The sequence below is a fragment of the Rosa rugosa genome, chromosome 4, assembly GCF_958449725.1.
Source record: "Rosa rugosa chromosome 4, drRosRugo1.1, whole genome shotgun sequence".
NCBI lineage: Eukaryota > Viridiplantae > Streptophyta > Magnoliopsida > Rosales > Rosaceae > Rosa > Rosa rugosa.
Genome location: NC_084823.1, coordinates 40851390 through 40921912, shown reverse-complemented (window position 1 = coordinate 40921912; position 70523 = coordinate 40851390). Strand labels below are relative to the sequence as shown.

Sequence of the window (70523 nt, the reverse complement as noted above, 5' to 3'; positions counted from 1 at the left end):
AGGAACTAGCTTTCGTTTCACCATCATCTACCCCACAATTAGGGGTGTAAAGGAGTCGAACCGGAGCGAATACCAAGGTGATCATGTTCGGCTCATTTGTTTTTTTATCGAGCTCGAGCCAGGCTAAAACTTGAATTTTTTTTTCCATGCTCAAGCTCGGCTCGGCTCAATTTATTGGACGAGCTCGAGTTTGAACAGGCTTGTCTTGGCTCATTTGACTTTAAATTAAAAAATAAAATAAAAAAGGAAGAAAGTAAATTTAAAATAATAATCCAAATTTGATGACTAACCATCACACAAATCCCTTTTGACTTTATTGTAATATGTTGGGGAAATTACTGGTCACTCCCTCAACTTTTGGGGCGTTGACAGTTCAGTCCCTCGTATCATAATTTTAACAAGTAGCTCCTCAGAGTCTCAGACATTCAAATCTTGCACAATGTGGTCCAAAATTACTATTTTACCCCTCACTTCCTTTTTTTTTTGTCTCTCCCCCCCCCCCCCTCTCTCCTCGATCTGTTCTTCATCTTAACCATTTTACCCAGAAAATATATCCATACCAATATCATACCCAGGAAGCTTATTTCTTCCTCGTATCTATTCTCAGACAAAATCAACTGATCTTGATTCTTTTCTGAATAAACTCATATCATACCCACAACTTATAACCAAGTTTTTTGCTCAAGATCAAGCACAAACTCATACCCAGAAAACCAAGAACAATTTCTATTCTTCAATACACCCAGTACCCATACTATACAATCAATTATAGTAATTGAATCTTATGTTAACTCAATTATATAAACCTCAATTATATTATGTTGACTGCAATTATATGGTTTATGCCATCCAGAAGACAAGAATTCAAGATTCAAGATCAAGTGGAAAATGGAAATAGCTGAAATTAGAAAACTTGAAATCAACCCATTTCAACAATTCAAGGCTACGGTCTAATGGGTCAATACCATTCTAAGAAGTAAGAACCAACAGTCCAACAACTCAACTAGTTACAAGTCATAAGATCAAATCGAGTAATCGACAAATCATCAAATATTCAAATGGAAATCGACTAAGGATTGGAGGAGGAGAGGACTGAAGAGCCGACCCGCCTGACCGAACCGTCACCACTCGCCGAGAAGCAGAAGAAAACGGAGACCCGGAGAGGGAGAGAGAGCTAAGGGCGGTACCTGGAGGGTGGAGGCGGAAATGCCGAGACGGGTTGTTGGAGCAGTCGGGAGTGCCGGAGTGCTCCAAGGACTCAAGGTGGAAATCGAGGAATGGAGGATTGCAGTTAGGGATGTTCGGCGGAGGAGAAAAACTAGCCCAGAAAAAAAACTCGACGACACCAATGCAAAGCCCTAAATCCAGAGGTTTTTGCAGCAATTAGTGAAGAACATCATGCACCTCAAAATGAATCCTGCCAATTAATCCTCTTAGATTGACAAAATCAGGCACACCCATCAATCAATTTGGCCTTAATTCAATATTTGAATATCGCCGGTGAGGAAAACAAGAACATACCAACCTGATTGGTCATGTTAGGCAATCAACCCACTGCCACAACTTAAGAGAGAGAGAGAGAGAGAGATTTCATATGCAGCACCAGCCCTTCCGACGACCAGGACCAGTGACCCCGAGATCTTGAGAAGCTGGTATCATCGACACCGACAATCCAGACGCCGGCGACCAAGAAGGCCAGATCGGCCGCTCCTGTTTCGACGACCCGGGGTGCACACGATCTTCGTCTTCGGCTTCTGATCCATCAATCACCTCTCTCTCACGATTTTTTTATGTCTGGGTAAATGGTTAAGATGAAGAACAGATTGAGGAGAGAGAGAGAGAGAGAGAGAAAAAAAAAAAACAAAAAAAGGAAGTGAGGGGTAAAATAATCATTTTGGACCACATTGTGCAAGATTTGAATGTCTGAGGAGCTACTTGTTAAAATTATGATACGAGGGACTGAACTGTCGACGCCCCAAAAGTTGAGGGAGTGACCAGTAATTTTTCCTAATATGTTATACTTAAATGCTCAGATTCTTTTCCAATGGAAATGGAAGATAATAAAAAGAAATTAAAGATTGGAGATTAGAAAATTTATTTTTATTTATATTATAAATTTTACACGTTGAGTTTTAACAAACTCGAACTACTCACGAGTTAGACGAGTTGAATATATTCTCGTTATTTTGTCGAGCTTATTATTGAGCTCAAGCTTAGCTTATTTATCTTACAAACACGAGCCGAACAAGCTAAAATCGAGCCGAATACGAATCGAACACGAGCTGTATCGAGCCTATTTACAGCCCTACCCACAATCCAAAACACCCCCAAAAAAAACTACTAACCCATTTATTGTCATGTCAAATTAATAACATGTTGACCTGTATAACAGGTTTCACCAACTAATTTAATTTAATATATATTTATTAAAAAATTGATGTATGACAAACATCAACTTACCTTAGACTTCCCCTACCTTGAAAGTCAAGTTCTAATTTTAACTCTTTCTTTAATAAGAATTCAACTGAAAATTTTATCCTACGAGGAATATTTAATAATCATTGGAGTTGATTTTAACATTTAAACGGTTCAATTCGACGAAGCAGATGTGACTTATTTGAAATGGACAGTTGGGGATAAACCACTCTTAATAATTTATACTCTACTACTTGATTTTAATACAGCAATTGGATTTGCCAACGTAGGGAAGGACTCAAGATGTCTATCAACACTATGTTGAAGAGAAATACTTTACCGCTAGTCTAAATCTTAGCTACTTTACCGCTAGTCTAAATCTTAGCTGGTGTAGTAAAAAAAATTTGATGCTAGACCAATGCTGAGCAGCTGAGGGGGAAGAAGTTACGTAACGGAACTTATAAAACCTCAACTTTAATCAAAGAAATTAACCACAAAAAGTACAAATTGCATTCATACAAATGAGCTGCTCTTAACTTAAAATAGATGACCTGCAAATGACAAGCAAAACAAAATAATGAATTTGATTGCGTATGTGGTTTTTGGGATGTATTTTAGTCTTTCCATGGATGAAATGTCCTTTTTTTTTTGTCTTAAGTCTTCCATGGATAATGAAACCAAGAAAATTCAATCCGGCCCATCATACATTCTTTCAGAAATTCTCTTCTTTTTTTTCTTTTTCCTGGGTTCAGCCTAAGAATAAACTATAGTGCTACACTAGCAAGCAAACTAGGCCGGCAAGCACAATAAAGGCAGTGAGTGCGGGACAAGGAACCCAGAATAAGCAGCTATTGCGGTCTACAACAGCAATAACAGTCATTATTCATAAAACCCATTGAATATACATTTTGACAAGTCAGGATGCAGCAACAAATAAGTTTTTGTCCAATTCACATGTACCGTCTTATGTGCTTTAAAACTTTGGAGAAAATCAAACCCACACATAACCATGATCCATCCAAAACTGGAACTAAAACAGAGATCTTCATTGATAATTACGAATAGCAAACAAGCAAGAGTTAAACCGAGAACTTAGAAATTATTTACAGTATGCAACTATACAATTTTTCACCATTTAATAAACAGGTGTTTATGAAGTAGGCATAACGAGTTAATAACTGAAGCATCAGAACAGGCGATGGAGACGGCACTGGAAGAAAGATGGGTTGTTGGTATCCAAATAATCAAGGGCTAACTTGGGATCTGGAAACCGAATGTGTTCTCACCGCTGTAAGTGACATAGAGAAACCCATCCTCATCCTTCTTCTCTTCATATATGGCAGACATAATTGCCCCTGCAAACATAAAGAACAGTTAATGATGGAGCATAATCAATCAAAAGGTCCAAGCAAGATAGCACCCTCCTCTAAATGAAAATATCACACGAATTTACCCGTTGGTGGAAGAACATTGTCCACGAATATAAAGATTGCCTTCTCTGCACTTAATTTAATCCTTTTGCGGATGACATAAACAAATTGTCCTACAGTTAGATCAGCCGGAACAAGGTACCTGTATGTAATTTTATGATCAGCTCATAGTTAACGAAAGAAAAATGAAAAAGACCATCATCCCACAAATAAAAATACCCTACTTTAGCCTTTGCAAGAATATATGAATGAAGAGACAACATTTTTTCCAAAACCGGAAAGATGTCAAGTTTGTTAGTATTGACTAAATAGAAGATCAAAATATGCATAAACAAGCAGCAAAACTAAACCAGGAAATGCAGCAAAAGCACCATCAAGTTACGAAGTAAAGCTTACTTTTTCTTATCAATGTTTGGGATATCACTTCTTTCTGCCTTCTCCACAATCACCTTAAATCATAAGCAAGATATTAGACCAGAAAGCCAAAATGATATATCCTGTTAGTTTTAAGATGCATTTTACTTTCTTATATGATCAAATAAAAGCCCTTTCATCTGCAATCTTCTTGATATAATCTCATTAAAACTGATGATGATCATTTACAAGCAGGTAAAGTGCAGGATTATGATATGGTGCAGAAACATCCAAAGTTCAAAACCCACTACAACATAACAAATTCTATACCACGCAATTACATTTTCAATAGTAATTGAAAATGGATAACTGAGTTTCAAATTCAGATTCTTACCGGAATCCTATCAGGGTATTTCTCCCTAATCCTAGCAGCCTCAGCCCTCCTCTTCTCTGAAAACAAACCCAACCGTATATGTTCATAACTTCACTCAATCAAAGTCTTTTCTTGCACATAAACATGATATCTACAAAGCAATAAAAGCTACTCTTGGAGATATAAAATACCGGGACTCACCAAGATCATGTTCTTGCTTGAAGTAACTCTTTGCCATTCCTGCTGAAATCAACATCCAACATAAGCAACAATAAATAAGAACCTAAACCGATCCGATTCCACATGAAACAGTTCAAAGAAATGTTCTTTATCTGTTGAATTCTCTCCTAATAATCAAGACCATGCTCACATGAGTTATAATCAACAAAAATTAAAAAAAAAAAAAATCATATATGCAATCATCCAGAAAAACAACAAAGTCAAACCCAAAAAATGAAACATAAATTAAAAAAAAAAAAAAATACATGTTAAATTGAAGCATCCAATCAAAATTTGATCCTCCAAGACTTTGAAAAAAACAAGATCATCAGAAGCTAAAATTTTGACCTAAACAAACAACTGGGTCCAACAAGCATCAGTAACAGATTAAATCGACGATACAAGACACAAACTTTTACAGGAAACAAAAGAGAGAAAAAGGAAAATTACCCAGATGAAAATGGAAGTCTGAAGACAAACCCAGAAGAAGATGAGAAACAAGAAGAGAGCCTTGTGACGAGAAAGTCAGCGAAATCCCGTGTTGGGTTAGTTGACGATGATAAAATACAGAGTGGGAGGCTTTGCTTGCTTTTTTTCCTACTTATATATAAAATCTTGTCGTATTTATCCAATTATTAAAAACAAAACAAAATTGTTTTTTTTTTTTAGTTTTATCCGTCTCTGGTTTATTGGTCATACGTGGCAACATGTATGATTGAGCCCAATGGGTCCCACTGTAACAGGGTCTAAAAAGAGAAGGTATTCATTGCCAAACTATGATTGGTTTCTGGAACATCCTTGCCGGCGGGTTCCACCTTTCTTTGATGTAGGCCGTTGATTATTCTTGGTGGACACTCTTGTTAAGTTTGACGGTCGTGATCTGGTATGTGATGGGTTGTACGATTGTTAATGTAGCGCGATGTCTAGGATCATATTATAAAATGAGAATATGCCGACTTGCCGAGTTCTTCTCAGTTCTCAGTTCTCAGTTCTCAGTTCTCAGTTCTCACCCAGTTGAATCGTAGAATAAACCTAGTTCATTTTGTCTAGGGTTAAATTTACCATAAGTGCTTCAACGTTTTTACGCAGTGATATCCAACTATTGAAAACAATCCATGTGACATCTGGATTCAATATTTCGTATCATTTCCTTCAATCTTTTATTAATGATCCGTTAATATTGATCACATGTTAGACACGTAATTGAGCTATCGTATTTTTACTGTTTTTAGTTAAAAGAAAATGATAAAATAAAATATATCCAACAACTTCCTTATAATTTATGTATTATAGGGAAGCAAAAGTCAAAATTTTAGCTTCTTTTTCTTCTCCAACTCCAACAGATTCCTTATTTTACAACAATCTCTAAAATCTCCATATTCTTCCTTAAAATTTTAGAGTTTGCTGTAAATATAGAGAATTTGGTTTTCTTTTTCCTCACTTTTCCTAAAAGTTGGAGCAAAAAAGACTTATTTTTCCCTAAAATAGAGAAAAATCAAAATATAGGAAATCTGTTGGAGTTGCAAAAAGAACATAAAATCCTAAATCCGATAAAAAAAGAACGTAAAGTACTAAACCAAATTATCTCTTACAATGCGGTAATAATCTACACTCATTTATCGAGAATTCGATCTCCAACTACCGAATGAATTAGGTCATCAACTTCCTTGACCTTCGGCATTGGACATGTATCAACACCCCGAGACTTGATCATGCAACAAAGACTTGCATTTTCAGTAAACAGTCGTTGGGCTTCGCCTGTAATCCCTCTATGAAGAAGCATACTAATTCTCTCAATGTTACGGTGACATTTGGTCGAGTTTTCTAGAGACAGTCTAGCACCACTAGGTATTCCAATATTGAGGCTATCCAATAAAGAACTAGTAACAAAAATAGGTAGGATTAGGGAGGGTAAATTGGACTCCAAAAGATAAATGAAACAGCTAACCATTCAATGTCTTGAATGATATTCTAATTATTATTCTTATTATCCTCATAGTGAGCAATAAACTAAACGAAACAGCTAATTATTCATTATCTCGGACAATTCGACCGAGTTTCCATAAGATAAAAAATGAGGAGTAAAATCTACACTCTATTTTACAATTCACACTTCATGTTTCTTTTTTTAGTATCTTAAGTTCTGTCATTCTATAGTGTGAATTGTAAACATGTGATGTTAAGATATTAAAATATGAAACATGAAGTGTGAATTGTAAAATAGAGAGTGTGGATTTCACTCCCCTAAAAAATAAGGCATTTAAATACTTTATAAGGAACTCAAAGTCACTTCTACTTAAATTTTCTAAAATCATCGTAAACACCTTGCAACAGAGGTTACAGAGCTTCATGTAGGGCCAAATATTTTCAGTAAGTAGAATGATGTTGTACCGTAATTTATAGGCCAAAAATAAAATGAACCTAAAAAAAGGTCCCCTAGTGGAAAAGAACCTTGGAAATCTCTTATAATGGAATGAGAAGTCGTTGAAGAATTGTTAATAAGTGAAACCATGCATGTTCAGTCATGAAAAGGATTTGGAGGGGCATTGATCGAAGATGATAATCAGAAGATTCAATGGCAGCAGCCAACATTACTATTGCATGATGGAATTTCAAGCAAGTGAAATCCTAATTGTCCCTTGCCTTCCATAATGGCCGACATATGAGCAGTATTAGTCAATTGTCTTAATTCTAAACTAAGATATATACAATATTCCCAAAAAAAAAAAAAAAAACTAAGATATATACAATATCATCTATATCATTTGGCCTGAGGCTTATATCAATGCAATTTCAAACAGCTTGAGTACAAAAGAAAGATCTGCACACAAAAAATGAGCTGAGAAGTAGTATTAAAATTATAATTTAGCTTATGAGAGAAAGTCTTAAGTAGGATTGTCGTGCATGTCGTGTGATATAGTGTTTTCACCTATTAGAATTAATCGATCGGCTCAAATTCTACCTCATAATGCCCTTGTTATTGTCCTACCAAGTTTTGAAAATGTCGGACACCCACCTTCTGATTGGTGCCTGATACGGTGGTCGTACTGAATACCTACTCAACTACGTAATATAGGGTATCTTTTGCAACCTATTTAACTTCGGCCCATATTCAACTTTCTCTTAACTGGCCCAACTTCAACTTGTTTTGTGCATCTTAGGAGATTTGATTATATTGGTCATACTCAGACCAAAAGAAATGGTTGATAATGATATAGAGCTTTAGGTCATTGCTTGACTCTGGGGACATCATATTCTACACACCTTGTTCAAGACTTCATTGGGCCAATTTGTTATTGTAGACCAATTCAAGCCCTGAGCCAAAACTATTGCTTTTTCTTGGACAACAAGCCAAAACTAGAGTTAGAACTTAGAAGTTATGATTAAATTCAGTTTACTCCCCTGAGGTTTGGGGGTAATTTCATGTTAGTCCTTGTCCTTTCAATTTAATCAGTTTACCCCCCAAGCTTGTCAATTCTCCTCAACCGTGTCCATTCCATCTAATTTGGACGTTAAGTCTGACTTTTGAGGGCTAAAATGGTCATTTCAAGACAAAAAAAAACTAAAAAAAAAAAGAATTTTTTATTTTTCTTTTTTATTTTATTTTTATTTTATTCTGTTTTTTCTTTTTTATATATTTTTTATTATTATTTTTTCTGTTTTTTCGTTTTTAAATTTTTTTCTTCTGTTTTTTCATTTTTTTTATAATTTTTTTTTTATTTTGTCTTTAACCTATACACCACAAGTTATAATAGGTTTATAAGAACAAAAAGATACTCTAGGTGGTTGAAAGCCGCTCGCTGATATACGATATTTGTGATATATCTCCGATAAAGTGAAGAATTTTAGGAGATATCCCTAATAAAGTGAAAAAATATCTGTAAAAAATGATTTTACACTTTATCTATAAATATCTGTAAAAAATGATTTTACACAGATATTTCTTCATGATTTTACACTTTATCTGTAAATATTATAAAAAATAATTTTACACATACATTTCTTCACTTTATTGGGATATATCCTAAAATTCTTCTCTTTATCGGAGATATATCATAAATATCGTAGATCAGCGAGAGACTTTCAACCACCTAGAGTATCTTTTTGTTTTTATAAACCTATTATAACTTGTGGTGTATAGGTTGAAAACAAAATTTATATAAAAAAAAATGGAAAAAAAAATTTTAATGAAAAAAAAACAGAAAAAATAAAATTCCTTTTTTTTAAAAGTTTTTTTTAGTCTTGAAATGACTATTTTAGCCCTCAAAAGTCATACTTAACGGTCCAAATTGGACGGAATAGTAGAAATTGGACACAACTGATTGAAATTGGAAAGCTTGGGGAGTAAACTGATTAAATTGAAAGGACATGGACTAATATGAAATTACCCCCAAACCTTAGGGGGGTAAACTGAATTTAATCCTAGAAGTTATATCAACTATTTCTAGCTAACAATCATAATCAAGGTGCCTAAAGCTTTATTAGCTTTTTGTCCAAAAAAAAAAAAAAAAACTTCATTAGCATCACCCAATGTCCCAATGTGGTTCAAAACACTATTACTGTGATATTAATCGAGTCAAGTGAACTTTTCATTACTATTGTACGTAACATGCTGGTTTTGGTGCCTATTTTAAAGAAGTTCTATTTTCTTGATTATTTTTTTAAGGTTTAAGGTAAACACCCAGCAAATCAATCAAAAGCAAAAGTTGTCTCCTAACTAACTAGATTGTAATCTCACTTGATAATTGTGATTATGTGGTGCTTTATCTAAGGCCAACAGACAGAAACACAAACCTAATGACTTTATCATTCACTAAAGCATACGAAAAGAAATTAAAGGAGGAAAACATAATGTATATAATTAGGTAGTACAAATTAGTTTCTTAATTAACGTTGGAACTCGTCCTGAAGCATTATTATAAGTGTAATTATGATTAGTATAATGTAAAGCTGCTTCAAAAAGTTAAGATAATCAAAGTCATGTGAACAGAAAACAAAAAAGCTTCTGACTTTACAGTTAAAAAGATGATTATATAGATAGCGTAAATAGGTTTGAACAAATTATAGATCTAATTAAGGGGGTAATTAATATATCTAATTGATGTCAGTATACTCTTAAAGTCAAATTAAACTATGAACTTTTTAATTGGTTTAAAGAGATTTAGAGCTTCTTTCCAGGTCATGGTTTAACCTTTTCGACAACAAGCTTGGCCAGTTTATGGACATTAACGTAAAAGGCTGTTGGATTGTGCAACCCTTGGAGTTCATTCACTATATTACTTTTGGTGATCTTATGTGAATCAAGCCAAAATGTCAAATAATGGCCGTGAAATTATCCGGGACAGCTTATTAGTAACTAAGTTTATATAGAAAGTCATATATTTTATGTGTAGAGTTCACTTAGACTCTCAAAATCTCATATACTGATTAAACTCTATATTAGTCTTAGTACTAATAAAAATCTTTCAAAGAAAACAACTCTTTGACTACCATGCATGAATCTATTATAAGAGAAAAGAAACGAGGAAGGTATTGAAATTTATTTGATCATCGATCTCCTTTGTGTTCTGTTTCTAGAATTATGTGATCCTTAATTTTGCATTGTTTCTCGTGGGATTTTGGACTTGGCAGTTGGCAATACCAACTTAAGAGTCAAATGAGATATAATTGAAACAATGGGCGCCCAAAAATGATGACCATGTTTACAGGAGCTATTTTTGACGCAATAATTTTATAATTTAGGTATGTTCTTTCAATGTATCAAATCATAGGATAGTACTTGAGCAGCCCACGTTTTAAGAGGTATATAGAGGTAGACAAACTAACGATGTGATTTTCTTATTGAAATCGATCGCAATACTGTACACAATCTATTCATTAGGTGGCCGATGACTATCGAGTTATATGCAACTGTGGTTTCACCGGTGAAATCGAATTTTCGATTTAGAAGTTCCGTTCTCCAGTACGTTTAGGTTGCCTTGAGGGTGAAGGAAAGAACATCGTTCATGGCACCCACCACCATTGGTATCAGATACGCATTCCAAATTGTTAACTGTCCATGAAGCATAGACACGAGGTAACTCTTTCGGCCGTGACCCGTGCAAGGACAATTCTTAGGTTTCACCCCTAGGGTGAACTAGCATATTCAACCTCATTGTCGATTAACATACTTTTACTTAATAAATTTATAATTCAACCATTCATGTTGTATAACGTAATACAAAGATTAGCTCTGTAAAAAATCAATCAAATTGAAGACCTTTTAGTTATTCATTTCTATGAAATACATGGACGGTTCATCATAATAGTAGTAAGTGTTGTTATAACCATCCATTTGTTTGGTTCAATTAGATGATTAAACGATTTCTGATTCGATTGATTTTTTTACAGAGATGATCTTTAAATGCTAATTTAAGATATGGACCGTTGGATTATAAATTTATTAAGTAAAAGTATGTTAATCAACAATGGGGGTGAATATGCTAGTTCACCCTAGGGGTGAACCTAAGAATTGTTCCCCGTGCAATAACTAGCCAAGATCAACTTCCCATATCAGTTACGATAGCCTGACCTGCACCAAAGAGGAAAAACACCAGTAGATTAGAAAGAAGATTGAAGAACAATTACACATGAGATATGAGAATGTGTAGCTGTGGGATGGTGTGGCCAAATGGCATTTCCTTATTTTCTACTTTTATCTAGCTATCGACATTGGACATTGAATTAATATCAATAAAATTGACCAAAATATTAAGAATTTAGAAGAAATAATGAATGTAAACATACATGCAAAAGTCAACCATCGAAGAATCATAATTATAAAATTAAGAAAGAATTTAAAGATTAAAACTGGTCTAGATGAGACAAGCTATGATACTGTGATGTTTATCATATACTAATTTCACATCTATTTGAACAAAAATTACAATTTATATGAATCAAAATTACAATATTGAGAACAAAGTTACTACATTTGTTTACACTATTTACATGTAGTTAAACTAAAATTACAATATTGACAACAAATTTGTTCAACAATTTGTAACAAGGTCGTAGATGGTGTAATTACCATTAATAGAACTAAAATTACACAAAATATGACTGAAGTTACCACAATAACAACAAATTTATTGTCACATTTGTAAATGTGAGTATGACATACTGGTATGTACTATAGAACTTTCCAATTAATACATAGGAAAATGCATTGATTCTACTAAGTATCAAGACTTGAACTAATTACAGCCGGATCATGTGGGTAATGAACATGTCAAAATGGACGTCGTCTGTCCATGACACTAGGCATCATATGGTACTTCGATCCGAACCCCGAATGAGCCATTCCCTTACTCAAGATACTTCAGATATTTTGTGAGACGCCGTTAGGTTGTTTACAAATGATACAAGAGTAGCCTCATCTCAGACTTGGATAAGTAGTTGTGAGAGTCGATCTGTATTGAATCTTCCCTTCCAAAAGTTTTGCGCCATGATGTGGTATGGAATTCTAGCTGAAGCTATCCATATCTTGTATTTTCAACATCAACCATAGCTTCATTCATTTTCTTTCACAAACTAGCTGTGTGCCAAGAAAGCATCATCGATCCTCCAAATCCCACAAACCCAGATGAAGTTGTAGCATAGTGACTGATCAGTGAGGGACCAGAATTGCAGTGCATGGTAAAAAAAATTTATCAGTAGTACTATAAGGAAAAGAAAAACATTATGTATAGGTGGGGTTGGAGGCAAAGAGTGATAGAGTTGTGTCACTTTCACTTGATCAAGATGAAAGATTTTTCATTTTTGTGTTAGGGATCACATGGCATGGGAGTACTGGATATAAACTAAACCCCCCACCCCCCAATATCCTGACATGTCCAAATCATGGTTATCCTAAACCCTTAATTCATAAACTCACTCGCAAAAACAAAGAAAAATAAACAACTCAGACAGTAGTAGACCACACCATGTCCCCTTTCAAAACTTCCACACAAAACTTCCACAGATCCAAAATTGCTTTAAATTCTCAAACACAACATAGACCACCCTCTTAATTTGGAACCATGCAAGTTTGCAACCCCATGAACCTGATCTCGTGCATAGAGCTAGATAGAGATCGATGGTGTCTATTATTGTTTTAATCGAGATGGGAAATAATTCGAAGGACAAAAGACCTGTACTGGATAAAAGTACAGTCAACTAAGTCTTTTGTTTGAATTTGGTGTTTGAACGAAAACTCGTGTATATTTCATCTTCAAATTTCACAAGTTTCATCACTCCCGTGGAAAATCTACTTTCTGGAAATATGGAATGCATGTGTTACTAGGGTTCTTTCGGGCGAGACTATTGTGCTTATTAGGGTTCTTTCTTATTGGTTAGTCTGTATTAAGTGAATCGTTTAAAGAATTGTTTCTATGTACGAATGATGAACAATTTAGGCCTCATTTAGTTCACGGAAATGAAAGTAATTCCTTTGTCTTTTCCGTAATAAGGGAAATGAAGGGGTGTGTATTATATATGGAATTAGTGGAACTTTTAAAGAAATCTATGGAATTTAAAAGTCTGGGTGTATTCAATATAGACTTTTAACAGTCCATGAAAGTCTTGAGGTATTCAATTAGGATTTTTAAAGACTTCATGAATTCCACCAAAATCTAGGGGTATTCAATTAGGACTTTTAAAAATGAATAAAAGTACAGAGGTATTCAAAATATCATTCATACTTATGGAATTAGAAAATCATGGATAATCATGGACTTTGTAGTGTTAACTATACATACTAAACTCCAATAATTTTCCAGCCTCCAGACCAAAGATTTCAAAAAGTCTATCAAAGTTTCCTCTTCAAAAAAAAAAAAAAAAAAAAGTCTATCAAAGTTATTCTCTCTACACACGAAGAAGTTTGTCCTTCATCATCTCTCTTTCTTAATTTTTTGTCTTTTCTCTAATCTTTTATGATATCAACATTTTTTTATACCCAACATGTTCATTGTAGTTGTTAAATGTGATTTTTGTTTTTTTTTTTTTTTTCAATTGTGATACTTCGAACCCTAATAGCAATAAAAATGATTTATGAAACCCTAAAACTCAAATATTGTGGTCTAACCCTAAGACCTTGAACCATACTAAATTTTATCTTAATAATGAATTATTCTCATTAATTTGAATTTATATTATGGTTCAAAAAAAGGTTGAACAATTGAATTTCAATTGATTGATTATAGATCAAGACATTGACCAATATTGCTATAATATATGTTAATCGGCGAAAACAAAATTGATGAGAATAATTAACCATAAACATCAAGTGATCTATATTGTATATTTATGTTGTTGGGAGATTAGGAATGAGAACAATCATTTATTTGAGTTAATTTCTATTAGAAGATACTTGAGCATTGAAGAGACAACAAGTTATTATTTTGTTTTGTGTTTGGGCTGCATTTGTTTTATTTTTGTTTTTGTTTTTTTTTTATATATATTTTGTACATTCTATGAAATCTGTAGAAGTCATTCATAATAAAAGTATATAGATTTTCATGAATCAATAAAAGTCTGTTGCTAAAATCAATGGTTTTAAAAAGTCCATAACAGTCTATCAACTTTTCTGTGGACTTTTCAAAAAGTCTGTCATTTAAAAAAAGTCTGCACAAATCCAAATACAATACACCCCCCGAAATTTCTTAACAACTTTCCATTCCGATGTTTGGTAACGTAAGGAAAGTTGTTAAAAAGTTTGTAAATAATGTAATTAAATAATATGTTATGAGTGTTGGAAGGAACTACTTTGTTCCTTATTTTCCATTTCTTCAGGAAAAGATTTCATTTCCTTTTGCATTCCAAACAAAGTTTTCTTTCCTGATACTTCCTTTCCGCGAACCAAACGTAGCATTATATCCTCAAAAATCTAATATTTTAGGAGTCAGAGTTATACTAACCAATCAATATCACATGTATAAAACATGATCCGTATAAACAAGGGGGCAGGGGGCAATAACCCGTTAACCAAAGTGGGTTGGTGTGAGCTTTGATGGGTTGCATTTCTGTTTTGTATTGACAGCGCTGTGATTATCCAATAATTCCCGACCAGGATCTATAAATTAGAGAACAAAACTCCAACTGATTCTTACTTTGACAACTTGCACAATTCTCATGCATGTACATTGGTCACTTTCGAGAAGTTAATCCACGTACACTTAATTTAAACAAGTTTCTTCATATGATTGAATGAATTTGAATATAGTTTTGGCCGCAACAGATGTGCAAATCGAAGTCAGAACATGTATCAAAATGTGTGAGTAAAAAATGACAAGGGAGAGGGATCGAGTACTGTACAAAGAGAGTACGTGCAAAATTTTCAACGAATAGTCTCAAATGACTTTTTCGCAAAAATGAATTGAAAGTAACAACTGAAGTAATTAACATATGTTCGATCTTTACGCCCTCTTGATCACGACCTAGATCGAAATATGCTTGCCAAGTCTCCCCAATTGAAAATACTATGTAGATTAATTTTTGCCAGGAAAAAAATAATAATAATACTGTAGATGTGAATATCAAAAACCCCGATGACAATGACAAGTGATTGATTTTGGGTTAAAGAAACAATTCAGTTGTCATCTAATGATGGTGATGATACACTTGTCCAATCAAGTTCATAGTCTACTAATTAGCCTCTAGAAATATATGTTTAGCAGTCTAATGAATTTTGTTTTCATAGATACTTATGATTGTTATGATTGGCTGAACATATGTACACATGGTCAAGGTAATGACTAATGAGGTGCACGTGTTTGGTCCAATATTACTTCTAAAATAGGGAAATGATCATTTACTTAATTTTAGCTTAAAAATTACCCACTTACTCAAACACTCTAAGAGATTATTTCCCTAATACCCAATTAAATATTTTTTTATTCTTTTTGATTTATTTTTGGGACAATTTTACCCTCTCCTTCTTTGTCATTTAGTGAGAGAAGTCATCGGAGACCTTGCCGGACTCCGGTGACCAGTGGCCGGCCGGGGACTCGAGTGGCGGACTCCGGTGACTAGTGACCCGACTCCGGCGACCGGTCACCAGAATTCGGCTACCGGACTGGTGATCGGATTCCGACGTATGAATTTATTGCCCCCTAATAATACCCAGTAACCATATTATTGTATTCCAATAATCATATTATTGCTTTCCAATAATCATATTATTGTTTTCCAATAATCATATTATTGCCTCCTAATAATTATATCATTGCCCTCAATAATCATATTATTACCCTCAAATAATCATATTATTGCCCTCAAGTGAATTGCATAAATACCAAAAACCAAAATGATTACACTACAGACACAATTGATTCACTTTTTTTTTTCTTTTTTTCCTTCCCCATTATCGGAGCTCACAATATACCAAAAAAAAAAAAAAGTGCTATGGGCACCCACCGGAGTGTGAGGCCGGTGCAGGAGTGGTCGGGGCATGGTTGTGTAAGGGAAGCGAAGTCGAATCGGGCTGGGATCAGAGTCGGATCGGCGTTGGGGCTGAGTTGTGGCAATGGGCCTTGGATCGGTGGTTTGGGTGACAGCCGCGCTCGGAGGTTGAGACCGAGACAACTCCTTGCTCCCATTTATGACACCATCTACGTCGTCGTCTCCGATTGTGATTTCGGGATGAGCTCGACGGGTTCCTATCCGACCCGAATTCCCACATCGAGACCAGCGTCTCTGGGAACTTCCAGAACGAGGGTTTGTTGGCCGATACTAGCGCGAGCAGCAGCGACTGGGATAGTGGCCTTTGACGGTGGGCTCGATGTCGACGAAGATTGCGCCTGGGATGTGCTTGCCGGCGCCGGTCTCGGAGAAGAAGGTGTTGTCGATCGACATCTGGCTGTCCGGCTGGAGAGAGAGAGAGTATGAGGGCAATACTATCAAACACTATTGAATTTGGTAAATGGGGTTAAAAAACTCTTAGTGGAGTAAGTGTGCAATTTTTAGGCTAAAATTGGGTAAGTGATCACGGCCCCCTTCTAAAATCCGTTTAATATTGGTATGTGGTTATCGACTTATTTAAATTCGGCTTGCAACGTTAGATTTGGAATTGGATTGATTTCAAATTCGAGCTTAACTTATTTAGATTCGAGTATGTTGTATTTTAGATAACCTGTTTAACATGTAACTAATTTCTGAACTTCAAACTCATATAACATTAATTGATCAAGTAATGTTATAACACTTGATCGTTTGAAGTGAATGTTATGAAACCTCAAACAACACTTTGATTCTTAGAATTTTGCACAATTTATCAAAAGAGAATATTGTTATCCTCATTTCCTAACGAGCCTTCTCTTTCAACATTTTCTAACTTTTAGCTCATCTTATTAAGTGATTTTACAATTCAAGATGCTCATTTTCTTGACAAACTATTGTCTAATTAAAGAATATACATGCAATTTGGTAACAAGTATGTACTTCTTTATTTAACCATTTATGATTGATATTATTGTTAAACAATCTTCGATTTAATACTTTTCATAAATGATCTTTAACAGTTTTTTTTTTGGTCATTCACTTTTTTCTAACCAACTTTTTGGTTTAAGTTTTAGCTAATCTCGTAAAATAATTTCATGATTCGAATTGTTGATTTGCTAAATAACTGTTTAAAGCATTATCTCTGTAAAAAAAAAAAAAAAAAAAAAACCAATTAAGTCAATGGAATTTTGAACAGACATTACCACATCTGCACAAACAAACCCCAAGTTCAAAGTAGATTTCCATATCTCTCTCCCTCCCTCGTAGTTTTTGTTTCGGTTTTTGTTTACTTGAGATAATCGTGCAGAGTCAAAGTAATGGTCAAAAAAACAAAACAAAGAAACAGATCAAAGTGAATGGTTGGGTTCATGTTCCTTGTCACATGTGCGGACCAGCCGATCCAACCTGTACTTAGGTTACATATTTTCCACCTGGACAACATCCCAAAACACCCAACACCTTTTCCCTAAATTACCAAACAGTCCCCACCCCTCACTTTTAATTTACTGCGTTTTGGTAAAAAGGTGAAAAACATCACTTTATTATTTCGCCGCCATTTTCAGCAAAGACTACGAGTCTACGACGACAATCCACCATGGACCCACGCGTCGACTCAGCGCGTACGCGCACGACTAACGTACTATTTTAGTGCGTGTCTAATAAGCGCGTGCTATAGAGGTCCTAAATAAGTTAAACTTTTAAGCTCAACCACTCATTTCCACGACGTCGTTTTCGACTGAGAAAATCGTCTTTCTCTTCCAACGACGTCGTTTTCGACTGCGATTTTTTTTTTTCCCTCTCTCTCGGGCTTCGCCTTCGCTCTCTCTCTCTCGTCGTCCAGTGAGTGATGCAGTCGCTGTCTCGTTTTGACAGCGGACAGAGTACGCAGAGTTTCCCAAACCAAGCAAGCAAAGTGCTCTTCTTCACCTCACGTTACTAGCCTCCGGTGGAAACGTGGTCGTTTTGCTTCATGCATATTTCGTTTTCCTTGCCATACAAAAAAGACTTCTTCTTTTTCTTGCTTTTATATTTTCTCGTAATTACCATGTGAAAAGGATGAAGATTTATGAACCTCGTTTGCCGTCCGCAGAATGAGGGATTCAGCCATCTAGAAAATGGCCGGAACTCTGTAGCGTGAAAAGCTGGCGTATAGCAATAAAATAAAATTATTACGTGTTAATTAATGCATTGAGCGGATGGATGCACGTACGTAAGTAGATACGATCATATTATTCAATTAACTGATTATTTAAAGTGCATACATGTAAAACTTTTAGCACGTACAATGTTATTTAATATTGATCCTCTGTACAAATGATGATAGATGCACGTAAGTAAGCAGTTATGATCATTATTCAATTTGATGGTTTTTCAAAACTACGGTACAAATTTTTGGCAAAATGTTGTTTAATAGTGATCCTCTATACAAATGATGACCATTTTTTTTTTTAAGATCTATATTAAATGTTAGCAATGATGGAGGTAGAACGAACTTGAAAAATCACACATCATTATGTGAATGAATGATTCGAGTGTTCAATCGAAGACTTTCTCTTCAGATTAGACACGTAAAAAATTATGGCACTGTATTTAACATATACGATTTGAGTGACCAATTAAATACGTACTTTTGTTTAAGAGATGCATGCAAAATTTTTTAATAGTGAATATCCACAAACCCTTATATATATATTAAATGCTGAAAAAATGGTGACAAGAAAGAAAAGAATTACAAGTCAATATTTGAATGGGTGATTCCACATAAAACATATACAATCTGAAAGTTAAATCTAGGCTTGCTTTTTATTGGCAGCAGATGCGTACAAAATTTTGGACATTGTGCTGTTTAATAGTGAACATCCACACATATCCTACGATGATAGTTTATATTAAATGTTGAAAAATTGGTATAAAAAAACAATTAGATGTTAGTCTTTGAATGGATGATCGTATATGTCCAACTATTAAGATTTGAATGTCCAATTAAAGACTTTCATTTGGAGCATCAACGTATGAAAATGTTTGTGCTATTGACTAGTGAAACATCTGCAAACACGTACATGATATTTGCTTTAATGGCATATGTAAATTAAATGTTAAAAAAGATGGTGTTAAATAAGTGAACTAAGAGAAAGATTCACATCACTGTGTGATTGGATGATTCTAAGTACAACAAATATGATCTCATTGTTCAATTTAAAATATGATTTTATTGTTTAATTGAAGACCTTTTTTGTTTAAAGCGGACGCATATGAAAACAGTTATTGTTTGTGTTATCAAATTTCATATTTATATCATCTAAACTTTGACTAGATTTTGACAAATATCAAATATCACTTGAGTAGAAATCACATGCAAATTAATATTCAAGTGAGTCATATTCTTTTAGTTCTCAATAAATACAAAAGAAGGTAATAACTATTCTGTTCATAACGGTTTACTCTCAACTTTCTTTACTAGAAAATAAAATGAGAAGTCATTTCATAGTAAACTATAATGAAAAGAAAAAGCCACTTTAATAGTTGTAGAGCTATGGAGAAAGTTCATGTGAGCCAACACAAAACATTCACGAAAATGGTATGAGATCGATATTGTCAGCCACATAAGTCCTTCCTAGCCTTCACTGCTCATCGTTGGTCTTGGAGGCTGTGCTTGAAATTCATTTTCTACGTTCCTACTTAAAAAAGAAAAGGTTGAAAGTCTTGTTGGAAGGTCTGTGTTTTTCTGGGGAGGTTTAGCTTCAGAATCATACGGCTTCTACAGTTCTAGTTAACCTTCAACGTGTAACCAAAGGTTTCCCAATGGGACAGTAAATGAGTAATAAAGGTGAAAAAGTTTTCCTTTTGTTACCAGCCTCTTCGCTTCTGGTACATATTCCATAGAGTGATGTACCCATGAAAAGAACAGAAAAGTGATGACAGGCATATTAAACTGTTTAGTTTTGATTACCCCTCTCCATGTTTATGACTTGGGGTCAGGGGATACCCACCATACTTGGGAAATGTGGCTCTTGAGTTAGTAAGTCAATCATATGATTTAGTTGAAGGATGTAGTAATTATTTATTCCTAATTTACCACTAAAAAAAATAACTTGAGTCTGAGTTTCATAATACATTTGTAGAAGATTAATATATTAAAAATAACTTAAATTGTATTATGATCGAAATTGTATTTTGTGTAATAAATATCATATCCGGATCAATGTACGTCTTTTAGTAAATTTTTGTATAAAATTACACAAAAATTTTCATTTTGATATTCATTTCGTTTATTAATTTTTTAAAAGAATTATAGGAAAACAAGCATATCTGTTTTTTAGATTTGAGGATAAAATCTAAAGCTGTCATAATCCAAATTAAGCTAACGCAAGTGGATTGAACAGGATTTATGAAAAATTAGATGGTTGGATTTTGAACCAGAATAGTAGGTTTGTAAGTTGTAACTGTAGCAAAAAGGAAAACACATGAATAGTTGTACTGTATCCATGCACAGGAAGACAGGATCTGACATGGGCTATAATGTAAAATTAATATCTGGGGTTGAAGGGAGAGAAGGGTACCCCTACTGCGAGCCCTACTCTTATATCAAAAAGCAGAGCGCCCATTTTACCTCAAGGTTAAGACAACACCGTGACCACTTAGGGAGGTGACAGAAACTCAGCAATACAAGAGAGAGAGAGAGAGAAGAAGAGGAAAAAAAAAGAAAAGAAAAAAGAAATTGGTAGAGAGAGAAAGAGATAGGGACTAGAGAGAGATGGTGAGGAGGAGGGAGAGGGTACACTTTATTAACTTTTTTATGATGCACGCATCCATGGCAGAATAGGGGAAGGGTACACAGTACTCTCTGCGAAGACACAAGGGTGGAAGAAGAGATTAGAACAAGAAAACAACACCACCACCACCAACAACAACAACAGAAATAAAATCAACCAGAGGAGACAGAGAGAGAAAGAGAGATATGGAGCTGGAATGAAGCTTTCAGATTTGATGTGAAGCGAGAAGAAGAAGAAGAAGAAGGAAAAAAAAAGAAGCTTTGGTTTGGAAATGGTGGGCTGGGAAGAGAAAGAAGCATTCTTTTCACGTCTTGGTGAAATGGGTTCGTTTTGCTTGAGCTGTTGATGTTGATGGCATGCAGAGAGTGGCTCCTTGAGCTCTGCAAATCTGGAAACCCATTAACGGTCGTTGGATAATCTTGCTCTAAGTGTTTAAGTGTTAGTCTGGTCCTCCTCTGCAAAATAATTAAAGGTTTGAGATTTTCTAGTTAATTTGTTGGGTTGGTAAATTGTAGGAGAGGGATGCCCTTTCAATTTCAGCAACAGGGGAAGGGGGTCTTAGAAATTACAGCGGCATCAATCTGTGACTGGAACCACAAGAAAGACGAGGAGCTTTTCATCAACAACAGCTTCGTCAGCAACGAACCTACCTCTGTTCTTCATATGAGAAGAAGCCCGAGCCCACCCACTTCGGCATCCACTCTCTCCTCCTCCTTCAACGGCGGCGGCAACGGCAACGGCAACGGCAACACCACCACGCCGCTTCTGCAGGACACTTCGCCGGTGGGACCCGAGCCCGACACGGCGGCGGCGCGCAGCAGCAGCAAGGATGAGTGGACCTGCGAGCTTCAGTCGATTCCCAGCGGCGGTCTGGAGGCCGTGACCGGATCGGGCGGCGGGAGATGCGGCGGGCTTGGGTTGGAGGACTGGGAGACCATGCTGTCCGAAACGGCGGCGTCTCCGGGTCAAGACCAGTCGCTGCTCCGGTGGATCTCGGGCGACGTGGACGACGCGTCGTTCGGGCTAAAGCAGCTGTTGCAGAGCGGGAACAACAGTAACTCTCTTGAGTTTGAAGGCAATGCGGGTCTGGGAATGGTCGATCAGGGTTCCGGTTTCGACCACATCGGGAGCAGCGTTTCCGGTCCCAATTTGGGGTTCTCCGGCGGTTCTGGTTTCAATGGGAAAATGGGTTTTGTGCCCAGCTCTTCTGGGCCGCTGAATTACAAGGTTTCAAATGTCGGGTTGATGAACAATAATGGCGGCAACAACAACAACTCCAATTTTGCCAATTCAGCACTTCCAGTTTCGCTACCTCATGGAATGGTTTATCAGAATCACCAGCAGTTTGAGAACCCAGATGAGAAGCCTCAGATTCTGAACCCACAGCTGTTCATGAACCAGCACCAGTCTCAGCTCCCTCATCAAAATCCAAACTTTTTCATGCCAGTGACTTATGCTCAGCAGGAGCAGCACTTTCTTCAGTCCCAGCCCAAGCGCCACAACCCAGGTGGAGGCGGTGGAGGACTGGACCCGAGTTCTCAGATCCACCAAAAGGTACAATATTCTGATCCGGGTCATGAGTTTCTGCTCAGAAAGCAACACCTTCAGCAGCAGCAGCAGCAGCCCCATTTTGGTAATTTCCCTCCCGGAATGCAGTTCCTTCCTCAGCAGCACCACACTCAACCGAGGCCGGTAGTGGTGCCCAAGCAGAAGGTGGGTGGCGAAGAAATGGCGGCGGCAGCGGCTCACCAGAACCAGCAGCAGCAACTGCTACAGCATAGTTTGCTGGACCAGCTCTATAAGGCCGCAGAAATGGTAGGTACTGGGAACTTCTCACACGCGCAGGCGATATTGGCGCGGCTCAATCACCAGCTCTCCCCTGTTGGAAAGCCCCTTCAGCGGGCTGCTTTCTATTTCAAGGAGGCTTTGCAACTCCTCCTCCTTATGAACAACCCAGCAACCTCTCCTCCACCAAGAACCCCGACCCCTTTTGATGTCATCTTCAAAATGGGGGCTTACAAAGTCTTCTCTGAAGTGTCTCCATTGATTCAGTTTGTCAATTTTACTTGCAACCAGGCTCTACTTGAGGCTGTATCAGAAGCTGATCAGATTCACATTGTTGATTTTGATATTGGGTTTGGTGCTCACTGGGCCTCCTTTATGCAGGAACTCCCATTGAGGAACAGGGGTGGCACTTCCCCCTTTCTCAAAATCACTGCTTTTGCCTCTCCTTCTACTCATCACACAGTTGAGCTTAATCTTATGCGTGATAATTTAACCCAATTTGCTGATGAGATTGGCTTAGGTTTTGAGCTTGAAGTAGTTAACATTGATTTGTTGGACCAAAACTCATACTCACTGCCCTTTTTCCGAGCTAATGATAATGAGGCAGTTGCTGTGAATTTCCCCATTTGGTCTAGTTCGAATCAACCGGCTGCTTTGCCCAATCTCCTTCGATTTGTTAAACAGCTCTCTCCCAAAATTGTGGTGTCTTTGGATAGAGGGTGTGACAGGAGTGACCTTCCATTCCCACAGCACATTCTGCAGGCCCTCCAATCCTACATAAACCTCTTGGAATCTCTTGATGCGGTTAATGTAACTTCGGATGCTGTGAACAAGATTGAGAGGTTCCTCCTTCAGCCTAAGATTGAAAGCACTGTTTTGGGGCGTCTCCGAACCCCTGACAAAATGCCCCTATGGAAAACGCTCTTTGCCTCAGCTGGTTTCACTCCATTATCCTTCAGTAACTTCACGGAGACTCAGGCAGAATGTGTGGTCAAGAGGAGTACAGCAAGAGGGTTTCATGTCGAGAAGCGTCAAGAGTCACTTGTGCTATGCTGGCAGCGCCGAGAGCTCATCTCAGCTTCAGCTTGGAGGTGCTGATCAGGAGCAGCATTTTGAGACGAGCAGAGGGAGGTTGGTTTTTTGCAACTCACAATTGATGGCAGAGGTTTCCAGCTTACTCTACTCTGATAATATGTCAATAAATATTGAACTATGTTCTGAATTGGCACCTCTGTTATGACTTAATCCTTGTGATCAGTTATCATGTTTGTGAGTCTCTCCTTTGCAATATGTCTATCTAGTCTAAAACAGACTAGTATTCTCAGTAGGATTATCTAACAGGCAAGTCTAGAGTCTTGTTTCTATTCAACTTGGATATTGCTGCTATGGTACTTTGATGTTTTAATTGGCAATTGCAAGCTGCATTTTCTTCTGGTTTAGAGGGTGATAGTACGTTGTACACTCGGCAACAAATGAACTAGAAATGGAAAATATATTACCAGCTTTTAAATCATTCTGTGGTTCATGTGCATAGAATCAACAGAACTTACCAGAGAATCTTAACCATTTGTCGGTTATATAAATAGAAGATCATTTGCAGAATAATTTGTTGTTTGATCGTACTTGTACGTACATCTAAAGTCATTTTTTGATTGTTTCTCTTACACTTTACACCCTTTGGTTTGTTTGGGTGGGGGAAATTTATGCTGTTTGTGTTTAGTTCTTTCCTTCTAATTAGCCTCAAGTTTAGTCAATTAGGGCATCAAATTGATAACTTCAAAATTGCACACCAGGCACTTGTTTCGTTCTTTTGGCATAGGATTTCTGCAATTTTGAGCTCTTAGTTTGTCGGCTTTAGTCTGTGAGGCCACTTAGTAGTTAGTAACAGTCAAATAAGTTGTTCTAGCGGTTCTCCTTTCAACTAAAGAACTCAAGTTATCATTAGCTGGACAAAACTGTAGAACAGTTAATTATTTTCTTAAACATAAAGCTTGCTCCTGTTACACATGATCATAATTTAGAGAATGTGGTGTTAGGTGTTTCAGTACGGTCTTGGACACTCTTGGTTGAAATTGAATATGATGATATGCCTCGTTTTGGTCATTTTCTATTTACTATGGATAAATTTGAATGTATTGGGAAGTTGGTGAACTGCCTCAACTTACTAGTAGTCTTCAGTTTGGTCGGGAATGATTCCTCTTGCCACAATATATATTGGAACGAAGAGTTTAAGGGAAGCTTATTATTTTCAGTTCTGAGTTTATCAATAGTCTTCAGTTTGGTCGGGAATGATTCCTCTTGCCACAATATATATTGGAATGAAGAGTTTAAGAGAAGCTTATTATTTTCAGTTCTGAGTTTATCAGATTAGATAGTTTACAACAGGTTGATATAGAAAATCCCATTATAGTATTTTGCTCAGCTAGTTTATGCTCATTGTCTCCATCACCCATAGTTGTTACAGGGTCAAGCTTAGAATGTCCATTTCATTATGTTATGTTGTCAGATAGTCGATTTCAATCATTAATTAGGCAGTGTGTTGTTTTCTACATTAAATTGATAGTTTGATAACGTAACGTTTAGGGAGGTTTTAGAGATTCGTGTCATAGTTAACTGCAAGAGAGTGAAACAGGGTTTAGAAGCTTAAACAATGATTGATTTGTTTGTTTATAAATCTCCTCAACCCTCATAAAGGCTAGTATAACATGGTTGGGTTGAATTTTGTCATACAATTGTCTGATAATCCTCCTTTTCTTTCTTTTTTTGCATGTAATACACCAAACACGTAACGCGTCATTCTCCTTCTATCCTATAAAAGCAACACTTCTTTTTCTTTTCTTGTGCCCTAAATCCCCATATTTTACTTCCCAAGTTACAATATTTTATATGTTCTTCATTATAATAAGTTAATAACACAGTGCATTGTCTTATAGCCTATTGAAATTTCAATTTTCTGGGATTAGTTTATAGAACACCTACTAATCAAGCCACATGGCCCATGTTTGGTTGAGACACCCACTTGAGTCCTTTAATCTTTCTTAATACTTGTTGTTTTGGAGGCTTTTGTTAATCTAATAACCATGATTATATAAACAAATATGTTGCATAATAAACCAAGAAATTCATACTAAAAATTTGAGGGAGAACATGCCCAGTATGGACAGGGACAAAGATTAATCACAGTTTATAATTTCTTTGAGGCATTAACAATGGGAAACGTCGGTTTCATTGAAAACGAACTCCTATAAAAATACCTGCGAACAACCTCGATAATGCCCTATAGATTTATTGGTTTCTTTTAGTTTAATTAATCAGTGATTTTCAGTGTGTTTGTTTATTTCCGTTTGGCTTAAAGAATGAGGTGTCTGTGCCTGTGGATTTTGCAATTCTTCCAAAGCTTTCCTGTTAGTATGGTTTTGTTTATTATGGAATTCTGATTATCTTAAACTGCTTGGGGACCCCCAAAGGCTGATTAAGATTTTAATAAGGGCAGCTTCATACTTTAATCAGCCAACATAAAGATGGCTCATTTTGGCCAGTATACTACATTTAGAGCTAGCTAGGTTCGTCTTGGGTGTATTATTGGTACGTTATGTGTGGGTACACTACATAGAGTAGATCTACTCCGGAGGGTTTAAGGGCTAAAGTCGATATACTACAACGTGATATGTTATGTTGTTGAGCCATGAGTCATTAGATAGGGTGAACTAAAGAAGACGACTCTCGTCTCCACTATTATTTAAGAGATGGGATAACCCGAGAGGAAAAGAAACATTTATATAAACGCTACTATTTCATCGTAATCGTAATCGTAATTGGCTACTAGCCTCACTCTTTTGCCCCATTTGTCTGCGAGGAACAAGACAGCGGCCGAACGTAATGCGGATGGTGTTGAACAAGACAGTATTGTAGGCATGTCAATGTGACATTTCCATATGAAAGAGATAGATGCTTGAAATTCCAACTTTTTCATGGTAGTGTTCTAGACCCATAAGTTGAAGAAAAATGAGTAATAGCTTTTCTATGAATTTTACATCTACAAAAACTGGGAGGCCCATGGCTCCAAAGCCATGTAAGGCTGCCATTTTTATAACAAAATGACTATAAATTACAGTAGTGCACAGTAGAGCTGTGAGCCATTTGTTATGGTTTTTCTTGGGTGGGTCAGTGGTCCAGCTCACCCAAGCCGATTGAGGTAAGGGCTCCTTGATCATTGACGTATCTTCTTTCCGCCAAAATGAGGAGTGCTTTGGCATTATATTTTACCTATTTTAGAATTTATAGCAAGATAGATGATAGCAATGGACCTTTAGGTCTAGTGGTCGATCTCCTTCCTCAAAGAGCAAAAACAGTGACTGAGATTGGAGTTGGAAATGGAGGGTGAGTTATGGACTTATGGACGGTTTTGGGTGGGATATGAAGGAAGGGATGGAGATGGGGATAGCAACCCTGCATGAGGGAGATGGGATTTTCAATTACTACGTCGGTAGGGAAATTGATTCAAGTACGGATCCAGAATTTTGTTCTTATAAACACATAATACTTAAATTGACTAAGATGAGACATAAAATGAAGGGAGAATCATTTAAAATAGGAAAACTAAGCTTACTATTTAGTTCGCATAACTGAACAAAAGAAACAGGAAAAAAGAAAATTAGACAATAATCGTCTGTAGGCCTCATGTAGGTCCGCCAGTGAATTGAACAATAAATATCTTTCTAAAAAGGGATGATCAAATCAAACTAAAAACTCATATTTGAACTATTAGGTACTAAAGAATACTCGAGTATCCAATTTGAAAACCTCATACCAAAAAGCGAATGGTAGGGATTTTCTTTTTGTAAGCAGTTGTGGAGAAAGAAAAGAATGATAACTATAAACTACTAGTGGAGGCTATTTTGAGAGTTTGGGATGTATCACTCCATTAAGTATATACAAATCCAAACGGGACTCTATCAAGCTATTTGTTTTTAGGTTTCACTAATGAAGCAACATCAAAGTAACAAACCATGTTAGGAGCATTGAAACAAATACAATGAATTGGATTTGGTACCCGTGAGAAGGGGGAAAGAAAATAATCTTTATGACATTTCAATTTGATGGTCTTAATCAATTGTGATGTAATGAGTTACACGTTAAACTACAACCATATTATAGTAATTTTAGTTATAATTAACAATAGCAATTGATAATCATGTATTAAAATGCTAGTGCAATTATTTAAGCATGCAATTGCATTATTCTTGGACTATGTGTTAGGATACATTCAAGGGTTAGGTCACACAGTGAAACAATGTTGGCCGCTATACTATTATAAGCGCTAATTATAGAATATAAAGTTTTAAATCTAAAGTAGAAATTTATTTTACATCGATGTATAACATATTTTACATTTCTTCATCATTAGTCAGCTCACTAATATATATTAAGAATTTCTCGTTCTGTAAAACTCCACTCCTTCAAAAACTAGGCCGGACTACAATGTAAAAGGTAAAACACTGTTTGCCAGAATATCTATTCTTCACCTTAATGGCCAATTTTGATAATTACTACATTATGTGGTGGTTAAGTGGGCCAAGAGCGAGTTGACTACATGATTGTGTTGTTTAGCAATGCTGAATCATAATTACAAACCAATTAAAAATTCCATAATCTAAGCCTTCGCTCAAACTATATAGTATTCTAGGTCTGAAAATCTGAGAGCAGATTGGAGTTTGGAAGTTGTTTAAAATTAGTTACTTCTTAATTTCGAACACTTCCGAGTCAAACCCAGTTAGGTCCCTGTTTTTGGCAAGAAACCCAAATGTGTCCTAGTTGCTACATGCTATGGGATTTTGGAGGAAAACGAGTCATCCCAGTGATCCCACTAATCTTGAGGAGTAATGATACAAATTCTTGTATTTCAAATAATGACACGTTAGTGTTTACCGGCATGTATTTATTTCGATCAATATATTTTAATAACAAGAAAGATGAGATTCGAACTTGAAACTGTAACTAATTAATAATTAGTTTGTAATTTTTTTTTAAAATAAAATGAAAATTTAGTCATGTATATATATATATATATTTTTTTTTTTTGTTAAATCATGAATATTTTATTAACATGGGATGCTTTTTTTTATTTGAGAATGAACATGGGATGCTTTAGGTTATGCATTTTTTATTATTTTGTTGAAAGAATAACTAGGTTATTTTAATTAACAAACATGTGTTTCAAATAAGGATGACAATGTAAGAAGAGTTTTGGGTTTAGGCATTTCACTTGCGTGACGGAGATGTTCAGTGTTATAGTTCATATTGATCGATCATCATCTTTAAAATATAATCAAATCTCAGACTCACAAAGGCTGTAGTAAATGAAAGAGGTTCAAGGAATATGGTATACATGGCAACTTTCCAAGGCAACAAGAGAGGTAATAGGGAAAGCAAGGTATATTCCTGCTGATATATTAATTTCAAATCAAATTAAAGGAGAAGTTCACAGCTGACACATATGATGCCTGTTAACCAAACAACAGCTTTAGTTGTTTTTTTTTTTTTTTTTTTTTTTTAGGATAACAGCACTTAACTAATTATCTACATAAACTGATACTATCAGGTTTGCATAAACAAGTTATGATTCACAGTGGGGAAACCTATACCCCAATGTACAGTTAGCCAGAAGCCAGCATATGTAGTTCCAACTTCCAACCCTAACCCCAGCATATAGTTCCCGATCGATCTGCCACATTAGGAGCTAGCATGACAGGTTATGTTTGATCCCATGATTAAAATATCGAATAATATTGAGGAAATATCGATAGTCTAAAAAATGGAAATTTCGATGGATCACTGGGATGACAAACAGGAAAAGAAGTAGAAAATGGTCCATAGAAATACATAATTTTTTTTTTCTATAATAGAGTCAAATGTTTACTAGTTAGCAAATTAGATAATCAGAAGATTTATAAGCGACCCAAAGAGTGATACATGACCCTATAAATTTATAAAGTTTTCTTCTTTAGATGTTATACAATTTAGTCAGATTGGATAAGGATAAGGGCTAGTTTTCATGAGGTATCAGTATCGTCAAAATTTGGCTTCAATTGTGGTCAAAATACTTTCTGACAAACCCACATATAGCGAGAGGTGACAATAATCTCGGAATTTCGGGAGAATATCAGGAATTTCGCTAAATTTTCGAATATTTCCTGAAATATCACGAGAATTTTGAATATTTCCGGAAATATCGCGAAATTTCAAAAATTTCTCACGATATTCTCATAGTAAGTCAAAGATATATGGAGACCCTTAAAAAAGAGAAATATCGCTGAAATTTCGAGAATATTATCGATTTTTCAGTCCTTGCCGTCGATCAGTTACTTAGCAAGTTAGCTTGGTCAGGGCCGGTTAAGTCGATCACCAACCCTAACTCAGCTCTCAACTCTCAAGCGCTCTAGCTAACTGCCGGCTAATTGTACCTATTTTGTTACATGTACGTTGGAAAACATATTATGCTTTTATGCCCTCTACTTTTGCGCTTACTCCAAACCATATAAAAGTTTATAAGTAGATATAGTTGTACGGGTATTAGCAGGGAGGGAGGTAGTCTCACTTGCTATTCAGCGAGGTCTTTCTCCGGTGATTTTTGAGATCGATTCTCTTACTCTTTTTCATGCAACAAAGCAGAGAGTCATTCCTCATACTTCCTTCATTGGTCGTGTGTATGGTGACATTACCTTTCATCTTCAACAGATGCCGAGTTCTTACTTTACTCATGCTTATCGTCAAGCCAATGTTGTGGCTCATATTTTAGCTCGTTTTGCTTGTTCTTCTGCTAGTTCTTTATTTTGGGGCCTAGAGCCTCCAACTTGTATTGTTGATGTACTTTCCAAGGAGTTTACCTCCTGATCTATTTGAATTGACAGTTTCTCTAAAAAAAAAAAAAAAAATTGTACGGGTATATGCCATCTTAATTAGGTTTTGTTTTATGCCAAGTAGGCAAGTACATAATATACAAAGTGACATTTTAGTATGATTCAGTAAATTTCCTTTTTTGTCAAGTAATTCAGTAAACTAGTTTACCAACTAGTATTTACTAGAAGTACATATCCTATTTAATTATCTATTGTGTTCATGAAAATATTGATATGATACATAACAAAAACATGTCCACCATTTTCTTTCGTGATGCTTGTACCACTAATAAAAACAGAAGATCTTGAATGTATAAAGATCGTACTCTCTTATTAACAAAGTTTAATTCACTCTGCAACTTCAAGTTTTATGGAAAATCTGAATTTATGTATCTCGACTTGGTTCCATTTTAAAGGAGGTAAGAAACCTGTACTAACGATCAATATTATCCATGAAAGTTGGATGTAGCATTGTTAAAGCTACACATTGATTATTGAACAAAACTAATATCATCCTATCCTCTATTATTGCACAATTTTACGTGTTTACTCATGGCTCTATTAATTAGATCATAATTTAGTTTTACATTTTATCTAATCGGGTCGCTTTTTTGTCAAATTCAGTGATCGATTATCTTTTTCCTCTCCAGCATTGCTAAATGGTGCTCTTATTGTGATCGATCTTAATTTACTTGCAAATTTCCGAAATCTAAGAGGAAATTTAGTAGTATAAGCACTTTTTTGGTTCGCGCTATTAATCCACCCTATTTACTATAAAGCTACACCTCATGTTTACACTCAAACCAAACCTCACCCCCTATTCAATCCATGTCTTATCCTTAAGTTGACTCCAAAATCTCAATATAACCCTATTGTTTGTAAACAATTGTGATACTGTCATGATAACGTGTTCTAAGCTATCAAAAAGTGCAGATGAATGTTCTTCATTGTAATGTACGTTGCAATTGTTTATAATGGAGGCGAGCACTAAAAATGAATGCATCAGAAAAAACTGGTTCACGCTTAATATGCATTATGCTTATGGTGTGGTAAGAAAATTGTGCTCGCTCACACATCATTTAGATTTTAACGATATTGGTGATCATGAGAATAATACTTGTTGCAACATCCTACTCTCAATATGAAGATGACACTAATTATGATTTAGATTGGATTGGATCATGAAAATTGTTCTACAATATTAGTCCTCTACTTAAGCACAATCTGTTTTTCAACAATGAATAACAAAACGATCCAGCTAGCTAGAGCACTTGAGAGTTGGTGAGTTGACCTGACCAATCTAAGTAACCGACCATAACCTGTCATGCTAGTTCCTACTGTTTAAACATGTCCATAGGTTGACGGTAACGTTCAATTTGGATCATCATATAGCAGCCAACCTTGCAAAAGAACAGGTATGTTATTGTCTCTAATACTTTTCGTACAAATTAGTTGACTTCAAAAACTTCCGGGCAGCATCGTAGCTAGGGTTGACCTAAGCACATAGTTCCCAATCCACCACTAATCAAATTAGATTAGTTCCAATAATGAAAAATGATTATTGTCATATTAGAACAAAATGCCATATCATTACACCTTCAATTCTGTCACAGTCTATGATTTTTGTAGACTACAATGCTGAACAACAGGGTTCATAGCTCATGATCCACCACGTGATAACCACTTATCAAACCCAGTATTAATCTCATTCTTCAACCTCTAGCTGCATAGAGAAAGAGAGAGTTGAAAAGTTGCAGGCAGCAGCACTTGAACCTACGTATGCACTTTGGTTTTTTAAGACCATAAAACCACCTTCCCGTTGGAAAGTAGATACATAATAATCTGCTACTTTTCAGGAAAGTGCTTTTGTCATCAAGAAGCGTCTCCTAGGAATCAGGGATTTGGCTTTTAATTCAATCATGTTTGTATGTGTGTGGGTACGCGGGTCACCAGTTAAACCCCACTGTGTTCTTCTTTCCTTTTTCCTCTTCCTGCTAGAAACCAATCAAGCCTAGCAAGCTATCAACCTTGCCCAACCATAATCTCTTATTTCCCTTCTCTCTCCACTGCCATCTCCATCAGACCATCACAGCCTTTACCTAAAACATGTTTTCACTTTCTACCACATTAGAGTGTAAACCAGCATTGTTTTCATGCACACTTTTTCTGTCAAATATAAAATTATATACAAAAGGTGAAATTACCATCATGAACCAGCATGGCTATGTTGGTGCAAGAGTTCCAGCCTCAACTTGTATGTGTGTTGTGTAAGTGCGCACGTCCCTTTTGCTTATCTAGTACAGCAAATCTACGAGGCCTGCACAACCATATAAAAAACTAAGCAGATAATTATATCAAAACCAAAACCATTTCATTATCATGATATAAAGTTATACTGGAAATTATAATAATCTCTCAAGTTATACACATATAAAACAACGTCTGTATGAGGCTAGAAACATTGCAGAAAAAGAGAAAAAAATTTCCAATCCAGTAAGTGATATCTGATGACCCTTGATATGCTAAATTCGGAAAAAAGAATAGTAGATATATTCAAGTACATACGATAAGACTCATAAATACAAAGGAAATTGAATTGAAGTAATAGTTATCAACGAAAATAAACTCGAGGGTAATGACAATATATACCAACCACTTGGGCATTTGAGGAAAATGGCTGAAGCTAAAAGGAAGATAAAAGATCGTTGCTTGGTGTGTGCGTGTGCCACAAAAGCTGGGTAGTCATCACTCAACCTTTTGCTTCCATCTTTTACAGATGCTTTGCCACTATTATCTTTTCCAATCCAATCTTTTCAAGTTTCTTTTCTTGTTTTATTTATCTCTTTTTCACTTTCATGAGCGTAAGAAAAACGCGTTCCGTGATTTCTTTTGATACTAAAACCCCAAAGCAAGCACTCATGCATTTCAAAAGAGATTTCAATATAGGCGCTTAAGAACACCCTAAGCCTTCCCTATATTGGTCCATTTTTTCTTTTTCTTTAGACCATACAACTCCAATGGATCATTGGCTCCACAGGTTTCTATTTGGGACAATTTCAGTGGCCTACAAAACAGAAGTTTTCTTCTTTTTATCACCTATTCTCTTTTGTTTTCTTATCTTGTCTTCCCCAAAATAATATCAAGTCTTCAAGGTCAACCTAGCATTTCATGATCAATGTCTCTTTCACAATGTCCCTCTCTGCTGTCTTTTTCTTCTAATTTTAGTTGAAATCCATTAATAGCTAGATCGATCCACTTTCCTTTTAGTCAATCCTCAACAGACAAAATAACCTTATTTGTTAACTGTTTTTTTCCTAGACACTCCCCTAATAATGCAACGAAAGAGAACAATAAAATCTACCATTGATATGCAAGACTTCTAGCACTGGTAATGATAGACTTTTCAGCTGCGAAAGTTACAACGTAAATTGATAGCATGATTAAAGTGGGGGGACCTTACCAATCTCATGTATCATAATAGCATATCGGTCCTCAGTCTTGATCAGTGTCAGTTTCAATGCACTGTATGCAAAATCCAGTAACCACTAAGGACGAGAGAAATGCAGCTGTAAACATCAGAAGCAAGCTGTAGAGTTTTGGTGCATATATAAATCATGCTAAAGACAATAAGGGTGTGTATATTTTGAATGATGATGCTCATACATACAAAAATGAAAAAAAATGAAAAAGGGAACAAAAGAAAAAAAAATTAAATACAAACTGACTCAAAAATATAAAATTTCAATAGCGACTATGGCTATTAATCTGCTGTAAGTATAGCTCAAGTGATTTGAATTCTTATAGGGTACATCTTGCCTTAGAAAATTTGTTTAGAAGAAGTAATAGAAAACCTTCTGTGCTACTTTTTGTTTCGGCTTATCGATGAGAAAAAGTTTAGTACACCACTTCTTGTCATCTATATGAATTGGGAATGTATGGTCTACTTTCGGTAGATGATGATCAACAAGTTGTGGACCTCTCTCTCTCTCTCTCTCTCTCTCAGGCACAAACACAGAGTGTTGCAGACTTAGTGACATATGTTGACATGTTAAAATGATGAACAGATAATTGCTCATAGTAGATGAGTTGTGAATGCCTTCTTTTTTTTTTTGGTCTGAATGAGTTGTGAATGCTTAGTTAAAGGTAAGAAAAGGAATTACAAAAAAAAAAAAAAAACAAAAAAAGGATTTTATTGACAGAGTTAAGTTGTATGATAATCAGCTAGTCATGTATTTATAGTTCAGTAAAGAAACTAGGTGATCTCCCATAGTCCCATGGAAATGTGTTAACTCCATAATGTCGAAATCATCCTCCAGCGGCCACCATCTTCCTAAAACCAAAAAGAACTAATAACTGAACTCCAGAATCAACTGACTTAAGAAGTAAGAATGGTCAAAATAGCAGTATTATGTATTTGGTAACCATTAACAGTAGTTCGTATCATATAATTCCAATTATCAGGACAAACAAATCTCCTTTAATAACCTTTAAGGTGTTTGTGCTAAATTTTGACAGTGTAGACCGCTTACTACCAATTTATACAAAGCGGATCACTTGTATAAGTGAGGCTGGTTCATAAGCTTAAAATAATCAGATAGATATGCTTTGTGGCATTAGTCTTCATTACTAGAAGTCTGCACAACAGTTTCATAGCAGACTCAGTTTCTAGTATGTCCTTGATTGATCAACATCTAGTTGAGGAGGTTCACTGCCAAATTGTCAGTATAAGAAAACGTCTACAAACAACCACAGAAACATGAATACAGACTAAATATATATTCATGCAACAAAATGATTCTGATACTTAAATGAGATGCAAGTTCAAAGTTGTCAAGGTTAAAATGAAAGACAACGGAAACTGCTCAAGGAAAATATTTGTATTACAAAGGCTTTGAACTTTTGGTTTTACCTGACTCTCAACACTCCAGTTTGTATCCTTACAGCAAAGTTTAGAATCTAAAGACCCTGCATAGGGGTTCAAATATTTAAAGTTACATTCTACCCAAATATGGAGTTCACTGACTATAAAGTAAAGATAATGCAATGAAAACCTAAATTCAATCTGATTGCAGGCTGCCAACAGTTTTTAATGAAGAACTAAAGCTGCTCGTTAAGGCACAGTTACAGGGAGACAAATGCAGTTTCTGGTGGACTTGCTAACTGTGGGCTAGAGGTACAACTGGGCTGCTTTTTCTTTGATTGTTCCCCTTTTTATTGGTCATTTAAAAAGAGAAGTCTTTGTTAGGATTTCAAGGCCCAGAAGTATTGTGTTTGGTCTTTTGTTGATGGGCATCTGACCCCCATTCTACCCACAATGACAATGATGATGCTGAGCGCATAGTCAGCTCCGCAAATTGAATGTCATAGTAAAGATAAGAAATGTGTTATTGCTTTCAAACAAGTTTGATCCTATTTTTCTTCCACTCTTCCATACTATATAGTACACTGATCAATGTCACACTTGGTACTTTTCAAAATCATAAACTTGAAAACATAGACTAAGGAGTTCTCACATTTATTGATCTGTGGCATATAATACAAAGCAACATTTCTGCTTGCCTTCATCCCTACAAGTTGAGCCTTCCTCCGAACAAGTTGAGGCGTCCGACTCTGCTAATTCCTATAACTCAGGCTATTACTATAAATAATTGATACTGGTAGAGATACTTAAATAACTACCATATTTTCTGATTACACTATATACATTAGATGCCAACCCTCATTACTTAATAAGTTAGTATTGAAATAGTGTAGGACTGTAAAGGAGAGCTTTCCTCTCAACCTAGTTTTCAAGGGCGGCCTAGCCTCAGTCATGGCGGCCGGTATCAGCCTCCCTCTACGTCATCTGCTGATGACACTCAGAAGCCGACCTTGTGCGGCGACCACCCTACCTTGCCCTAGGTTACTCATCATCTCTGGCCGGAAGGAAATAGGTGATGTGAGGGTTATGGATCGGTGCTCTGGTCCGATCGGACTCAATGGGGATTGGGTGGAAGAATGGTCGTGTCGAATCAGGCCGAGGCGAGGCCGGCTCAAGTTTAGGTGGTTCGCAGTCGGGAACGACCGACGTATACAGTCTGGAAGCCAAGAGATGAGAGGTCCTGTGTGGCGGTTGTGCGACCTCTGGACCCGGATCCAAACGGCCAAACTCCGATTGATGGCGGCGCCGGCCTTTGCACTCCAACTTATGGATGTGGCGGAGATTGTCGTCGTGCACCGTGAAGCGAATCAGGTTTTGGAATATGCAGAGCGTGCTGGTGGGGTGTCTGAGTCGATGGCGGTGGCTGCATCTGGAGTGGTAGCGATGGCGTCGGATGTGCTTGGCAGTGGAGCGGCAAGTGGGGTGGGCAGATTGTTTTGGGGGCCCAAATCAGTTTGGGTGCTCAAATCATTTTGGAAGCCCAAAAGATTGTGGTGGCCCAAATCAGCTTTGAGGCTAAAATCAAATGGGCCTGGAGTGTCCAAACCTGCTCTGAGTACCTTTTGGCATTGGGCTCTTTGGTGGACCCTGCGAATAGGCTCATTTTCTTCAGGGTTTCGTATTTGGGATCCCGGAGGATCATTACCCTACAGCTGGAGGCTCGAGAAAAGGGCAAAGGAAAGCTTAAGGTTTTCCTGGTCTTCTTGCCTATTACTAGAAAGTTGGTCTTCTGTTACTTTCATCTTAGTTTTCTCTAGTTGTACACCAATTGAGGTCTCTAGGCGACTAGGTTTACTTTTCAAAGAGAGGTTAGTAGTGAGGATTCGTTTTCTTGTAGTTAGGCTCAAATATGTGAGCGTATGTGTTAACAGTGAGGGTCACCTGTCCTTTGCTCGGTAGCTTGTGCCATTTCTGATTTTGATATGAGACAGCATCTGATGTACGTGCCTTCTGGCTATGGATAAATTAATGAAGTTATCTATTTTCTCAAAAAAAAAAAGAAGTTAGTATTGAGAGAATCAATCTAATTTTTTTGTTCCTTGGTTCAACAAAGTAACAAACCCCAAAAGTAGCACTAATTTTCAGAAGACAACCATGAAGAAGATACTTGTCATGTCATTTCCTACCATAGTTGCAGAACACTCTAATGCCCCAGATGACAACGGCAGTCCCATTTCCTTTATGAGATGCCTATACAAATAAGCCCAGAAGACATATGTCCTACGTACATTGTTCGAGTACAATCCAGAGGTTTCTTACTTGTTTCCTCAATTCAACCGCAATTCCCATATTAATTCCCCACCACAAACATGAAATCCTAAAGCATGTACCCATATCTGTCCTAGGTGCCTCTCCTAATCATGGTCATGAATGAGAGATACCTTGTTCTGTAGTTCATCAAAAGAAAAGAAACTAAAATAACTAACATAAACAGTCTAGAGACTAGAGATACACATACATAAAGCCAAAGCTGGGTGTGCTACCTTCATGTTTCTAAAATAGTGATGAACACAAATTGAATTTTAACGTTAAAAAAAAAGATGATTGGTGAGTCTTTTTTGGGTGCTGTCACCATTAATCTAATTGTGGGGACTAAATGGTATCTTTAGCCCATATTTGTTGTAGTGAACTCACAATAGACCCTTACATATACACCAGCGGATCATCACGACACACATTAATGCTAATCGAAAACTGCAAAGATATACTAAAAGAGATGCCACAATACCAACCTCATCCATGATATCTATCTTGGCTTTAGTTCATTCGGAAATATACAAAAGTCTGATGCTTTAGTCTTTTCATAAGCACATTGAGGGAAACTAATTTTTGCGTTTTGAATATGCAGAAAAGCAAAATCAAGCAGATGAGTAAGTTGACTAAGTTCAAAATGCAAAAAAAAAAGGCAGAAATGAGAGGAACCTGGTATAATGTGAGCGGTGAAGAATCGCTGTGCCTCCGTCGGAGAGATTGCAATCCAGTAGTATATATCCACTCTGGACTTGAAAGGAGTTCAACTACAGTCTACGGCGGTTCGAGAGTCGATTTGACTTTTCAGTCGTGGTTTTTCTCCTCAAATATGGCGGGATTTTCATCACATGCACGAAACGCGTGTTCTGAGAGCGTTTTGTTACTTGTAGACTTACAATTTTGGCCATATTTTTCCCCTACACCTCCTCTGATTCCTACTTCAACACCACTTGTGTCTCGTGGTTCATATTTGGAGGAGTGCTCTTGCGACACTCAAGGAGTTGGAACCCTAATGGCGAGTTTGGAGTTAAATGGAGAATAATTGGAATTGCTCTAGGGGGTGAACATATGGCGTCCAAAGCATTATCATATATTTTCACGAGTCAGGGTGTGTCATGAACAATATCTTTAACTAGTACTGTACGTTGGTGTTGTGAGTGAGGTTTGTATATGGACAATTCTTATGTAGCGGCGTTCAGACAAACATATGAGCATTCAAAAGCACATCTGACATGGCCATATATTTCCAGTCGACCTTGTCCAAAGGTAAAGATACTAGCGAGAAAAGGGAGCTTAACACCGTGCTAGTGATGACTGATGAACAAGCAAATGCGGGGCATTAGCTTTGAGGTGCTTAATTAAGCGGCATATTGGCAACCTCATTTGTCAGCTTAGCTTGAGGATTGGTTTGTGTGAGGAAAAACTTATAAAGCTATAATGGTCATCGAGGAAAGAACAAAGCAAGTCGTGATAAAATGAGAAGGTCGTAAGGTCAAGATGGCTAATCGAAAAAGCATCATGTTGGTGTGAAAAAATTCAGAAGAATATCTCCTCACCTACTTTGCTGACTGCAATAGGAGTGAAAGCTTCTTGATCAGAAAGTTGCCCCCGAGAGTAGTTTGTGTGTATGATCGACCGATGTTGGTGAACCAAAAGTTTTGGAGGGGGTGTTACTGCAAAAGATTCTCTGATGTTTAAGTTATTGGGTGCTTAAGTTGTAACAAATGAGATTGGGGTTGATTGCGTACCTCAATTGCTCACTCTACCAAATATTTAGAGGTGATCTTGAGTGGATATTTTGATTAGTGCGTGTAGTAGTAGTATGCAACTCCCGAAAGTCAAGCTTTAGTGGATTCACGACGGCACTCTTAAGACGATGTAGATATAATGCTCCCACCCGTTGCGGGTTTCTGGGACTTATTAGTTCATCCTTGGCCTGATTGTGTTCGAGTGGTTCTATCCTCAAATATATTTCTCGATAGAGTTAGACTTTGCCTCTCGGACTTATATTGAGCTGAAATCAAGGACCAAAATATCGAGTTTCGAGGAAATTTCGATGGTCCCGGAAATGGAAATTTCGACCGAAATATCGAGGATATATCGATTTCGGTAAATAATCAAGAAAAATGATGGAAATTTGAAGAAAAACATGGAAATTTTAAGTAAAACTTTTAGATATGTTTATTTAATCAATTGTCTACTATATATGAAAAGAAAACCTTAATAAACATTGTTATATAGTAATTTGTAATAATTTAAGATGAAACGGTAAATACTGAATCGCCTACAACTCGGAAAATTTTAGAAATAAACATCTATTTTTTTTTTATTTTTTTTTTTTATGGCCAAAAACCCAATGAGAGGCTAGGCCATTACATATTATATACATTCTTTGTACATATCATACATTACACCTTGAATTGCATGAGTAACTTAGAATCACGTAGAAGACTTATGAGGTACAAAATTCAAAATGTAATTGATTGTTCTATGTTAGTTATTGATTGAACATTTACCTAAGTTTTCAGATTCGTAGGCAAAATGAATATATATTAGAATGTTGCAATGATAACACAAGTGTAGGTGCAGCAGAGTTGGCTAAGGCTCTTGCTCAAAGAGCAATGAAGTGACCAAGGTTTGAGCCTTGGTGACTTTTTTGATTTTTTTTATTGGAATTTTTGGCCAACTATATGTCAGCCACATGATGTTGCATGTGACTGACAAGCCTTGGTGACTTTTTTGATTTTTTTTATTGGAATTTTTGGCCAACTATATGTCAGCCACATGATGTTGCATGTGACTGATGTGAGAAAGGGTGGTAGAGTGGTGGTGACTTTGCGTGTGACTGATGTGAGAAAGGGTGGGAAGAGTCGGAAGGTTCCGGAAATTATCCAAAATTTCGAAAAATATCGTCAATTTCTCGATATTTCGGGAAATTTCTAAAATATCCGTCGAAATATACTTGGATGGTCACGGAAATATTGACACCCAAAAAAAATGAAAATTTCGACGAAATATCGCCGAAACTTTCGATTTTTTAGTCCTTGGCTGAAATGACCTTTAAATATTTGAGATTTTGTCCATTTACACCATTTTTAGGGATTTTTTTTCCACTTACCTCATTAAGTTTTTTTAAATTCCCCCTTACCCAAAACACTCAAAGGAAGTCTTCCTTAATACCCCATTAAGTTTTTTTTTTGTTTGTTTTTTTTTTGAGACTATTTTGCACTCACCTATTTGTTACTTAGAGAGAGAGAGAGAGAAAATGGAAGAGAGAAACCATAGGAGACTTCGCCGAAGCCCCGTCACCGGCAGCCGGATTCCGGTCACCGGCCAATTTTCCCTGGAATCCGATCACCCGTCGCAGGATTCCGGTCACCCGTCGCCGCCCACTGGACTTCTCTGAAAACCTCACCAGAGGTCGTCGAAGATCTCATAGGTCGCCAGAAAAGTTTATTGCCCCCCCAATAGACGTCTATTGGGGGATAATAAAGGTTTATAAAACCTCGCCGAAAGTCTCCAAAGAGGTTGTTGCAGATCTCATATGAGGCCGGAAAGGTTTATTGCCCCCGAATAAACCTGTATTGCCCCCCAATAGACGTCTATTGCCCCCCAATAGAATTTTCGGTTGCCGGAATGGGAACTAATTTCCGTAAAATTAGACAAATAAAACTTTGATTAAGGAAAAAACGAGGAGATTACATCAATTCAAAACATTTATTGCCCCCCAATAGACGTCTATTGCCCTGCAATAGACATTTAACAGACCTCTATTACCCCCAATAGCCGTCTATTGCCCCCCAATAAACACTTTTTTTTTTGTTCTTTTTTCTTTCTTTCTGAGCCTATGCCCCCGTTTTACTATAAAAAAAATGCAGATTATGTAACCAAGTGTAAAATTAGACAACAGTTCATACTCCAAGCCCCACGTAAACCTACCCAAGAGTTCCCAAATTTTCTTCCAAAGCTTAAAATGCAGTGAGTTAACTCGAGCCTATGCTACCAACTCATTGAGTCAAAGACCAAAGTAAAACCAACCATACAGATCAACGCTCGTCTCTGAGTTGGTTCACCATCCACTTAATCAAACTCTAGGTTTTCTGCAGATTAGAGCGGAAGAGAGAGAGGGCGCGGGGGCGAGGTAGCTCAAACCGGTGAGAGAGAGAGAGTGCAGATGCTGGTGATGTTGGGGGGGGGGGGAGAGGAGAGAGAAAGTGCAGATCGGCGCGGAGGAGAGAGAGGGCGCGGGGGCGAGGTAGCTCCGACAGGTGAGAGAGAGAGTGTAGATGCCGGTGACGTTGGGGAGAGAGAGAGGAGAGAGAGATCGATCGATCTATATAGAAAGAGGACAATGATGTAGTTTATTAATTAGCTTGAGGGTAGAATAGTCATTTTACTTTAGATTGGGTTAGTGAGAATAAAAATCTGTTGCTGGGGTGAGTGAGATAATTTTTTTCATTTTGGTGCTTTGGGTCAAGGACCCTAAATATTTTGTAGCCCCACAATGCCCCTTTTGGCTTTGTCATACAAGTTTCGAGTACAGTAAGAAAAAGACATTACTTCTAAGCCGAGCAATTGCCCCTTCGAGTGGATTGGTAGAATTTCCCTTCACCATGAGTCCTTGAGGAGAATTGATCTTCAAAGGGAATCATATACTGAAATCTCATCTTTGATAAGGGTTACATACGTACTGAAACTCGATCGCATGCATCCATGGAGATTCAAGTACTAGGAACTCGCCTATGAGAATATTCATTTATTCGAAACTTGTCTCCGAGGAGGGTTAGATACTAGAGAATTAGGGTGAAACAACTTATAAAAGCTTTCATAGTGGGAGAATGACTTATTATATATTCAACGATTTATTTAACATAAATAAACTAGTAGTAGCGTTTATTTAAGTAGCTCTTTTGAGCTTGGGTTGGAGCACTATCACATCAACATCGCTCTGGGGATCTTTTGCTTGTCAGCGGTTCTCTATGTGTCATAAAATGCGGTATTGTTACTTTGCCTCTTCTATCTGGCATGGTCTTAAAATTGATCTTCCTCTAATTTTTCAACATTCTAGATGGTTAATTGGAGATGGAAAGTCAGTCATGTTTTGGTCAGATAAGTGGCTTGATATTCCTATTATTGATAATCTTCAGGTTCATAATTTCCATGTTCCTTTAAAGACTAAGGTTGAGTTGTTTATCTCTAATCAGCAATGGGTTTTGCCATTTGGATTTTCAAATATTTTTCCTGGTTTGGCTGCTGACATTACCAACCTTCCTCTTCCATCTGAACCGGAGAAGGATATTTTAATTTGGGAAAAATCAAGCTTAGGTACTTTCTCTTTTTCTGAGGGATATAATGTGGTTCGCCAATGTTTTTCTTTAGTTGCCGAATTCACTACTATATGGAGACACTTTATTCCTCCCCGCTATTCCATGCTTGCCTGGCGTCTTTTTCATAATAGACTTCCTACCGATGACCAACTTCAAAAAGGAGGCATCCCTACAGTTTCAGTCTGTCAGCTTTGCTCTTTTAGGTTTGTTGAAGACTCCACCCACTTGTTTGTTTCTTGTTCCTTTGCTCAACATGTGTGGCAATGGTTGGCATGTTGCTTTGGTTGCACCTTGCCATCTCATGGTACAATTGTTGATTTATGGAATACAATCAAAGGTAAAACATTCTCACCTCAATTGAAGAATCTTTGGATAGCCGGCTGTCTTTATGCACTCATGGCAATTTGGAAAGCGCGTAACAAGCTTCGCTTTGACAATAAGATTCCTTCTTTATTACGTGTTTTTCGCTCCATTAAAGCATGGCTTCGATTTATCGCACCATATACACCAGGACACACAGTTGGTCTGTTGGATTCTCAGTTGCTTGTGGGTTTGGGTATTCAACCGGTTTCACGAAGACGAGTAGCTCCTCGCTTGGTTCTTTGGCATCCACCAATTACTCCATGGATCAAACTCAACACAGATGGCTTAGCTGAGGGTAACACTGGACCAGCTGCATGTGGTGGAGTTTTTAGGGATGAGAACGGTCGTTATCTTGGTGGATTTTGTCAAGGACTTGGTCATCAGACAGCTTTTTTTGCAGAATTAATGGGTGTGATTATTGGAATTGAATTTTCTTTTCGATTTGGATGGAATAACATATGGCTTGAAAGTGACTCCACTAGGGTTCTTGCTTGCATTGTCTCTTCTTCTTTTGTTCCTCCTTGGCCTCTACGGATTGCTTGGTTGACTTGTTTAGCGCGTATCCGCTCGCTGACCTTTCATTGCTCTCATGTGCTCCGCGAAGGAAATACTGTTGCTGATAGGTTGACAAACATGGGTTTGGCATCCACTGCTTTAGTTTGGTATGCAACCGCACCATCTACTCTATCTCATTTCTTGCTTAGGGATGATATAATCAGCGTCATGCTTGATTGGATTTGTGTTTTCTTGTTTCTCTTGTATTCCGGGGTAAGGTTTATGTCCCCCCCTCATCTTTGTTTTTTTTTCTTTTTTTTTTATTTATTAATAAAATAAGAATAGGGGGATGGGCGGTGGGTTCCCAGAGTGTGGCAGACCCTTCTCCTTCGGGATTGAGGGTGGGACTTGCTCCCTATATCGTCTGTTTCCGAGGAACTAATATCGCCTAATCCCTTATTTTATTATTAAAAAAAAAAAGAAAAACTGAAATTAAGCAATGTGGTGGAATGAAAAATCAAAGTTGCTAACAAAATATTGAAGATGATTTCTATTGGGACCTCCAAATTTGCTCATTTGAACTTTATATCTTTTGAATTATTGAATTACATATATATCCTCTTGTAAAATGACAATTATAGACAATGAATTATAATCAACTAGTATATATTTTCTTTACAAACCTCTCCGCCTAGTTTTAACATAAATTAAAAACTAAGAAATTGTTCCAAACTTTTATTGAGTTCCTATCTAGACTTCGTTCAAGGTTTGGTTGGAGAATGAGTTTTGAGTGGGAGACGGTGGTTTTTTTTTTTTTTTTTGTGTTCTGGGTTTTTTTTATTTATATCAATTTCTGTAACTTTTCATTTTTTTTTATAAGGGTTAGAACTGTTTGATTTTTTTATTTATGACTACTTGATCAATTTCTGTGTTATGACCGTTTGATTCATGATTTAAAGTTCTAGAAATTTATTTTGGGTATTTTTTAGGTTTGCATGCAAAAAAGAACAAAAAAAAGGAATGAAGGTGTAGTTAGTGAATTAGAGGTATAATGAGTATTTTATTTTTGGGTTATTATCACAAATGGTACCTGAACTATACCTCAATCTTATCGATGGTACCTGAACTTCAATTTTGATCACAACCAGTACCCGAACTTTTCGATTTTACTTTAAATGGTACCTAGAGCCACCTCCGGTCACTATTCCGACTAAAAGCGGCATGGGAGGCCATCATAGTGATGATTTTTGATGATTTCGAGGGTTGCGATCATATATAGTGATGATTTTTTGGTAATAGACTTGCCTTGAACTTGTTTTTTTGTTTTTTGTTTTCTTAGATTTGGATTTTTTGGCCGGAATAGTGACCGAAGGTGGCCTTAGGTACCATTTAAAATGAAATCGAAAAGTTCAGGTACTGGTTGTGATCAAAATTGAAGTTCAGGTACCATCGATAAAATAGAGGATAAGTTCAAGTACCATTTGTGATAATAACCCTTTATTTTTTTATATGTGAATAATATAATTAAGGTTATTTGAGGAATTCAAAAGGAGGTTTAATGAGCAAATTTTTGTATTTAAAGATTCGAATAGAAATTTCAAATAGCCAAGAAAAAAAAAAAAAAAAAAAGAAAAAAAAAAAAGAGTCGCCACTTCTATAATTCTGTTCAGGTTGACTGCTTGAGCAAGGAGCTAACCCCTCCTTACCCATCACGCAAGCAAGAGTGGGCACCAAGAACCTTCTCGTCTTATATATATATTCACCCACGCATTCAATCCCATCATCTCTAAACCCTAAACCCAAAATTCCCCGCAACCCATTTCCCGAGGTGGCAATCTGCTTCAGCAATGGGGTTTGTCAGAAGCACCTTCTCGTTTCTGACCGGCACGGTGGTCGGAGTCTACGTCGCTCAGAATTACAACGTCCCCAACATCGATAAGCTCGCCAAGACCTTCCTCCTGATCGGCAAGCACCTCGAGGAGACTTACCGGAAGCCCAAGAAGAGGGACAGTGACGAGAGCGAGATCTAGATCGGGTTTACACGGCGTCGTTTTGGCAAAGGTTCCTCCTTTTTTGCAAAGAGAAACATAATGTTATAGAGGGGACTTGGTTCAGAGAATTGTAGTGGAGTAAATTCATCAATATGTGGTTGGGATTTTTTGTTTTTAGTATTAGTTTCTGATGGAAAGGATAGTTCTGGGTACAATATGGATTGTGAATTCACTCTGTTACTTGGATTCTGATTAATGGAAGTATAATTTTCGAATTGTGTTTGGAATTATTGTGAATTGGTTTGTTTTCCAATTTGAATTTATCAGTTCAATTTTTGGTGACTGACTGAATGCCAGTAATTCATTAAGAAAAGCAAACACCTTTCCTCTATTTCGAAGTTCTTGCTCAGGTTTTGAATGGTTAAGGGGAATTTTCCATCCCAATTGAAAAATGTGTAGCACAATGCAGCTGTTACTGAATAAGCTATAGTAGTTAAAACCAGGAAGTTGAACTTTTTAAGTTGTTGGATGTCCTTATGTATTGGAATAGATTGCAGAGTCAATACCCTTCATATCAGAGACTGAGTGTAAGACTATAAGACACAAAAGAGCTGATTTATAGACCAGACTTGAAATCTCAGAAATGAAGAGCTGATTACCATTGGAGTAATAAGTAGTGTTTTCTATCAACTATGATTTATTGACCATCTTAATTGCACTGTAGTCTTGTGTATACTGCTTCCTTTTGCATTTCTGTTCTGATAGTTCAAATACTTAAGGATACCAACAGAATCTATGTTAGCCATACGTTGGTCAAATAGCGTCCAATTTATATCTAGCTTCCATCTCATTTTGATTAAATTCACTGCAGATTGACCTGTGTCATTCATACAATGACATGGAAGCTTTGTTTTTGAGGTTTTCACTTTTCACTTGTAGCGTGTGTTTGTGTTCAACTTATAATCATCTGCGACATGAGGATCATTTAGCAGATAGTTGCTATTTATACTCTAGATGCTGTCTATTAAAGCATTTAGTCCTGTTCTTGTTCAACAAGATATATCAATATCATCATTCATGAGCTGTCTTACATGGTAATCATGTTGCAGAAAATTGAATGGGGTTGAAAGATACTAACACACCATGGTCTCATTTCTAATTATCATGGTTTGATACTAACATACATGAGTTTCAGTATTACCAGTAGAGGGATTTCACTATCCTTTGAAAGATTCATGCATATCAATGGCAATTATGAAAGAATCTTTCGTTTGGATTTTATTCCAGGCAGTTTTGTTCGAGTTTATCTTTCTTGCAATTGGATTTGGATATGATTTAACTGATTTGATTCATATCTTCTCTGGACATCAGATAAAGCCATGTATTCTCACATTGACGGTGAAAAATAGAACCATGCATTCTCATTAAGGGATATTGGTCAACTACTCCCCTGACTCTGGTGTAATGTCGATTTCTCCACCTGTTTGTGGTAGCTAGGATAATGGCATGCTTTTAAAATTTATGTAATGGAAGAACTTTATAATGCACGTATCCTGCAAAACAAAACTCTATTTTACATATTCACACTGATACATATTTCCAGATAAAGAAAAACATATATAAATCAAAAACTTGAAAGTTGCTTCAGCAGTTCTTTTACAAAATCTGAATCACCATAAGCTACATCTGTTGTAAACTTGAGGCTTGTGAGTTCTATTCAATGCTCAGGTAGAAGTCATTTGAAACAGGAGAGGCTCTGTCACTCTCTGATGGAGATGAAGAAGGGAAGGTCCAAGGGTCTTCCCTTTTGAGTGACAAACGCCACTGTTCAATCGATGAAACTTGGTGAGATTCCAAACTTCGGGGAATGCTCTGGTCTAGAATATTCAGAATCTTTTCAGTTTTACCTAGAATGTGAACTGCATGCCTCACACTTTCCTCCCTATCTTCAATGGTGCTGTTCAAACACTTTGTGCTTATAACTTGCTGCAAGTTAGTGAGACAGGCACCAAGAATGTCAGCGATCATGACTGTCAGTACTTCAAGTAGTCTTTCATCTGTTTGATCGATGCTGCCTCTATGGTTTAGCAGAATAGTTTGACATATCCTATACATGGAATTAGCAGCTAATTCCTTTGAGGGCCATTTCGAAGGAGTATCTCTGATACATACATTTATAGCTGTTTGGCTCTTTTTAGATTCTTCGTATTTGGCTTTTGCAGTTTCAGAAAGTTCCTCAAGTATTTCCTTTGAGCTTTTTCCCTGAAGTGACAGTTTACGGAGATCCACATCTAGCCATGTGTGATAGAGATCGACTCCTAGCCAGACATGGGTTGCTGCCTTCCTAATGTTGGTAAGATCTTTACTTTCCAGGTGATTTTCAATGAAATTTATGTACATGAGCCCTTCATTTACACCACGCATTAACCCTTTTATTGAAGAACTGCTGCTGTTTGGAAGTGCAAGAGCAATACTGGCTAGTGTTGCAACTGGTAGAGCCCAACAATTTGGAGGTTCTTCACCATCGAGAGAGGGAACTTTGTCATTGTCGAAAGCTGCTACTCCTTTAAATCCTTGTGAAAATGTCGATTTCTCCAACAATTTGATCAGATGTTTAGGCTCTCTTCTCCTTCCCCTCTGGAACCAATGATCAGTAGCATCACAATTGCTTTTCGTCATGTGCCCAACTAATGCATCCTCCCCTTCTAGATGCAAAACGTAACAGGTAAGATGTTCTAAGCTTGAGCTCGATTGTGATGACTCTAGGCTCGAGTCGTTGAAAACAGTGTTGCATTTGAAATTCTTCTTCCACTCCTTGCAGAAGTCGCAGCATATCAAGATCTTGCTTACAAAGAAAATGGAAATAAGCCGAATTGCTTTGCTCATTATGACATTTCCTTTCTGCATTCCAATACACAAGTCCAAAAGTTTGTTTTTTGTGTCATGAGCAAGTTTCCTGCAGTGCCTGCTTCTGATTCTTAAAGTTAATGGACAGTCTTTCAACTCCACCAGACCCTGGATCCAGTACTTTTCTACTTTAAATTCTCCTCTGTAGGTGACATTTCCTCTTTTTGCACACCTGAAGTTTATGGCGATGAACCATCTAGATGCTGGAGCAATTGTTCCTACTGCTACTGCTACTGTCTGTGTAACAAGAACCAAAGTGGTCGACCACTTGTAGTCAGACTCACCGCTACAAAATTTAAATGACCAGGGCATCAAGTAAGTTCGAAGTATGGCCTCTGCTAGAATCAGGGAACTCAAGAGACAGATTGCTCCAGAAGCTGTGCATGTTGCTGACCGACCCATAACAAACTGGGGGCTAGAGGTATGAGCCATCATCCAATATTTCATCAGATCCTCCCTAATTTTGCAAACAAGTCTTTTACCAGTTTCATTTGAGCTCTCTTTCAGAGCTAATTGATTCCTCTTGCTGTACTTGTGCTCTAAGTAACGCTTACAAATCGGAACAGTTAAAGCAGAGAAACTCAGCATGATAAGCAAAACAAGCATGATGAACATAACACAAGCATGCTCCTTCCAGAAAACAAAGATTGCACCAGTAGCTAATTGGATGCAGATATTCACAATAAGGGTAACTACCAATATTCCAAAAGCAATAACATTCATGAATAGTTCTTCATTTTCCATAGCTCCAAGGGAAGGCATAGAGTTACCCATTACTGTGCAGACCAAGACCGAGCTGCTGAGCTTTGCAAGCTGATCCTGGCGGCTAGGCATAGCGGTGTTTAGATCCACTGACAATTTGATTGCCACAGCTATCAGGGTCAGAGAAGTTGCATTGATTGAGAAGTACTTGCAAGGGAACCAGAATTTCCGGTGACGAATGCCATGGATGACATCTGCAGCCATTGTAACTAGACATGCCAAGGATGCTGCTGTTACATAAATCCCAATCCAAGGCATAGGGGCACTGAACTTTCCCTGGTTGAGGTTCCCATCGACGTCGCAGCCGATTTTCATCTTCTTGGCTTCTCAGGTAATCTTCTCTTTGGCCTAAGCTTTCTGTTCTGTTTGTGGTGTTGCTCAATGATATCTGATCAAGAAGTGCCGGTCCACTTCGGTATCTGATCAAGAAGTGCCGGTCCACTTTGGTTATTATAGCTTGAATATATTGACAGTGGTTTGATGATGCCTCCATTTTAATGTTTGACTTGTTTTGGACTACTGTTCACTTTTGGATGAAAAATGAGAGAGCGTGCGAGGCTTTTCTTGTATTCTACTCAAGAGAGTCAAGTGGGATGAATTTAGGCTTATTTGAATCTACAGCAGTCAACATCTCTCATGTTGTCACATAATTTCTAATGTTCTCACATAATTTCTAATTGCAGTATAGTAAGGATGGCTGACGTGATTGCTTCCGTCACCATGCTTGATTTGGAGCAGCTGGGGTGGGTTTATGTTTGAGGTTGAAGCTGAACAGGGTCTGGAGGAAAGAGGACTCCAAGGAGGCCAAAATTAGGGAAACTACAGATTCGTAAGCATGTAGTTTTTTTTTCGATGACTTCGTAAGCATGTAGTTACTAAACGGAAGGTTGACATTTTTCTTCCCCATGTAGTTTTTTAAGGACCAATTCCATCCTGTGAGAGAACATAATGTGGGTTTAGGCACCGGATTAGATGCTAGACCCACTCACTCTTAGAGTAGTCATAATGAAGATTGCTCTCTATTTGTAGTACGAGAGGAAACTAGCACGAATTCCATACACGACCAAATCATGACTGAACCATATATCCTTCATTACAAGTAAAAACCAAAAGTCCTCAAGACTCATCCCATGTACAAGTACCATCTTACACGATCACCCGTCAACATGGGTGAATAAAAGCTTACACAATAGTATAAAGATTACAAGCCCTGGATATATGAATTTCTTGATAAGAAAGCCAATGGTAGGCTACAGTATTGTATGGACGGAAAGGATCCTTGATGTATGCTAGTAGTTGCTTGAGCTCTGAGTGCTATTATCTGAAAGCCAAAGAAAATAAAATAAAATGACATACATTCGATCTTGTCACGGACTTAACCAACAATGTATATCAAGCTAACACTTGTAATAACATGTGATTTTGAACTAGTAAATTACCTCTGTTTTATACTCCACGTTTGTGTTGGGGAGAAATCACTTGAACCAGAAAAGGCGATCCGTCACACTCTGAGTCTGATGGAAATGAAGAGAAGGCCGAGGGGATCATCTTCCGTTTGTGTGACAAACGCCATTCATCAATGCACCCCATTTGGTGAGTATCCAAGTCAGGAGGAATTCCCTTGTTAACAATCTCAAGAATTCTCTCAGTCATACCAACAACGTGAACTGCGTGCCTCACGGCTTCTTCCCTCTCTTCAATTTTGCTGTTGAAACACTTCATCGCCATAACATTCTGTGTATTAGTGAGACAAGCACCAACAATGTCGGAGATCACCACCACCAGTGCTTCAAATAGTCTATCGTCGCATGTCTGGTTAAGCAGAAGAGTCTGACTTATCCTATGCATGGAATTAGCTGCCAATTCCTTAACAGACCATTTTGAAGGACTCGTATCCATTACACACCCCGACTTAACTCTACGCTTCCTTTTAGATTCTTCAAATATGGACTTTGCAGTTTCAGCAAGTTCTTTAAGTACTTCCCTGGGGCTCTTTCCTAGTGAGAGTTTTTTGAGATCCACATCTAGCCACGTGTGATAGAGATCGACTCGCAGCCACGCAATGTTTGCTGCCTTCCTGGTGTTTGCTAAGTCACTTTTATGATCCAAGTGATTATCAATGGCATTTATGTACATCAGCCCTTGGTTTACGCCATCTACCAACTTTTCGATTGAGCAAGTTTTTATACTGGAGAGTGCAAGAGCAATACTTGTTAATGTCACAACAGGAAGAGCCCAACAATTAGGAGGTTCTTCAGAATCCAAGGAGGGAACTTGGTCACTGTCAAATTCAGCAACTCCTTTGAATCTTTGTGAGAATGTGGATCTCTGCAAGAGTTTGAGGAGATATTTGGGCTCTTCTTTCCTTCCCTTTTGAAGCCAATATCCAGTTGCATCACAATTGGATCTCATCATGTACTCAACCAATGCCTTTTCACCTTCAAGAAACAGAACATAACTACTGAAATCTGGCTTTCGGTTTTGCTCAGACTGTGGCCCGGTGTTACGTTCAAACATCTTGATCTTACACTGTTGGAAAATTTCACAGCATAGAAATATTCGGCTCATAAATAAAATGGAAATGAATCGAATTGCCTTACTCGATAAGACAATCCCTTTCTGCATTGTAATACAAATGTCCAAAAACATGCTTCTTGCTTCATGAGCAAGTTTCCTGCAGTGCCTATTTTGGATTCTGAAAGATAATGGTTGCCTTTTCAACCCCAACAGCCCCTGAATCCAGTATTTTTCAATCTCGAATTCCATTTTGAGGCTTATGTTTCCTCTTTTTGGGCACTTGAAGTTTATGGCCATGAACCACCTGAATGCTGGAGCAATAGTACCAACTCCAACTGCAACAGCCTGTGTGAAAAGAATCAAAGTTGTTGTGCGCTTGTAGTCAGATTCTCCGCTGCAAAACCTAAACGATGAAGTCATTACATAAGTTCGAAGCATGGCTTCAGCCAAAATCACGGTGCTGAGAAGACAGAAAGCTCCAGAAGCAGTGCATATCACCGAGCGGCCCATCACGAATTGGGGACTAGAAGTATGAGCCAGCACCCAATGTTTAGTCAATACCTCTCTAAGTTTCCCAGCCTCACTTATTTGGTTTGCACACTCTTTCAAAGCTAATTGGTACTTCTTATTGTACTTCTTCTCTAAGTAACTCTTTGTGGTTGGAACAGTTAGAGCAGAGAAAATCAACATGAGGAGTAGAACAAGCATGATGAACATTATTGTAGCATGCTCCTTCCAGAACACAAAGATTGCTCCGGTAGCTAGTTGGATGCAGATATTGACAATTAGGGTGATGACTAGAATCCCCAAAGCAATCACATTCATGAACATTTCTTCATTCTCCATGGCTCCAAGGGAAGGCATGGAGTTGGACATTGCCGTGCAGATGAAGACTGAGCTGCTGAGTTTCGCAAGCTGATCATGGCTGTTCGGCATGGGAGTGTTGAGATCAACTGATAGTTTGATAGCCACGCCTAGCAAGGTAAGAGTAGTGGCATTGATGGAGAAGAATTTGGAAGGAAACCATAGTTTGTGGCATCGAAAGCCAAGGATTACATCTGCAGCCATTGCAATCAGGCAGGCAAAGGATGCTGCTGCAACATACATGCCAATCCAAGGCATTGGTTCACTGAACTTCTCCTCATGAAGGTTTCCATTGTTGTCACATCCACCCATCTTCTTGCTCAGTTTCTTTCCGGTGACGGTTTCTTTGGAATGTTGCTAGATTAAGAAGCTCTGGTGAGCTTGATTATCAGTGCTATTATATAATGTTGATATTTGAATTCAATGTTGTAGAATGTTGGAAACATTTGAATATTTGTATTGGAATTTTCTTGTTGATAGCAGCCTGAGCAGGTTAACTATTTTTGTATTTTACTGATGGTGATCAAGTGGAGTAGTTTAGGCCTTGTTTTAGAATTAAACTGTCAATGTCTTCTCTTATTATCATAATAAGATTTCTTGTAAAACACTCTTGCGGTAGTCTATCAATTGAAATATCGGTCTTGTCGGCTTGATCTTAATCTATATCTTTGTTGTAATTTATAGTAACCAAACCTTGAAAACCATATCAGATGGCTCTTATTCTCTCTTATTTGTTTGTCTGAAAATTTCTTGATGGGTCTAATAACAAGCCGCCCATGACAACACCATAAATCTTTCAGGTATTCGAGTGACGAGTGAAATGAGAACAACAAATAGGTGAGAATGAATAGTTAAATTGTTCTTTAAATTCAATTTGATCTGATCCATTGTAACTTGTACTAGTTTTTGATCTCCTGACATTTGACAAATTTGGGAAGGGTTGGCGCCTTACGCATGATTGCTAACGAGGAATTAATATCACATGGTTCTCTATTTGTTCGTAAAAATAAAAAAAATGAAAACCGACATAAGAGACTAATGATTAAATAAAACGATTGCCCAAAAAAATAAATAAAAAAGAATAGATTTTTTGTTGTCAATTACAAATAAGATTGAACACGCTCTTATTTGAACTATCAGATATGACATCTTCCACGCCGAGATAAAGATATGTAAACTCATTATGTGATCTCTAGTTTAGGTCACCTCTATGTTGCATTGATCACCTCTTCTAGAACGCCTCTAGACTGATTAAAGTTTACCACATGTACAGCATATTCTAATTCTTCATTTTCTTCAAAAATTTTGACTTTGATTTTATAAGATATGAATAGAGGATGATATAAATTTTGAGTTCATCAATGGATGGTGCAAACCCGAGCCCAACTCTACCTATTATCCTTCCCTAGTCATGACTCTCGGTTGCAAGTTGCTGATAATAGCTACAAGACAGTTTTGTAGCTGAAAAAAGGAAAAGAAAAGAAGAAAAATAGCTCAAGACGCGATCACGATGGGACTCGAACCCACAATCTCCCGCTCCGGAGGCGAGCGCCTTATCCATTAGGCCACGCGATCGTCTGTTGTTGTGAGACGGTTATTTTCAAATGATAACGCTTACAGCTTCCGGCCCATGACCCGCTTCTTCGTCATTGAACCCTCTTCTGCAATTGCAAAACACAGAGAGCACCAAAATGACGACGAGGACGAATTTCTACAAGAACCCTTCCATTACTTACAAGAAGGACCTCAGTCTCTCCTCCGTTCTTCAAAACCTCCAAGGTAATCCTTCCTTCCCCGTTTTCTTTCTCTTCCCACCAAAACGCACCGTTTTTCGTTTTCTCAACTCGAATTCCCTCTACTTTCAGCTTACAACATCGCCACCGGCAATGCTCCGCCTCCCGAAGAACAACATCCTCCGCCAGCCGCCGATGCCAAAACGGCAGGTCGTAAACGCCAGCGCGATCCAAAACCGCCGCCGCCGCCGCCTTGTGGCGGGAAGCGTGAAATTGAAGAGCGCGACGGACCTATGTCGCACCAGGATTACGTAGACAAGAGAAGGCAAGGCCTGATATTCTAGCTCCCCCGTTATCAAAATTCGAATTTGATTTGAATGCTAAAAAATTGCAGTGGCTGCTTTCGTATTGCTTATTATGTGAATTGCTTTGAGCAGAAAAGAAGCTTCTGCAACGCCAGCTTTTGAAGAATTAACTGCCGATGTTTTGGTAATTGGATTTTTTTGATTTGCTTGTATTTTACAGTTGATTAATGGCAGAATTCTGAGATAGGTTTTTGGACATGGCAGGGAAAGCAGGGAACTTCGAATTCGTGTTTAAATTTGGTACAGTATGACAGTAAGTTGTTCTGTGATTTTGCTTGCTGCTAATTACAAGTTTTTCGAGTGGCGCTATGATGTTGATATCTGTGGAGTAAATGTTTATACATGCAATTTGCAAATGTAGGTGATGAGAGTAGTTCTTCAGAATGTGAAGAGAAGCAGCATGATCCTCCAAATTCTGGTTAGTTATTCTTCTATAAAGACATTAAAGAAGTAGACGAGTTTGCTGATAATATCTCTTATTTATAGTGTCGTAATCTCTCCGGGTTACATGTATGAGCTCAAGCATAATTATTATGTATCAATTAATAGATTTTTGTCTAATGAATATTTCTTTGTGATTTATCCTTGTTTGCTCTAATTGATGGAAGTACTTCTCCAGTTCACAGGAATGAATCTGATGGAGTAAAGAGCAGAAGTGAACAGCGTTTGCCTCACCCAGGCGAACCTGTTTGTGTAATGTGTGGTAAATACGGAGAATATATATGCAACGAGGTGGGTTATGACAGCGCGTGAACTGCATATTACAAAATTATAAGCTTTCACTCTCCGTCTCCCTTTCTTCCCTCCATGAAACTATCTGACTATAGTTAGTGTTTTTGTCTGTATTAATAGACGGATGACGACATCTGCAGCATGGAGTGCAAAGCTGAGTTACTGGACGCTCTCAAAGTTGTCAAGGTATTTAGCGTTACAAGTTTGTTGTGTGAAGTTTAGTACTTTAATTATTGCTTCCATTAGTCTGAGCCATCCCACTTCTTCTTAGGATCCATTAAGCAATGAAAGACCAGATGTCTCCTCATCCGGGCCCAACTATACCTTACCCATGCCTGATTTTGGTGAAGACACTTGGGATTATGAACGTCATCGCTGGTCGAAGAAGACTTCCAGTCTTTGTACTTATGAATGGTATTTGTGTTGTTAGACAACTTCTGTGTGAATGGTCTAAGTTTTGCCACTGTATTCTCTATTCACCAGAGGGAGGCAACCACTGTTCATTTTTAGCAAACCTATTTCTCCAGATAAATTCACTTATCTAACTGTAATACGTGACCATGTCATTTTTTGCTTCCCCAAACTCTGATTGTGAATTACTCTTTGTAGCTGGAAATGCAAGAGGCCTGGACACCTTGCTCAAGATTGTTTGGTGATGACAAATAACCAGGTTCATTATTGTTACTTTTTTTTTTTTTTGGACTATGTGATAAATGTGCAACTTACAACAGGTCCCGTGATTGACCTTTGGTAATGAACGAAAATGAAGGCAAATAGATGGAATATCTTATTCGAGTCTATGTTTTTTCCAGATGAAATTGGGCCAAAGCAATTCCAATTCAATACCAGCGGACCTTCTTGCGTTGTACAGAAGGTTTAGAAACTTCTCTATATATTTGTCCTAATTTGCCGTTCATTTTGATTCATCTTATGTTCTAAACTATGCCCACATCTGATTATACTAGGATTTCCAAAGATGTAGGTTTAAAGATCCCCTATCCTCTTTCTAATTATCTTTGACCTGAGCTCCTTCTGTTCTTGAGTCTACTGAAGCTGTAAAAAATTTCTGTTTAGCTGATTAGTACTCAGTACTGTAGAAAGCAAATTTTGTGACTCTTAGCATTGTATAAATGCAGCAGCTGTTGCATTATATTACCTCACTAGAAAGCCATTATGTGATGATATCACATGAGCAACTTCATTTTGATTAAACATTGGCCAGAGTATCTGTAGATAACGTGTGTAGTTTTAAGGGAGTAAGTTAATTATTATTTGACATTTGGATACCTCCATTTCTTAGTTCTAGATGAATACATTACTCAATAGAATAGAATAGCAGTTGTAAAATCACTCTTTTAACATCCATAAAGGGCACTTTTGGTTGGTGATTGACTGCTTTGATTATTCTAAGATCCCAGCCCAAAATATATTAGAATGGTATCCAGTTGTATTGAATTTGTTCTGTTCTGTTAAAATTGTTTCTATGTTGTAGTGATCATATGAGATGACATGAGGATCAAAATGAACTCAGCAACCCTTTTGTGGCTTTTTGTGTTTGCAGATGCCACCAGATAGGAAAAAACATGTCAGTGGCAAAGTGCAGCGAATGCTACAGCTCATTAAGTTTGGCTACATGCCTTGATTGTAGGACTGCCCTCTGTGACAAGTAAGCAGTACAATTCTGCTTTATTCTGTGATTGAAATTTTCTTTCTTGTGGAATGCTTTGTTATTGTTTGTTTTGCATTTCTTAATCTAGAGCTTACTAGGATATATAATCTGTAATAAAGTAAGGATGAGTTGAGTGATTTCTACATTTTTCTCTTCTTCTTTAAACACAATATTAATCAGGTTTAAATCTTGAAGTTGAAAGACTAGTTGTCATGCTATGTTGAGAACAAGTCATCATCAATTCACCAAAATAAAAAGTATCTCATGAAACTTCATCGACAAAGTAAAAAAGGGAGTGAATAGTACTTTGATGTTTGATGTTATTTATTGGCTTGGAAATTAGTTATAAATATTCTCAATGAAAACATCTTGGGTTGATGTTTAAACTCCATGCTCTAGAACCCCTGTAGCATTTATAGACTGATAATACTAATTTCCAGTGCAGGTCATTTGCATGAGCATATACAGAGACATACATCCCATCAACGATATTATTCTCATAAACTCTCTCGTCTGGTGGGTACTTACTTTGCCTTGCTGCTTAGCTTAGGCTTTTAGAGAAGCAAGAGATGCTGTATACCTGTTGAGGTTAATAAATTCCAACTTGTATGACATGTGTAGTAGTTTTACATTACTGTGGACAGCATACCGGATAAATAAACATGAACTTCTTTGACTCGGCTTAAGGGTTAGAATCTGGCAATTCTAATAAAGCTGTTCCTTGTACCAACTTGGGGTTAGTTGGAAAGGTCAGGGCCATGGTTTGCTCCCATGTGGTCTGGGGTTTGAACCCCCTATGCTGTACTAAAGTTTCCACTTTCTTAAAAAGTGTAGGACAGGCAGGAGCCCCCTGTTTGGAGCAAGAGATCATTATATTGGGGATTTTGGTATTGGAAAAAAAGAAATATATAAAAAAAAATGAAGCTGTTCCTCCTGCTTCTTTAACCATCTTTTTGGGAAGCTTTGAGGACACCTGGTCATGCTTCATAGTTAACTCAAACACTATATGAGCGCAGGTTGAGATGGGGATAGCTGCTTTAAACCTTACAAAAGAAGCATGGTTATTGACCTTTTCCTTTCTTGTAAAAAGAATAGAGCCACTATGTAACTAAAGATTAGAACATGATGTGCATTCCATTGACATCAGAAATCCTTGTACATGCTATGATCTATGATTTCTGTTATTTACTGGCTATTTCCTATGGTGTGTAACAGTTTATATTTGGTTGGTGTAGGTGAAATGCTGTAAATCAACATGCAAGGTGACTGACATCAAGGATCTTTTGGCATGCCAGTACTGTTTCGATAAAGCTTTTGATAAGTTCTATGACATGTATACTGCATCTTGGTATGAAAATAGTTGGCTGAAATTTATGTATCTTTTCCACTTATATTTTGGATTAATTATATTTTGCTACTTGTGTTTGGCCTGTTCCATTTCTTTTACTTATTTGATTTGTTATTTCTTACTGGTGTGTCTGAGGGTAACATGAACTTTAAATTGGCATCTTTACCTACTCAAGTCTAGTGAAGGAAACGCCTTTGGAGAGAATTCTTAAATAACAGCTGAAGAAAACTTTGATAATAAGCTGATCTGTTGGTATCTAATAGACTAAATGTGCACTTGCGTTGCAGGAAAGGAACTGGTCTTTCAATCATATCAGGTTCTATTTGCTGTGAAGATCACTTTGATTGGTAAAGTCTGTTATTACTTTCACTTTCTATGTTTTTCGAATGGCTTCGATATCAGGATTCATCTTTCTAATGGCTTGTTAATGCTGCAGGCATCGTATGAACTGTTTCAACGCTGGTGTGGAAGACAGTGCATATATTATCAGTAGGACACCCTTGAGAGAGAAGCATATTCAGCTTAGTGACTTCATCTTCTGAAAGTGTTACTGAGGCAGAGACAACTACACTTCGGTTGTTCATGATGGTACTGCTTCATAAACTCCTAACAGTACATATGGATATCAAATTGTGTTTGTACAGTTATAGGTATTTCCCCTTTCTTTCTTTTTTTGGTTGTAATCAAACTACAAGGTTTAAATTACTAAAACTGAAATGTGAGGGACAGAAGTGCAAAATGATTCAAACTTTTAGGAGATTCTCGCCTTACTAATTCATATACCGACAGGTTTCAACATACTACTGAAAAACCTTTACAGTCCTTGCAAAGTAAGAATATCAACTGTTCATTGCTTTGCCAACTTGGAGCTCGTGGGGACTCTACATCCATGGAAGGTTGAGATTATGCAGTTTTAACCAGGAAATTATATGGGTTATCATGTAATTATCTTGGATCAGTTTGTAAGGTGGAGGCTGGCAAGGCCGAACAGGCTGTATTCTCATCTGATTCTTATTGAATAGGTCCAGCAGTTTGTCCATTCTTAATTTTCGTTCCATGTGCATTCTGCTACTACTTTCTTACTTCTGTTTTAACTTCTTATTTATCTCTCGAGGATATGTAGCGGTGATGAAATATAGTGGTTGTCCAGAAATTTGCTCAGGTTGCATATTTAGTACTTATGTTTCTTTTATTTAGCTTTGATTTCATTGAGCTAAGAAATATGAAAAAGAAAAAAAGAAGCTAAAGTTGTACAAAAAATAGAAATAAATATCTCCTGTAGAGAGCCGAAGGTTTTTACTCGTGCTGGAAAGTGTCTAAAATCTTTCATCGTGAAAGATATAACTACGGTCCAATGACTAAATACAAGTGACCCTTGTTTGTATGTGTTGGATTTATGCTTACCCTCAGGGTAAGAACTTACAAAAATCAACATGTTGATCGGACTTAACAACTTGAGGCAATAGAATTTCTGAACTATTTCTCATTCCTATCGATTCCAAAGTAAATGAAAGAAAAGAAATTTGATGCTGGGTGATTTGAGCAGATGGCTTTGTACATTAACATTGATACCGCTGTCTCATTGCCTCAAGTGATCTACTTGCTGAGTTTCAGTCAACTTTTTGGCTACAAATTGAAAGTGCGGCTTATTGGAGGGAGTATAGTTGGCTTACTAGAGCAATACAACGTTGGTGGTGAAGTAAAGAAATTATGAGGAAGGGGTTGGGGAATAGACAAACGAACAAGATATAACAGTTTCTACATTTCATTTTTCCCTTTTTCTTTAATTCATGAAAAATATTAAAAAAACTACACTGACTTCATTTTGTGTTTGATAGTCAATAGCGAGCTAAAGATTATTAAATACAAGTTTTCAAACTTTTCAGATGAGAAATAATTTAGTCATTATTATCGCATAAACCATTCGATATTGTTTGGTGTCATGGGCCGAACTTTGCTATGTGCAAAGAGGACTGTGCGGCACTCGTCAACCTTAACCTGGCAGACAAGTCAGCTAAGTGAGTCACTAGTAAGGAAAAATGAAGGCCACATGATATTAAAATGGTGCTAGCGGCAAGCAAGAACACAATTATACGAGTGTTGGGCAACCATGAAGATCATATGAATAATCAAAATAAATTATCAAGAAACAATCTCACATGACACAAATGATTGAATAATTCCTCTTTTATTGATGGTAAGACGTCAAAGGAGGCAAAAGTACATGTGCTTTTGCTTGAGGAGAATAACCCGGATGATTAAAATCCTATACTAGTTCTGTAGTCCAAACTATCCCTACTACGAACCCCTCCCTAAGGAGCATAACTGACTTAACTAGTGAAGCCAGTGGGAAACATCTATTTGCTTTAGGGTTTAAACCCTAAACCCTATACCCTTAACTAAACCCTAAACCCTATACTAGTTATGTAGTCCAAACTATCGCTACTACGAACTTCTCCCTAAGAAGCATAACAGACTTAACTTGTGAAGCCAGTGAGAAACCTCCATTGTAGGAAAGTACTCATTCCTAAACATGAGCCTATTTTTCCTTGTTTTGGTTTATCTGTATTACTGTATATAATTTTAATTTTAATTTCTTCTAATATCCTAATCTTAAGTAAGATTGAAATATTAAAACTAGAATTAGAAGACTAATTGATCAATGTAGGAGTTTCAATAGAACTCGCTACTAGGCAATACACAACGGAAAAATATCAAAATGAATAAATAAAGAACACTCTTTAAACAACTCAATGAAGTTGAAGAACACGTTACATGCCTATAAATAAACTGTCGTGCTCATAATTGTTGCTGTTGTCAAATAAATTATACATGAATCCCAATTAAGTCACATTATCTTTGCCTAGAGATGCAAAATCGTATAAATCTCATTCTCACACGATTCATAACCAAACGATATGTAATTATTTTTATGTTACTCTTTTTCTTTCTCTTTAAGAGGATACTAGCAAATTAGGCCGAGCAATGTTGCGGGTTTAATTTTTCCCTGAATTTTGAACGTAATAGATAATAATCCTCATGTGTATTTGAACAAACTTATAAATCATAACTATATGCATAGAGTCAGACAAAAACCATTGAACATATGGTTAGTGGCGTAACTATTATACATCACTAGTTTCTCTTAACAAAAAAAGAAAAAGAAAAAACTATAGATCAAGAAAGAGTTCATTGGCCATCTCAACTTCAACTTCAACAAACCCGGCATCACATTTCATAAATATCATATGACAAAATTAGGACACAACACAATTGAGAGCAGTGCTATATGCAACCGATGTTTTAAACAATCATCTGTCATTCTAATCAAGAGTCAAACATAGAGAACAACCCTTCCATAAAACCTAAAACTCATCACTTCTTCGGCAGTTCCTTTGAAGGGCTGGTGGCAGAAAATTTTGTGGCTTAAACCACTTCAACCAAGATAGCGTGAAAAGGGCCCTAGAGGGCTAGAGATAACATATGTTGGTTGCTGAATCTATGGAACTGAAAGAGCAGATTGAATGTTATAATTAGCATAAATTCAAGGGCAAAATTCATGTGTTAGTGTCCTGCTAAAGATCGATCAATGCCAATTGAAACTCTAAACATTGGATGGAAAACATGTTCTCTCGTTAGTGCCAATAGTTATGGCACAATGGGAATCATACTTTAGGATTGGGTCGAGCTAATTGGGGCGTTCAAATTGTGTAAACAACAAAGTGTTTTAGATCTCAGGTCGGCAAGAACTGGCCCAATATGCAAACTTCCTACTTTTGTTTTTTACATGGCAATAATAACCTCCCTCATTTTATTTTAGTATAGATATTAATTTGTTGTGCTACTTCAACAACCATCGTGTTACATAAGAAAAGTGAGCATATCTAATATGCATTACTGTGCTTTACAGTTTACATCATGTTTATATATATTGAGTTGTGTTCACTCACTGAAGAGATAGTTTTTAAGAGATCGTAAAAGACAAATAAATTAGGAAAATTATATTTGCTCTTATAAGCGATAGAAACTCCATTTAACTTACGTTGATTTAGGCCAGAGCAGACCTAAAAAAAATATAAAAAAAATTGACCTCAAATGAAAAAGAAAAAAAAAAGGTAAAATACAAAAAGAAAAGGTATAAATAAATCAAAACCCGAACCCACCTGACCGGTTTCCTTTTCCGACTTGCTCTTAAGAATTTTGGCGCTCGGGAACCTCTGTTCGACTCGTTCTCTCCCAGAATCAGTAAGTCGTTATCATCTCCGTTTGAAGGTTTTGATTTCTTTTATCATGTCGAATCGATTTCTGTACCCCTTTTCTAGATGAGAAACCCTTTTCTATTCCAATAACTGATTTGCAGCTCTTCTAATTTCCAAAACCCTAATTTACAGCTTTGCCCAATTCGGTTACTCTCGATTTCCCAATTCCGTATGAAATTCTCGAATCCACCTCCGAATCGTTTTGTTTTCATAAAACCTAATTCAATTTGAAAAACCCCAATTGTGCGTATCTATAGCATTGGAAACCCTGAATTCGAGTTCGTTTTTATAGATTTTCGACATCGAAACTATAAATTTATATTCTTTTGTGCTAAATGTTGACTGAGAGTTTTACAATTGATATGCAGGTGAGGTTGTAATTTGAAATTACAAGTAGTGATGGGTGGTCATGGAGGTCTGAATATATTGCCTCAGAAGCGGTGGAATGTGTACAACTTTGATAATAGAGAGAAGGTTCGGCTGGATGAAGAAGCCGCCGCCAAAGAAGAGCAGCTCAAGCGGGAACAGGCCAGGCGGAGAGACACCGAGTATCGAATTGAGCAGCTCCGGGTGGCCCGTGGATTGGCCCCATTGATCCAACCCAAGGAGTCTGCTGAAGAGGAATCCAAGCCGGGCCCCTCTGCTGAAGTGGAGTCGAAGCCTGGTCACATTAATCTCTTTGAAGGGATTAAGATTTTCGACCCTATCAAGGGGTTGAAGAAGGAGGGAAGTGATGGGAACGATGGGTTTAAGAAGAATAAGAAGATGAAGAAGGAGGAGCCGCCCAGGGTTGTGACAGCAGAGGATGAGAAGTATAGGTTGGGATATGGAGTTGCTGGGAAAGGAGTGAAGTTGCCGTGGTACCTTGAGAGGCTTAATGCGGATGCAAATGGTGAGAGCGGCGAGGATGATGAATCGTCGACAGGGGTTAAGGAAGAGAAGAAGAACAAAAGTGGGAAGAAGACGATAGAAGAGCTGAGGGAAGAGCGGTTGAGAAGGGAGAAGCGAGAGAAGGAAAGGGTGCGCACTTTGATTCTGAACAAGAGCCGGAGCCAGAGTCGAAGGGATGGAGCTGATTTTAAGGATAGAAGATTCACTAGGAGGTGAGTTTCCACAGATGTTTATAACTAGAGCTTTGGATTTTCAGATTCCAATTGTTTTTCTGTAACATGTATTCAGTGTTTCAACAGTGTCAATGTTTGATGGTGGTTGTTTCTTTCACAGTGTTACTGAATTGATATTTACACAAATGGGAATGAAGTAATGCAAGTGACTATTGTATTTTTTCTATTCTTTGTTCCCCTACATCCTATTTTGGTTATAGAACTTAGATGGTTGATCTTCCATCAGAAAAGGAAAACTAAATGCATATCCTTATATGCTCATGTTCTCTTTTGAGGGAGTGCATCCTTTTGTCTGTCTGCCCCGGAATTGTCTGCAGAAGCCATGTAATTTCATTTGAGTCTTTGTCTTCCTTGGAGTTGGTCTACTCAAGATGTTAATTTGGTCCAAAACTATGGTGCAACTGTAGGAATTTTGATGAACATTCTCAATCTCTACTCAAGATGTTAATTTGGTCTGAACCCTAGTTGAATACCAGAAAGTTTCATACAATGTGTAAGATACCGAGGACCCTCAATGTACCTTCTCGTACTACGAGGGTCTTTCTCTAGTCGAAGAGATTGAGTTCTGCCACGGCAACCTTTGGATAAAAGGATCAACTTAGTTTGGAAATCGGATAGAGCATGCAAGGCAACCTTTCACGAATTGTTCGTTGGGTGAGGAGCAACTTCTTCCGACGACAGTGGTCGACAGAGGATGCCAGTTTTTATGTGAATTTTTTCAATTAAATTGAAGAACTTCAGGTGACTTGATGGCCGGAAATGTGGTGTGAGCTTTTAAAGTTAAATTGGAAAACAAATTTTGCTGTTGAACGTTAGTCCAGAGAGGTTGTCTGAGTTGAGTAAAAACTGTGTCACCAGTATTGCCAATGATGACGTCCTTCATTTCTTGCACTCTTTATTTCCTCACAATCTAAATCCAAAAGACCACAACAATATCCATATACTCTGTTTGGCATGGTTCGCGAAAACTTCTCCCTAGTCCTACACAATCTCACTTAAGGTCCTTGTACATAATCCTATTTGTTTCGGATTACAATCAATGTGGGTGTGCTTGAAATTTTGGGTCACAATTGAAAATCACTTCGTCTGAATGGCCGAAAAATACATTGAATGCTAGGGAGGTTTCAACTAAAATGAACTTGGAGAACTGATAGATGGATTTACATTTATGTAGATGAAAATCGTCAGAAAACTAGTATCTGCATTTGGCTCAAGTTACAATCTGCTTACCACTGATTATTCATTGAAAGGCAGAGCTTACAATCCTAGACCAAACCACGAAAACAAAAGCTACAACTCGAAAAGGACTCAATATGTTCAAACACCTCAGTAATTCACAAGACCAACCCAACCATCTCTCTAATCAATGTTCACCTCATACACATTCTTCTTCTCCTCCTCTTTCACCTTAGGAACCACCACCTTGAGAACCCCATTCTTCATTTCGGCCTTGATCGAATCGAGCTCATAAAGGTTAGGAGGCAGATCCAATCGGCTAGAGAATCTCCTCCCTCCTTCTTCTTCATCCTCAGGGTCCTTTCCTTCTCCTCTCACAGTCAGGGTGTTCTGCTCCACAGACACCTTCACGTCCCCCTTCTCAAGCCCTGGCATGTCCATCCTCAGCAGCAATGCGTCGTCGTTTTCCTTCACGTCCCACCCTCTTCTTGATCCAGCTGCACCGACTCCTCGAGACGCAGCCAGGTATGGGTTGTCCATGAATTGGTCCATCAAGTTAAGGACCTGGCTCAGGCTTCTTGGCACCTGGTTCAGACTTCTTGCAAGACTCCGAGACTCATCGTAAAATGGATCAAACACATCTGCAATCACATAAACTCAATTGAGAATTGCATAATTAACAAGAACCCAAATGAGGTTTCACATAATTAACAAGATCCCATATGAGGTTTCAGTTTCACATAATAAACAGAAACCCTGTTGAGATTTCATAAAATTAACACAAGCCCAGTGAAGCTTTCACACAATTAAAAGAAACCCAATAGGATTTTCACATATTAACACAAACCCAGTTGAGATTCTTACATATTAACAGGAACCCAGTTGAGGTTTTAACAATATTGAAAGACCCTCAGTTAAAGATTGGGAAAAACAGAGAGAACTGAAAGAGAAACTACCTATAGGGTCACGGCGGCGAGAGGGAGAGCTGCTGGTGGTGCGGTCGACGGAGACGCTCCGGTCATCGTCGTCGTAGCTGGTCCTCTGGGCGTTGGTGTTGAAGGAGCGAGAAACAGAGGGAGCTACTGAAACAGAGCGAAGAGGGTTGAAGAGCTTGGAGAAGAGGCTTGGGGATGAGGCCCTTCTGAGAGCGATTGAGATTGACGAAGCCATAGAGCTATGTTAAGACTTCAGAGAGAAAGAACGCAAGAACAAAATGGGTTTTGGCAATTGATGCAAAGAGTGGTGATGGGTTTGAAGGGTTTAAGCAGAGGGGTTTATATATAGAGAGGGGACACCTGTGAGGATTATAGGGGGAAAGCGTGGAGAAGGGGAAAGGAGAGAACCGTGGAGAAGGTTCCAGAGCTGAGGGGAATTGAATGTTCTGGAAACAACAGATTCATGTGTCACCCTTTTTTTTTTTTTTTTTTTTTGGGATGGTATTGTTAGTGTATAGTATTTTTCCGTTGAAAAGCATAGTGCAAGGTCTTTCTTGCACTTTGGTGGCTCCGGCTTGGTGGATTTTATTTTGGTAAGAAGGGTCTTCTTGGTTCATGAATTATATCGGAAAAAAAATATATTTGTGTATTAGTAATTCAGGAAATTTTATATATATGTTCTTACAACTAAATAAATAAATAAATAAAGAACCGTCTATTACATCTACTAGTAGGCACTACGTCACCCTCATATTATATAATGTCAAGTTGTCATTCGATTGCTTACTTTGTTTTTTTTTTTTTTTAGATTTGAGAGAATAGTTCTTCCTACTACTAATTTTTTGAGTTGAACATTAAATATAAGAATTCATTGGTAAATGCATTAGACCTAGAAGGATTGATTTGCATCCTTTCCCTTCAAATTCATGAGGGTCTTTAACTGGATGTGTGTGTTTGGTGTGGTGGTGAGATAATAATTTCCTATTTAGAGCTCCATTAAGAGTGAGGAGCTAGGGATGAAGTTACCAAAAAAAAAAAAAGAGGGTCTTTAACCCAAATAACCTAAACTTTAAAGTCCTCCATTCGGCTACTTCAATTCGTTTTGCAAGAAATAGTGTAGTTATATCTTACAAATTAATTAATTGGAATGATTAAAGTAAAACATTATTCCACTAAAACTACTCTATTTCTTTTTGCAGGAACAAGGGAACTTGAGCACTAATTCAGTAATTCTCTACATGAATTTGTATTATAAACATGGAATGAAGAAACGCATTTGCATGTCAAAACCTGAAAAAAATGGCTCAATTTTTTCATCATCTAAGCAGAAGACACTAAGATCATAATTCATATTTGGTTTGAGTGTTTCCAAAGGATGTAGCCTACGCATTCCGTTTGACGCAAAATAAATGCAATTCCCATCTAAGCCTTCGAAGTCACTTGCTGAGAGGCACAAGGAAGAACCTTGGTCTGCCAATAATAATATTTGATCCCCCAAACTTTGTACCCTATCAAAGTTGTTGCCCGAGCCAATCTTGTATACCCTAAAACCACTTGTTCTAAAGTACACATTCTGTCCTTCGTAACCTAGATCTCTATCACTGTAATACCCGGTTGTTTTCTTTAATCAAAGTAAAAACATAATTATGGCATTGCTTTACTTTACATGATGGCAGCGCTTTACCTTTCATGATTTCAATACTTTAACTTTCATGATTAAGCATAATTGATGTTTTACGGCTTTTTGACCACGTCCTTAGCTAGAGTGAAGCTCCGGTGCTTAAGCCTTAAGCACTTCATTTTCTCTCCAACAAAAGAAAAACATAATTTTCTCTCTCTCTCTCTCTTCCGAAGCCACCGAAACAGAGCAAATTTCTCCGGCCTTGTTCTCCCTTCATCGACCACCTCTAGACGTCGGACCACTCCCCTTGGCTTCGCCTTGGGCCGCTTTACCTGCTGGACGTCGTCATTCCCTCCGGCACAGCCTCAAGGTCCGGCAAACCAACTCGATCCGGTTGCACCCGAAACCGAACCAACTCATCCTCCTCGTGTTTCCGGCCACCAATTCCCCCCAAACTTCATCCTCGAGCTCGCCTCAACGTCCTGAAGCTCCCAGAAGTGGCCTTGCACGGCGGCGCTACTCGTGGTGGCGGCTGGAAGCCAGACCCGATCAAAATCGAAAACCGAAGCTTCGATCGATATATCTCGCGCTACAGGACGTCGTTTTGAGTGTTTCTTGAACTGGTGAACTCAGAGTGAGGATCTGAACAACTTTCCAGAAGGTATCGAGGCCTGAAGTTGCAGTTTTTACGTCGAACTAGGAGCTCGCCGGTTTCTGGGGTTTTTTCCGGCCAACCGACTGGTTCGAGGTAATTTCTATTCCTTCCGGTCATTTTCAGCTTACATGCTAGTTAGGAAAATCATTAGGCATGATGAGATGAAGAAGGGCAGCCCGGCCCCGACACCATTGGCGGTGGTCGGCGGCAGCTCTGCCACTAACTCCGGCGGCCATTTCCGGCCACCTCCGGGGATCAAAAATATGGTTTCTGTACATTTTCAGATTCTATATTTCAATACGATCATTTTGATATATTATACACAATTTTTGGATATCATATGATTAAGTTATGAATTTTACGATTTCGATCGATTTCGATCGTTCGATTTGTGATATGTGAAGATCGGACCGTCCGATGGACTTGTAGTTTTGATATGTTGATCTTATGACTGTCCCAGTGGCTTTGTGTGGTCATGGGCGAAGATCCGACCGTTGGATCTTCGTATAATTGCTAAACAGTGATTAGGGAGGCGATTCGTGAGAATCCGTCCGTTGGATTTTCGTATAAATTAGCGGAGATGTTAGTAAGGACGATTCAGGAAGATCTGACCGTTGGATCTTCGTGATGATTTTTGGAGGATGATCCTAAAGGCGATCTGTGAGGATCCGACCGTTGGATCATCATTTAATTTCGATCCGACCGTTGGATCATCATTTAATTTCGATCCGACCGTTGGATCATCATTTAATTTCGATCCGACCGTTGGATCATCATTTAATTTCGATCCGACCGTTGGATTGTCGTTTGATTTTGTCTTTGAGTTATTGGCTAAGTTAAGGTCATGTCTGATTAGGTGATCGACGGTTTGATTTGGCGGACGATTCGTGAAATTGTATTTTGAGCTGTTAAGAAGACGCAGCGGGAATTTAGAGGTGAGTAAACCTCACGTGGTTCATATTACGAACCGAATAAATTTAATTACCTTATTTTGTCGTAATTGCGTGAAAATATTTATGGAATAAATATTTGTTTTAAAATCATATGGACTTGATCAACTACGGTCCATGGGTAAGTAAAATGATTTTTACTATACAAATGAATTTCTCGGTTTTATTGCATGTGAACTATAGTTGGTAATAGTGATTATCCCTGAGCGGATAATTACGTATATATATATTTACGTGATTATATGGGAATGATGTGACATTGAAGAGTGTGGAATTGGGATGATTAAATTATTATGAATTGACATGTGACTTACCATATTTATATGTGATGAACATGATTGATGAGTTCTTGTTAATATTCATGATTTACATTGGAGGATGTATAGAGTTAGAGAATGTAGGGTTCTGAGGATGAGGTGTCCGAAGTTCGACGGTTAAGGATAACCGGAGTGTTTGTGTGCTGAGGACGGGGATGTCCAAGGTGCGACGGTTTATTATTAACCGAAGTTGTGTGCTGAGGACAGGGATGTCCAAAGCGCGACGGTTTATTATTAACCGAAGTATATGGTGCTGAGGACGGGGATGTCCAAAGCGCGACGGTTTATTATTAACCGAAGTATGTCGCATTACTTGCACCTAGGCCAAGGTGACTGGTAGCGATGTGGTTAGAGCTCTAACGTGCTGTTGGGATGGACCAAAGTGGTGTTATGTGGGTTGGGTTTTTTGCAGGACCAGTGTGTTGTATTGTGATTTGAGGATTGTGAAAATGTATTCCTTGTGGTTTTACATGAGTGGT

At 37.5% G+C, this 70523-nt stretch overlaps 8 protein-coding genes and 1 non-coding gene across 12 annotated transcripts; 4 read left to right on the top strand and 5 right to left on the bottom strand.

Annotated features, from left to right (window-relative positions):
- Window positions 1-3440: 3440 nt before the first annotated feature.
- LOC133706615 (autophagy-related protein 8f) lies at window positions 3441-5398 on the bottom strand. 2 transcript variants are annotated; one of them, XM_062132149.1, is made up of 6 exons: window positions 5242-5398; window positions 4774-4815; window positions 4594-4649; window positions 4242-4294; window positions 3869-3987; window positions 3441-3770 (listed from the first exon to the last, which is right to left on the bottom strand). In XM_062132149.1, exons 2-6 carry the CDS (start codon window positions 4808-4810, stop codon window positions 3667-3669), a joined length of 369 nt encoding a protein of 122 aa, XP_061988133.1. In that variant the 5' UTR covers window positions 4811-4815; window positions 5242-5398; the 3' UTR covers window positions 3441-3666. The 2 variants fall into 2 exon arrangements, with proteins under 2 accessions (XP_061988133.1, XP_061988134.1); XM_062132150.1 differs by having other exon boundaries at window positions 4774-4812; window positions 5242-5397.
- A 15562-nt stretch (window positions 5399-20960) lies between these two features.
- LOC133742638 (scarecrow-like protein 6) lies at window positions 20961-24304 on the top strand. The gene has a single exon (XM_062170325.1). It carries the CDS (start codon window positions 21603-21605, stop codon window positions 23961-23963), a length of 2361 nt encoding a protein of 786 aa, XP_062026309.1. The 5' UTR covers window positions 20961-21602; the 3' UTR covers window positions 23964-24304.
- A 21469-nt stretch (window positions 24305-45773) lies between these two features.
- LOC133745843 (uncharacterized) lies at window positions 45774-46400 on the top strand. The gene has a single exon (XM_062174009.1). It carries the CDS (start codon window positions 45967-45969, stop codon window positions 46147-46149), a length of 183 nt encoding a protein of 60 aa, XP_062029993.1. The 5' UTR covers window positions 45774-45966; the 3' UTR covers window positions 46150-46400.
- A 1228-nt stretch (window positions 46401-47628) lies between these two features.
- LOC133746475 (uncharacterized) lies at window positions 47629-50245 on the bottom strand. Its single transcript, XM_062174651.1, has one exon. The coding sequence runs from the start codon at window positions 50092-50094 to the stop codon at window positions 47824-47826; it is 2271 nt and encodes a 756-aa protein (XP_062030635.1). The 5' UTR covers window positions 50095-50245; the 3' UTR covers window positions 47629-47823.
- A 662-nt stretch (window positions 50246-50907) lies between these two features.
- LOC133706813 (uncharacterized) lies at window positions 50908-53503 on the bottom strand. The gene is made up of 2 exons (XM_062132362.1): window positions 51219-53503; window positions 50908-51100 (listed from the first exon to the last, which is right to left on the bottom strand). Exon 1 carries the CDS (start codon window positions 53470-53472, stop codon window positions 51226-51228), a length of 2247 nt encoding a protein of 748 aa, XP_061988346.1. The 5' UTR covers window positions 53473-53503; the 3' UTR covers window positions 50908-51100; window positions 51219-51225.
- Window positions 53504-54662: 1159 nt separating this feature from the next.
- TRNAR-CCG (transfer RNA arginine (anticodon CCG)) lies at window positions 54663-54735 on the bottom strand. The gene has a single exon. It is a non-coding gene; the product is annotated as a tRNA-Arg (tRNA).
- Window positions 54736-54760: 25 nt separating this feature from the next.
- On the top strand, window positions 54761-60188 carry LOC133706816 (uncharacterized). Of its 3 annotated transcripts, none has more exons than XR_009844736.1 (16): window positions 54762-54939; window positions 55026-55218; window positions 55331-55382; window positions 55463-55511; window positions 55620-55676; window positions 55878-55990; window positions 56111-56176; window positions 56262-56404; window positions 56600-56660; window positions 56803-56864; window positions 57552-57656; window positions 58100-58175; window positions 58895-59007; window positions 59295-59354; window positions 59444-59657; window positions 59797-60188. XR_009844736.1 is itself a non-coding variant. In XM_062132364.1 (16 exons), the coding sequence occupies exons 1-15, from the start codon at window positions 54852-54854 to the stop codon at window positions 59547-59549; spliced, it is 1344 nt and encodes a 447-aa protein (XP_061988348.1). In that variant the 5' UTR covers window positions 54763-54851; the 3' UTR covers window positions 59550-59595; window positions 59797-60188. The 3 variants fall into 3 exon arrangements, 2 of the variants coding, with proteins under 2 accessions (XP_061988349.1, XP_061988348.1); XM_062132364.1 differs by having other exon boundaries at window positions 54763-54939; window positions 59444-59595; XM_062132365.1 differs by lacking the exons at window positions 59295-59354; window positions 59444-59657; window positions 59797-60188 and having other exon boundaries at window positions 54761-54939; window positions 58100-58247; window positions 58895-58998.
- A 2908-nt stretch (window positions 60189-63096) lies between these two features.
- LOC133743429 (uncharacterized) lies at window positions 63097-64556 on the top strand. The gene is made up of 2 exons (XM_062171369.1): window positions 63097-63252; window positions 63635-64556. The coding sequence occupies exon 2, from the start codon at window positions 63666-63668 to the stop codon at window positions 64371-64373; it is 708 nt and encodes a 235-aa protein (XP_062027353.1). The 5' UTR covers window positions 63097-63252; window positions 63635-63665; the 3' UTR covers window positions 64374-64556.
- A 936-nt stretch (window positions 64557-65492) lies between these two features.
- On the bottom strand, window positions 65493-66829 carry LOC133743430 (heat shock 22 kDa protein, mitochondrial-like). Its single transcript, XM_062171371.1, has 2 exons — window positions 66523-66829; window positions 65493-66207 (listed from the first exon to the last, which is right to left on the bottom strand). The coding sequence occupies exons 1-2, from the start codon at window positions 66734-66736 to the stop codon at window positions 65750-65752; spliced, it is 672 nt and encodes a 223-aa protein (XP_062027355.1). The 5' UTR covers window positions 66737-66829; the 3' UTR covers window positions 65493-65749.
- Between the last annotated feature and the right edge of the window lie 3694 nt (window positions 66830-70523).

What these genes read in the sequence shown, in the direction of transcription:
- LOC133746475 (XM_062174651.1), bottom strand. Translation starts at nt 50,094, where the DNA reads ATGAAAATCGGCTGCGACGTCGATGGGAACCTCAACCAGGGAAAGTTC.
- LOC133743430 (XM_062171371.1), bottom strand. Translation starts at nt 66,736, where the DNA reads ATGGCTTCGTCAATCTCAATCGCTCTCAGAAGGGCCTCATCCCCAAGC. An exon ending in TCGCCGCCGTGACCCTATAG is followed by an intron (nt 66,208 to 66,522) that starts GTAGTTTCTCTT and finishes ATGTGATTGCAG; the next exon opens with ATGTGTTTGATCCATTTTAC.
- LOC133745843 (XM_062174009.1), top strand. Translation starts at nt 45,967, where the DNA reads ATGGGGTTTGTCAGAAGCACCTTCTCGTTTCTGACCGGCACGGTGGTC.
- LOC133706816 (XM_062132364.1), top strand. Translation starts at nt 54,852, where the DNA reads ATGACGACGAGGACGAATTTCTACAAGAACCCTTCCATTACTTACAAG. An exon ending in GCATGATCCTCCAAATTCTG is followed by an intron (nt 55,677 to 55,877) that starts GTTAGTTATTCT and finishes GTACTTCTCCAG; the next exon opens with TTCACAGGAATGAATCTGAT. An exon ending in CTTCTTGCGTTGTACAGAAG is followed by an intron (nt 56,865 to 57,551) that starts GTTTAGAAACTT and finishes TTGTGTTTGCAG; the next exon opens with ATGCCACCAGATAGGAAAAA.
- LOC133743429 (XM_062171369.1), top strand. Translation starts at nt 63,666, where the DNA reads ATGGGTGGTCATGGAGGTCTGAATATATTGCCTCAGAAGCGGTGGAAT.
- LOC133706813 (XM_062132362.1), bottom strand. Translation starts at nt 53,472, where the DNA reads ATGGGTGGATGTGACAACAATGGAAACCTTCATGAGGAGAAGTTCAGT.
- LOC133706615 (XM_062132149.1), bottom strand. Translation starts at nt 4,810, where the DNA reads ATGGCAAAGAGTTACTTCAAGCAAGAACATGATCTTG. An exon ending in CAAGCAAGAACATGATCTTG is followed by an intron (nt 4,650 to 4,773) that starts GTGAGTCCCGGT and finishes GTTTGTTTTCAG; the next exon opens with AGAAGAGGAGGGCTGAGGCT. An exon ending in CAATGTTCTTCCACCAACGG is followed by an intron (nt 3,771 to 3,868) that starts GTAAATTCGTGT and finishes TTATGTTTGCAG; the next exon opens with GGGCAATTATGTCTGCCATA.
- LOC133742638 (XM_062170325.1), top strand. Translation starts at nt 21,603, where the DNA reads ATGCCCTTTCAATTTCAGCAACAGGGGAAGGGGGTCTTAGAAATTACA.